The following is a 72,089-nucleotide window of genomic DNA, read 5'->3' on the forward strand; positions in this document are numbered from 1 at the left end:
CATTTCAGAGGCAGGACGCCTTCGGATGGCCGACGGGTGGCATCTGTACAGAGTGAGGGGCACGGGCCATTGCTCCTATAAGTTTGCAATAAAGGTGGTGATAATGCAGCATCCATATTCTTTTAAATGAAAAATGTTTTTAAAAATCATCCATGTGATGATTTAAGGGGTTGCTATCAACATTGACTCAGTGGCTGCGACAATGGACTCAAACATAGCAACGATTGTGAGGGTGGTGCAGGTCCAGGCAGTGTTGTGTTCCATTGTACATAGGGTTGCTGTGAATCAGAAGTGACTCAACGGCACCTAACAGCTACATCGACATTGTATGGAGCCCTGAAGGCACAGTGGTTAAGAGCTTGGTTGTTGATCAGAAGGCTGGCAGTTGGAATCCACCAGCCGCTCCTTGGAAACCCTATGGGGCAGATCTACTCTGTCCTATAGGGTTGCTATGAGTCAGAACGAAGTCGATGGCAACGAGTATGTTATCAACATTGTGAAGTCCCTAGTGGTTCAAACAATTGATGTGCTGGGCTGCTAATCGAAAGGTTGGCAGTTCAGTCCCACCCAAAGCTACCTTGGAAGAAAGGCCTCACAATCCACTCCCCCAAAAATCAACCACTGGAAGCTGTATAGAGCACGGTTCTGCTCCAACACGTGTGGAGCCAACGTGAGTTGCAATCAACTCAGCGTCACCTGGTTTCCTACCAATGTTGCTGTAATCAAATTTCTGATTTCTCAGCCTGCTGCCCTTTTTCTACGGAGGAGGGGGAAGCGCCATGATGTGGAGCACTGGGCTGTGAGTCGGTTAATGTGCCGGGTGCTTAACCTCAGGCAGGTCACTTACCACTTCCCAATCTGTAGAAAGGGTGGTAACACTTGCTCACTATGTAGTGAGAGTCAAGAAAGAAGCCTGTGTGCAAGGACCAGTGGGGTGTAGCTATCCAGGCCAGTGTCGACGTGCCAGCTTCTTGAGAGCGGGGTTCGCCCCTTACACGCCCTTGCACTTAACACAGGGCATGACAATCAGTAAGACCGCAGTAGGCGTTTGTTTAATGAATACAGCGGCGTCACCTTCTTTTCCTTTTCAGAAGAAACTGGCAGAGAGGAGAGCCATTATGGTGGGTGAAGGATTTAAAGGAAGAGGTGGCTGAGTGCCAAATTTCGGTGTGAGGCTCTCTGTAGGTGGCTACAAAGAAAGAATACTGGAAACCTTGGTGGTGTAGTGGTTAAGTGCTTTGGCTGCTAACCAATAGGTCGGCAGTTCGAATCCGCCAGGCGCTCCTTGGAAACTCTATGGGGCAGTTCTACTCTGTCCTATAGGGTCGGTATGAGTCGGAATCGACTCGACGGCAGTGGGTGGGTTTTATGAAGAAAGAATAGGCCTACCCCCTATTCAAGGAGTTTAGGGTTTAGTTGAAAAGATGACATGTCCACAGAATGTGATGAAAGCTAGAGAAACTGTCAAAAGGAAGGGACTACTTTTGTCTGAAAATCTAGAGATGAGGGCAGAAAGAGCATCAACGGGAATAAAGAAGGAAGTGTACATTCTTGCTGGAGTCCTTAGGGAGGAGCTGACTAGCAACTAACTTCTATAGTTACCTTGTTCAGCAGCTCAGACATAGGACACTCAAAGGAGGAGAAAGTAAACCTATGCTAACTCCTGGTATGAGAGACCTTACTCACTGCAGTAGCCCGAGTTTGGGAGGCACTCTTATATCCAAACAGACATCAGACCAGGGGGCTGGTGATCAAAAATGAATGCATAGCTTCCTTTCTGCCTCTCGGGAGCTGGTGCCTGAAACATAGAAACACTCAGTATGTATTTGTTGAATGAATGAACTTTGTATATAACGCCTGCTTTGAGGCAATGGATTCGTAGAGTCCAATACTACAAATGGATTTTTCCATCTCTCCAGCAGCTCAGGTAGTAGGCATCAGTTCTGCTGCCAAGTCAAGGCCAACATTTTCCTGTGAACAGGTCCAAGATTTGCTTAGAAGGGCTTCTGAAGGCTCTGCTTCTCCTATTCTCTTTCTCTTTTCCCCCCAAATGCCAAGAATTTCAGCTCCTTGTGCCCTTCTTCAATCCTTGGACACATCTTTATTATTATTGTTGCCACTGTTATTATCGTTAGTAGTATTTTAAAAATCTGGCCTGCCTAATTACTGGCTCAGTGGTGTTTACTGGCCCGAGCGGTGGCTTTTGTCTCATGGTGCCAGTTTGGCCCCTTCCTTCCGTGACACATGCGGCTGGGTGGGCTGGGTCCTCGCTGTGCTGGAGACCTATTCACAGCCTGCAGAGTGGATGGGGCTGCTTGCCATGAGGAGTCCAGCAGGGCTAATAGGGTATTTTTTCCCTGAGCTATTATCCCATCGGGTTACCACCTGCCTTTTTACCACACTGCAGGCTATTTACGTGGTCAGCTGATAAGTGATAGGTAACCTTATTCATTGAATTCTTGGGAGAAAAAAAAGAAAAAAAACTCCACAACTTTTCAAGAATCTCAATTTGGGAGGCACAGACCACACACGTTGCCTCTAAGCATTTCTGTTCTGCTTTTGAATCAAGTGGGGAAAACAGATGGAGGAGTCCTCACAGGGTTCCAACTTCAGCATACAAATCCAGCCAACAAAAGAGGGGGCAGGAGAGCTACCTCGTGGCGCAGCACGTCTGTGAGTCAGTGTGGTCCTTAAGTGCACAGCAACTACGTCCTGAAATACAGTCGGGCGGCGTTGTCATAGGCAGCAACACAACGAAATGTGCGCAAATGCATCTCCCTATTTCTTAGTGTTTCCAAATTTGATAATTTAATATATTTTCTGAGGACCTACTATGTGCTTGGAAGCCTGGTGGCTGCTAACTGGAAGGTCAGCAGTTTGAATCTATCAGCCGCTTCTTAGAAACCCGATGGGGCAGTTCTACTCTGTCCTATAGGGTTGCTATGATTTGGAATTGACTTGACAGCAATGGGTTTGGTCTTTTTTTTTTTTTTTTTGGTTTACTATGTGCCGACTATACTTCTCTGCAATTTGATCGTGTTTACTTTTTTTGGCAAATCAAATTAAAATTTAAATTAACTGTGGGAATTCATCATTTACAAAAGAAACTAGAAATAATTGTTTTTGTAAAATGAATACTCAACCATTCACCTACTCACCTAAAATCTAAAAGAAGTTTAGATTTTCACCAGTTTGTGTATCCATTTCATTACCAACTCCTATTCCAAACCCACGGACATTCTACCAAAAGATGTTATTTTCAGAATCCAAACAAATACATAATAATGCAGTAAGTTTAAAGATTAGGGAACAACAGAGTTAGGAAATGAAGCAGATTTCATAGAAACATTAACTCATCTGCATTGCTCATGGTATTTCTGATTACAAGTTAAATTGTTTAAAATGATGGCTTAATCTGCACCACCTGAAACGTGGGTGAGATAATGACTGTGAAACGCTTCACTTCGGCATTTCCTGACTTCTTTGTGTTGAAATTAGTAAATGCACTATCATAAGAAAATTGCTTTTTGAATTTAATTTTCATTCTTTCTATGCTCCGTACCCCAAAGGCAAATGGGTAAGAAATACCACTCTTAAGAGTCATGTTTTCAGTAGCCTAGGTGGGCATTCAAATTAAAATTTATTCTCTGTATCAAGCAAGTGGCTAGGGACTGAGGTAAGGAGGCTAAGGACTATGAAGCGGTAAATATAAGCCTCCAAAATAAATACCTTCTGCCTATTATGGAGGGATCAGTTCCTGGAGAAAGACCTCATGCTTGGTAAAGTAGAGGGTTAGTGAAAATGAGGAAGACCCTCCATGAGATGGATTGACACAGTGGCTGAAATGATGGGCTCAAGCAGAGCAACGATTGTGAGGATGGCAAAGGTCGGGGCAGTGTTTTGTTCTGTTGTACATACACGGTTGCTATGAATTGGAACTGACTTGGTGACACCTGACAATAATAACAACATTATGGACTCATCTGTGGGGATTCAGATGAAGCAGGAGATATTTACTCTTTACTCAGGAGCTTATCATCTGTCATCAGAGGGAGACTCAGGGCATCTATGATGATTACAGAGGATGAGGTAATGAGGACCTCAGCACGTGGTACAGGCTGTAAATGCCTGGGGGGTGGCAGAAGGGGAACAGTGAGGTCCTGCTTCTGAGAGACTTTCTCTGAGATGTCCTCTTCAAGGTTAAGTCACTGAGGACACCCCAGGTTTAGGTTAGGGTGGTCTTTTCACAGGGTGACAATCCTTTTAGCAAAGTAGAGTATAGCTGCTGAACTGCAAAGTGGCACTACCTTTATTTGATCTGCCACCAAATTTTCCTGATTTTTTAAAAGCATGTCTTCTGTTTGGCCTGTTTCATCTAAGTTCTTGTTGCCTTTTCTTGGGAATTGCTTAAGGGGCATACTAGGTGGTCTCCTTGCTTCTGTCTGGCCTCTTCTGTATCCAGTCTTTTCTGTGCAGTCAGTCACTGGGAACATTGTCCCCTTTTGTCCCTGCTTGCTCAGGAACCTTCAGTAGTTCTCCATTCCTGTTCAACCAAGCCCAAACTCCTTGGCTCAGTCTCAACTTTCAGATCCTGTCTCTCTAAGCATGGCTGGTCTGGCTTCCTCGTTGCCCTCTGGGTATGCAGTGTCCTTTAGGGGTTTCCTTTCCCCTGCTGGTACGTCTCCTCCACCAGTCTCTCTATCTGTCCTTCTAGTTCCAATTCAAAGACCAGTTTTGCTATGAAATCCTATAGGTTTTTTAATTAACTGTTAAGAATGTGGGGCCTGATAAGCCAGAGACTCCACCAGCCTGAGACCACAAGAACTAGATGGCACCCAGCTATCACCAATGACTGCCCTGACAGGGAACACAACAGAGAGTCCCGGATGGAGTGGGAGAAATGTGGGGTGCAGAACTCAAATCCTAGTAAGAAGACTAGACTTGGTGTTCTGACTGAGACTGGAGGGACCCCAGAAGACATGGTCCCTGGACTCTCTGTTAGCTCAGAACTAAAACCATTCCTGAAGCCAACTTTTCAGACAAAGATTAGACTGGACTATAAGACATACAATGATACTGGTGAAGAGTGTGCTTCTTGGCTGAAGTAGATACAAGATACTAAATGGGCAGCTTCTGTCTGGAGGTGGAATGAGAAGGCAGAGGGGGAACAGGAGCTGGTTGAATGGATACAGAAAATACAGGGTGGAGAGGAGAAGCGTGCTGTCACATTGTAGGGAGAGTAACTAGGGTCACATAACAACATGTGTATAAGTTTTTATATGAGAAACTGACTTGAATTATAAACTTTCACTTAAAGCACAATAAAAATAATAAACATAAATGGGGATAAGAAATTCTTGCAAAAATTAAGTGAAATAACACATTCCGCTGTTAATTTTTTTGAGCATCTGCTATGTGCCAACGTGAGCATTGGTGGGTCAGTGGTAGAATTCTTGCTTTCCATGTGGGAGACCCTGGGTTTGATTCTCCGTCAACGCACCGCATTTGCAGACAGCACTTGTCCATCAGTGGAGGCTTACGTGTCGCTATGGTGCAGAACGGCTTTCTGCGTCCTAGGAAGAAAGGCCTGCTGATCTTCTAAAAATCAGCTAATGAAAAGCCTGCGGATCACAACGACCCTACCCTCCACTGATCAGGGAAGGTGCAGGACCTGGCAGCATTGCGTTCCGTTGTGCATGGGGTCACCGCAAGGCAAAGGCTGACTCCATAGAAGGTAACGACCATAACTCTGTGTGCCTGGCACTGTTCCTGGTGTTGGGGACACAGCAACGAACAAGTAAAATATAATCACAAGAACGTAATGATGCTCTCACACACGACTGACTTGAGGTGATTTTGTTATCTTCGGCGTCCTTTCCCCACACCTCTCCCCTCTGCCCCACTGGGCCTGACCCATGGCAAATATCTCCTGTGTGGTTCAAGGCTGGGCCTGAACTGTCTGGTTAGAATGGTGATTGGACCTGTTGTGAGATACAGGTCGTACCTTGGATTTGTAGAATATAATCTTACTAGTAAAGGCAAGACCTCAAGGAAGTATTCTACGTCATTATTCCTGCTTTTTATAGCACCTATTTTTAATTACAGAAAGCCTGGTTGCTTAGTGGTTAAGTGCTACGGCTTTTAACCAGGAGGTCATCAGTTCGGATCCACCTCGTGCTCCTTGGAAACTCTACGGGTACATTATACAAGAACTGGAGGGCAGTATAGTTGTGCTAGCCTTTATGGGCGTTCTGTGGTTCTGTATGGGGATTTGTTCCATGACAGCAGAACCTGTTATCAGTGGGTCCTTTTTTTTTAAAACATAATATGTTCCCTCACAAAAGGTTTATTACTATTGATTCAGATATTGGGGAAGAGCATGTACTGTGGTGGCAGCTGTAGGACCCTTATAATACAGTATAAAAATTCAATGTTAAATTAGAAAATTAGAACTCATTTTGACTACACACCTGCCTGTTTCAGTTTTATAACACAACTCGTTTTTAAGCTTTTTGTAAAATAAACAATTTAAAAGAATAGACATATAAATGTAATTTTCTTTCTCTTTTGAAACTAGTTCTTGATATAGAAGGAATTTTAACTTTTTTTGAGCCTCTTGGATTCTATGCACCTAACTCTTCAACCTTTGCCTTAATATACATTTTTCTGTATATTTAATTTCTGTGACAGCCAAATTACATGCCCTTAATTGAATTAACACAAATTAGATTTGAAAAGAGTTGAGGAATAAAAATTTGGGATGTTTCTTGAAAGCTTTCTTATTACTGAACCACAGTGAAGAAATCTTTCCTCCTTAGAAACGACATCAATTAAAGACATATTAGAGCTAATACCAGTAATGTCTTCACATAGCGGGGGTGACGCATAACTGCTTCTGATCCTATTATTTAAAACTCAAATGTCAAGCACTTTAAAACCAGGACTGGTTTAAGGGATAAGCATGGGTTTGGAAAGACAGCTGCCTTGGTTTGTCATCATGCTTACCTGACGTCCTCACGGGCGATGAGAGTTGACAGTTTGAGATTTATCAAGGAGCTTTATGTGTCAACATGTTTTGGAAAACGATACAGGAATTAAAGGACTAAGACCCATTTTATAAACTCATGGGATCTCAGAGTTGAAACAGATCTTAAAGGACATCTGATTGACATCTTCCCCTCTTCCTCCCTGGCTCCTTGCTTAAATTCTTCATCATGTTTGCAAAAGGACTGCTTAAACATCTACAGTATCTTCTCTTTACCTCCTGAGAAGGGACTATGCCATCCTTCAACAGCTAAATCTCAAAGTAAAGTGTTTCTTAAATTAAGCAGGATCTATCTTCCTGTGGTCTCCTTCCTTTTGTCCTTGGTCCCGCTCAAAAACGTATGACCCTGTTTTCACTTTTGCCGGTCTACAGTTTCTCTTGTATTAATGGATTTGTGTTTCTTCACCAGCCTACCCCATCGTGTCTCACTTTATAAATGCCAGAGATGTGGACGACTTCTTTAAGGCAGAGATCTCCAACAGCAGCTTTAGCGGTACCTGGGAACTTCTTAGGAACTTAGATTATCTGGTCCCACCCCAGACCCACTGAGTCAGACTAGGGGGTTGGGTGGGCACAGCAATCTGTGTTTTAATGAACTTTCTGGATGATTCTGATGCATTCTGATACCAGTTTGAGAGCCTCTGGTCTAGTCTCCTAACTGGTCTGATGCAAATGATTTATAATTAGTTGGCTGCCGTAGAGTTGACTCCGACTCATGGAGACCTTATGTACAGCGGAATGAAACATTGCCTGGTACTGGACCATCCTCACAACCTCCAGCGTGTTTCAGTCCATCACTGCAGCTATTGTGCCAGTCCAACTCACTGAGGGTCTCTGTCATCCTTGTTGATCCTCTACTTCACCAGACATGACGTCCTCTAGCGATTGATCCCTCCTGATAACATTTCCAATGCAAGTGAGTCAAACGGTGTTCTGTTGCAATCCATAAGGTTTTCATTGGCCAGTTTTTGGAAGTAGATCACCAAGCCTTTCCTTCTAAAATGAGTTGCAAGTATGCCATAGTATTGCTTCCTCTCTGTTCTTTGGATGACAGCCTTGGGGCTCTAGAAGGTCCATGTCTCTGGCCTAAAGCAGCACCTTTCCTTAACCCCACATGCTGAGTAGTTATTCTCTAAGACCTGATGTGAAAATGCGCAGGCATGCTGGGGTCACTTCTAAAGCTCATCGTAAGGTAGATAAGCAGTCCACGCCATCCTATAGCCCATGTTGCTTCTTTTGAATGCGGACTGTTGCCTGGGAGGTTGGGATGGACCGTGGGTTCTGGTTTCTTTCTCCTACTCAACACGTCTCTGTCTCTGTCAGTCCTCATTTGCACCTGGGGATGCCTTGAGGAGCTACCCTGGAAGGAGACTGTGCCATGGGCTGCTCTGTGACATACTTGGTATCAAGAACAAAGGAGGACTAGGTGAATTTTCTTTTGCTGTATAGGCCCTATGGCAAGGGGAAGAGCACCTATGTCTCCATCTCTTCAGTAACTGTCAAGAGAAGGGAAAATATAGCATTCCCCGCTGCTGTAATTGTTCTTTCTGGTACTTCTGTTCTACTGGAGCAGACAAAAAATCGCTCCTGTAGAAATGGTGCTGCCAGCGTCATCTGGCAGCTGGGGACAGCCTTTGTGGGGACACGTGTGGTGGCGTTAGAGGCCTCCCATTTCCTCCTGATCCTCCCCTAAGCCAGCTGTGAAAAGAGCAAGAGGCCTAGTGGCCCCAGAACAAGAGCTGAAACTGCTGCCCAGTGGAGCTACACTGGAGGGACAACAAGAGTCTTGGAAGCAACCTAGTGCCTCCTGGTGAACCTCTGGCCTGGTGCTGGGCTTCCTCTATCCTAAGATAAGGTCCTAGAAAAGGGGCCAAGTGTGGTGATTAGAGATCTGTACACACCAGGGAGTTCTCAATGTATCTATGAAAACGGAAAGAAAATAAAACAGTAGGACATTGGCCCCTGTGGGAAACCTTCCCATCTTCTCTATAGAAGGGCAATTTTTATTTATTAATCCAAGAAATAATGATCCAAGATGCTTGTTTCCCAGCTACCAAGGGCTGCCTGTAGATAGATACTGGTGATGCCTTCTTAAGCTTGGAATTTCTGTTCAGGTGCATCTAAAAAGCTCATTTTTCCTTTTTTAAAGGGTGCAAAGGTTTAACGGAATCAGTGGTAATATGCTCCAAACTAGTGCAAAGATTTAACGGAATCAGTGGTAATATGCTCCAAACTAGTACTGCTGTGTTGTGTGAATTAATAGGGAGAAAGCTTAGGAAAGCTGGGGGGTTGGGAGGGAAAAGGTGGGAAACTCTTTTATTCAAAGAAGACCAAATCCAAACCCATTGCTGTCCAGTCGATTCCAACTCATAGTGACCCAATAGGACAGAGTACAACTGCCTCATATGGTTTCCAAGGAGCAGCTGGTGGATTCAAACTGCTGACCTTTTGGTCAGCAGCCGAGCTCTTAACCACTGCGCCAGGGAAGAGTAGGTTAAAATCTGACAGGCAGCTTTTAGTGATGGAATCAGTGGATGAAGCCTGAGGCAGACCAGAGATTTTGCGATTTTCTCGTAGGTTTGTCAAGTGTGCCCTGAAATTTCCCAAATGGAAGTTTGGCAGATAATTCCTATAAAGCTACATGTAAATAAGGAAATCCAAGTCTATAATAAAGAGAAAATAAAATTTCCCTTTTTTCCTCCTTTACTCAAGAGTATATACTTGGTAAGTAGTATCTTTTTAAGCATCAAGAGAATCCTAAGCAAGCTGATGGATTTTCGGTTCTTATGACTTCTAAGCAGCTATCAGCCTGCTGAGCACTATTATACACAGGTCCAGTAAGAACAAAACTATGACCACTGAACGTCTTGTCTGTCCACGGGGACTCACGAACATAACCGACAGAATATTGTCTTAAAGACATTTGTTGTATTTCTGTCCACAGAAATGCATCGTTAGGCCCATTGACTAAAACGTGAAGACTGCTTAGTTCTGTGGAGCTGGGTTTACAATGGTATTTATTACGAATTGGTTCTACTGTCCAAGAGGCCCTGGGTGGTGCAAATGGTGAACATACTTGGCTGCTAACGGAAAGGTTGGAGGTTCAAATCCACTCAGAGGCACCTCAGAGGAAATTAAAGAATCAGCCTTTGAAAACCCTATAGAGCACAGCTCTACTCTGAGACACATGGGGTCGCCATGAGTTGGAGTTAATGGCAACTGGTTGCCCCCCACCTCCCTGCCCCATTGGCTGATCCTAATCTGACAGCCCTGCCTGGTCAATTGTAAGGTACATGTTCAAAGGCAGAAACTAAGTTTTTTAAGGCCTCTGAGACTTTCTTTCACTTATCTGTCTGGGAAACACCTATCACCTCTTCAAGTGTATCTATGGCTTCTCTGGTGAAGCCTCACTTGCTGTCTTCTCTCCTGCCTCACCATCAGGCTGCATTAATTTCTCCCTCCTCTCTGTCCTTTGGGACTTTGCTAAATTTGGATCACATAGTGCTGTGATATCTGCCTCTATCTCCCACAGGGCTGCGAATGCCTGGTTGGACAGCAGAAGACCTGGGCATAGCACAGAGCATAGCAAACACTCGTGGAAAGACTGAAAAGAAGGAGCAAGCGCTCGTTTTACTTCTGCGTGTCTAATTCTGTGATTGTTCTGCTCCTTTTACAATTTGCAATCGAAGGATGACTTTGCCTAAGTCTTTATGTTATTTAAAATTCCAAGGAAGGGAGTAATAAGTGTTCCCTTCCACAATACTTCGTTCAGCGTACAGCTAGCGAGAATTTTATACAACTCCAGTTTTCCTTAAAGTAAGCTGCTTCCACCTTGCCTGCAAGGGTGTGGCCCCAGTGGCCCCCAGTACTGGAGCAGACACCGAAGAACAGGAGCCAGTCTTCGCAGTGGCAGCTGAACGGGGATGATTTTTCATTCGCTGGAGTGACTGTCAAAACTCACTGTCCTAGGAGAATATCTGTTTCTCCCTGTCACGGGTGAGATAAACTACCCTCAATACTACAGCAGCCGAACTGCCAATTTTACATTTCCATTTAGCAGTTTAGTTACAAATTAAACACATTGCCAGCCTGCTTTTATTTTGGTTTGGGAAGGTAAATTGTAGTAATTACATGGGGACACAGAAATGCATACTTAAATTTGAAGAAAAACACATTTCCAAGGCTAGAATCTGTCATTTAGGGATGATTTTGCATGTATGCTTTGCACAGAAGGAAGTCTACTTGCAAACTGGCAGCATCTTTCTGGAGAGGAACACGCTGAAATTAACCGGCTTATTGTTAATAGGGAGGCTTTCCGGAGCGTCTGCAAGATTGTGAGGAACTTTAAAACCATAATTAAACATTAAAACTCGTAAAGGGTTCTCAGGTCTCACTAGGGATGTTGTTGAATTTGTGGTAGAGGAAAACCCCAGTGAACAGCGGTTCATGGGAAGGCCTCTCATTAACCCCAATGGGCAACACTGAGACAAAGAGGCCACCAGCTTGGCTTTGTCTCTTTAGCGTTCAATAAAAGTCCTTTAATAGAAGAAGAAAGTGCATCTCCCAGTTTTGAGGGGCTTGATATATATAGACATTAAACTCCTAATCAGAACTCAGTACGCACTCCTTCTGTTTTCTTGAAGAAACGGGCTTGGTAATTGGAAAGACTTGGCCGGAGCCTGTTGTACCCTGGTGGCATAAATCTCAAGGGGGGTGACATGCGCACAATGGTTACACTCCTTCGCTATCAGGGTGGCCCGTGTCTGAACTATTTATTAACCAAAATGTGAATGGGCAAATGAAGGGCCAATTTATATGTTACACAGGGAGATGTATTACGACGGCCTGAGACATCGATTTTCTCCCTCTGTTTGTTCTTGGTTGGGATATACACACAGAACTGCAATAATGTGGGGGTGTCTTTATCAGATCTTGGATATTTCCCCAGACTGTCTGCAACCATTAACCTTGCGCATTATCTGACTTTCGTGATTAGTACAAGGCACATAAAACCGTATTGATGGCCAGTCTCGGGTTAGAATGGTGAGCTGAATTACTGGAGGCTGGATTTTGCTGACTTTGTGATACAAATGATAGTATTATGCTGGTGCCGCGAAATTGCTAATTTGTCATTTCTTTCACGGTGTAGCCAGTGATGGGTACTAACGAATGAAGCACCTAATTGTGTGATGCAGCTTCCCTGGGGCTGTATTAAGAGGCAAAGGGTGTCAAGATGCTCTTTGTTCACCAGATCAGTCCCCTTTTCAATGTCATGCTTAGGGTAGTCACAAACACTGCTTTTCATGAATACCCAGGCTATCGCAGTTTTAGTTTTTAGTTTTAACTTTGTTCATCCCGCTTTATTTGCTGTTTCCAATTAGCAAATTAGTGAGGTTACATCTTTTTCATTTGTACTCAGATTCAAAGACCCTTCCTGCCCCCTGGTGATATCTAGTCTGAGATTCAGCTTCGCATATGGTCAATAGCCACCCGCAACTCCAGCTTTACAGCTTTCCTCGAAAATGCACTCCCTAAGCTTGCTTTGAAAAGGGAGCCCAAAATAATGGCGCACCACTTAAAAGGTAAATAAAGCCTGTGTCCCTCCGAGTGGTTGCCAAGAGCACCATATGGGGGAGGACGATGAGGCTACATCAGCAACGGTCGGGGCTGAAATTCCCAGCCTGTAGTCTCCTGAAGTCTGGGGGCAAATTTAGAATTATAGAGCCTAGAGAGCTGGAAAGGGCTTCCATGGTTATCTTCTTCAGCCCTTCCATTTTACTTATGAGCAACTGGTGCCCAGAAAAGTCTGAAGTCAACAGGTGGTAAGTGGTCCATCCAAAAATAGTGTCCAGTCTTAGACTTCTATTCCAGTGCTTTTTCCATACTTACCGTCATCCATTCATGGGAAAGGCAGTGGGTTGACAGCCCAAAGGAGTTATTCAAAGATTGGATTTGCCTAGATATTACTAGAGTTGGGTCAGTTCCTTCCTGGTTATGTGTGATAGGTCCCACCAAGTGAATGGCAACGTGTGGTATTATGGCAAGTGGGATGGTCTCCTCTCCAGTAGAAGGAGAGAAAGCCTCCGTTACGTATTATTTTCTTCTAAGAAAATTTTCAATTAGAGTATGGATTAAAGCAAACCAAACCCTTTGTCATCAAGTTGATTCTGTCTCATAGTGACTCTATATGGATTACTGCTATATATGATTAGTTGTACTTTATAAGGTATTGATAAACTTTGAAGCATAAACTATAGCAATATATAAATTAAATATTATTGCCTAGACACGATGTAATACTTTTGAAGAAATAATCATTACTAATTTTTTTAAATAGTTTATTAATAATTTAGTAATTTATTAATAATTATTTTATTAGTAATTTTGGCTTGGGCACCTACACTGGATTTTTTCTTGAAGCCTGAAGTCTTCAAGGTTGCACATTGCTTTCATCACCTCAATCCTCTTCTGCCCAGAGCTCCTGAGCACAACTGCATTCATTTATTCAGCAATGCTCATTGAGCACCTGCCCTGTGCCAGGCCCTGGGTGAGGCACTGGAGATCAAGTGGTAAACGTGACCAGCACAGTTCAATTCCTGCTTTCATGGAGCTTCACAATCTTGTAGGGAAGAGAGACATTGAACAAGTAACTGTGGCTGCCTTGAAACAGGCCAGAACCGCTGGTATATCACAGGTGCACTCACCTGAAGGATGAGTAGGTGTGGCCTGAGAGAGCGGGAGTAGAAGAACTCCTCGGGGTGTTTTTTTTTTTCTCAGCGTGCCTTGGCTGCTAGTCTTCTGGTTTCCCCTTCAATGTTTTTCTCAGGGCTGTCTCGCAAAGCAGCAAAAGAAGACCCAATTAGTTCCTGATTTGAGGTTTGTTCAATATCCTCCTCGATAGTATATACCCAACCTGATCATGTACATCACTGCTTTCTCTCTCAGGAAGTCTATCATGAAACAGATTATAGAGGTAATTCTACAAGTCTCGCAGAAGTCCGTAAGGTTAATAAACCAAGCCCTAACTATTAAACACCTACTGAGTCGGAACTGACTTTATGGAAAAGGTTTTTTTGTTTGTTTTATCAGCAACTCATAATGCTGGGTACTAGGGACACACTTCAATTCACTGCAGGTTTCTAGGATAGTTCTTATTGTTAAAAGTGCTCATAAATTAAAAAGAAATATTTCTTATAGAAAATTTCAAATACATGAAAAGAAGATGAGAGCATGATGAACCCCCATGCACTCATCACTTAGCTGTGATAATCTTTTATGGTCAGGCTTGTTTTATCCATACCCGGCTCAGTTACCTCATCTCCTATTTTTGAAACAGATCCAAGATGTCACATTATTTCATCTGTAAAGATTTCAGTATGTACCTCTAAAAGACAAGGACAACGTTTAATATAAAAGTAAGGATATTGTAACAACAAAAACAAAACACAACTGCCAGTATCCCCTTAATGTCATCAAATATCCGGTGTTTAAACGACCAGTTAGTTCAAACTGTCATTTTTACCAACTTTTGTTTGAATCAGGATTCAAATAAGACCCATAGATTACAGTTGGTTGATATGTCTAAGTCTCTTTTAATCTATAGATTTCTTCCACCCCCCCGCCCCCATAATTTATTTGTTGAAGAAATCGAGTTGTCTGTTCTATGGAGTTTCCAGCAGTTTAGATATTGATGGTTTCATCTCTATGGTATATTTGTTTTCCTATTCTAGGTATTTTCTCCAAATTAGTAGCTGAATATGGTGGTTTTCAATAGATGAAAAGATGACATTTGAAAACCTCTGGAGACATTTTTGGTTGTCATAACCGGTAGGAGGTGTAACTAGCATCTAGTGGGTAGAGAAGAGGAATGCTTGCTAAACATTAAACCTCCTAGTTGACTCAATGGCAACAGGTTTAAAATGCACAGGGTAGCCCCCACACCCCCACCCCAACAAAGAGTGATTCAGTCTCTAAAATGTCCATAGCGCTGAGGTTGAGAATCCCTGAAACTTGATTAGATTTAGGTTAAAATTATACAGCAAGACTGTTTCGTAGGTGATGTTGTATTTTCCCATCGGCAGGCACATAACTTCTGGTTGTCTCTGCTGTTGTGATGCTATGGTTGCTTCTTAATGCCTGGAAGCCTTAAACCAAAACCAAACCAAACCCATTGCTCTCAACTCATAGTGTCCCTATAGGACAGAGTAGAGCTTACCCATAGGGTTTCCAAGGCTGTACTCTTTACAGAAGCAGACTGGCACATCTTTCTCCCACAGAGTAGCTAGTGGGTTCGAACTGCCGACCTCTTGGTTAGCAGCTGAGCAATTTAACCACTGCACCACCAGGGCTTCTGCTAGATCTATTACGAAACCCATTGCCATTGAGTCTGTTGCGACTCATAGCAACCCTATAGGGCAGAGTAGAACTGCCCCCATTGAATTTCCAAGGAGTAGCTGGTAGATTTGAACTGCTGACCTTTTGGTTAGCATCTGAGCACTTTAACCACTGTGCCACCAGGGCTCTGCTAGATCCGTTAGGAGGCTGCAGGATGGTGATGTTGTGATTCTATCAGTTCTTTTTTGTTTGAAATGTTTCTATAAAGAGAAACCTTCTAAATTTTTGGAATGTTCTCCTAATTCTAAATTTTCTATTCAAACTACATCTCCAAGGCTGGCTTTTCTACCCAGAAGTGGTGTAAAGATACTTTGCTCAATTATCTGTTTCTAATATTGGTATAGAACTGAAGTCACCATAGCTAGGAGAACATAAGGCACTCTCTCTTTCCTTGGCCTCAAGATAATTTATAGTAAAATATAGGGAGATGAGGTTTACATTGCCTTTGTTGTTGTTGTTAATTGTCGTTGAGTTGGCTCCAACTCATGGTGGCCATTTGTGTAACAGAATGAAATGCTGCCTTGTGCTATGCCATCTTCATGACTGTTGTTATGTTTGAGTCCATTGTTGGGGCTGTTGTGTCAATCCATCTTATTGAGTATTTCCTTCATTTTTGCTGACTCTCTACCAATCATGAAATGCTTTTCTAGTGACTGGCCTTTCCAGATGACATGTCCAAAGTAAGGTTTATATAAGCACAGTTATATAGCAATAAAATGTTTATCAAGATAGGGTAATAAAATAGATATCACTGACAGTGAACGGTTAACTGCAAAGTGGCTGTACAATCGTTGAAATAGGAATTTGAGACAGAACCATCATTTTGGGCTGAGGAGACGAAGCCTGGTGTAGTGTGAGACCTGGCCTGGGAGGGGCATGGACTGGTCGTGGCTGGAGTCGTGCATTCTAAAGCCACAGCTTATCTGGTATGGTGACAAGTAATGTGATGGCTCAGCACACAGATTCTGGAATACTCTCTGGGTTAGACTCCTGATACTTCCATGTCCTAGATATGGAGCCTTGGGTAAGTCATCTTATTTAACTTCTCTGGGCCTTAGTTCCTCATCAGTAAAATGGAAATGATAACAATGTCTGTCTCCCAGGGTTCCGTGAGGGTTACATGAGTTATGTCATGTAAATCATTTTGCATGGTTCCTGATTGTCCTTCTAGTTTTAGCATTCCATGATTCAGATGAGAGCAAATTTAATGGAAGATGTGGGATTTGCGTGAGTAGGATTCATAAGGGCAGAGAAGAGTAAGGAAGGCTCGCTAGATGGCAAGAAGGCCAGGAGAGACTGGAGCATTTTTAAGTCTTGCTCAACACGGCTGCCTTTTGAGATGCAGTGTTCTCAGGTGGAGATGGACGAGCACCTCAGAGGCTCTCCCAGCAATTTCTGCAGGGAGTGGAGGCTGGACCAGATGGATTTTAATATCTGGGAAGTTTTGCTTAGGGATTCCAGGGAGTGGCTTTTCTTCATATCCTTTCCTGGTCTCTCTTTCTAGGCCACGCAGCTCTGCCCCAGAAGAAAGCATGGCTTGTGACTTTTGATTATAAACGATGGAGGGAATTTTAATGCTTGCCTGGATCTCTCTAGATGATAGGCTTGTGCCAGCGACGTCCTCAGGAGTACAAAGCTGGCAGGAGCCAGCATAGCATCTGTAGAGGAGAGAACTGTCTTTCACTGCCAGCTGATTTTCAGAAATCAGCATCTCACTTATGGTAGGGCAGAAAGGGTACTGAGATTTTGTTACGTTAGAAAACTTGACTTTGGGGGAACTACATTCTGATTTTCCACATGTTGTGAGCCAACACATTGCACAGGTGAAGAAAGAGAGGTGCGAAGAGGTGTACTGATTTCGGCCTTTGCCGACTGCTAGTTTCAGAGCTTTTTCTTTTGCCTTTAAGATCAGAGATCTATCAAAGTCACTTCCAGAAAACTACTTTTTTTCAACTTGTTTTCTTTTCCACCATTCTCTATTGCCAGCAAACAACCTCTGTGGACCTTTGCTTAAAAAGCTCACATCTTTTACAAGCATTCGGGTTTCCGTGCACCTCTTTCTCTCACTGGCAGGGTGGAGCACTCAGCAGCATGGCGCCTATTTCAGTCAGAGTAGGCACGGATGCAAATTAGTCATTTTGAAGGCTCCTTTCTCTTACCTCCATTAGTCATTTATCTTCCTGCACCCACTCAGCTCCATACTCCCACCTCTCCAAACTCCTTTATAGTAAGATGTACTTTCTTTTATTTCCACATCAATTAATCCCCAAGATTTCAAGATTTTTGAAAGTGCAAGAGGTGTATAGTTGTTTTTTTTTTTTTTTTTTCCGGAAAATGTGAAAATTCAGAAATGATCATCATTCATTAATTTGCTTTTTAATAGTATGTGTACTTGTACAAAAATACTCAACGCAGCAGGCAATACAAGGAGATCACAGCATCAACGCCAGAACACTTGCTCTGTGCTGAACCTCCAGCTGGGGCATCTCTGAACTCCTTAACCAAACTGTAAGCTTGCTGAGGACCAGGTTTACCAAATGAACCTCCACATCAGTAAAAGAAATATGTGAGAACCAAGTGCGGCCGTGCTTCAGTACCTAGCTAAGAGCTGTTCTTCCCTGTCAGGGGATTGTGCGTTGACTCCAGTGATGACGCTATTGCATTTTGGGGGTTCCTCTTCTGGACCTGCCTCCAATTTTTGGCTTAGAAGCTACAGAGAACTTAATTTCCTTATTCTTTAGGGTCCCTGTTGGCAGGGTTTAGTCTCGTCACCTCACTCATCTCCAATCTTGATTCTGAATGAAATGCTGAAAAGCTTTATTTCATGTTAGGGTTTAATAGGATGAAAACGTATTTGACTGGAAGAACTGAATGTGAACTACAGGATTAATTATAAATAATTTACTAAGACATATTACGTACACACATTAGGTTGTGAAATTGCTGATATTTGACAGTCTTAATCTTCAAAAATGATGTCTTCTTCAATTGTTTACATATAAATATATAGTCACTATAGGTTTTTCTCTTAGAATGAAGTTTTCTGTAACACTGTGCTTACCAAGATGCAGTAAAACTCTGAGCCAGGAGTAGTTAGGGCGGTGACTGTCCCAGACAGACGCGCTCCCATCTTTCTTGTTGGTTTTACTGATCTGACTATGTGTCCTTTGCCGGTCCAAGTCTCAGGCTTCCCAAACTCAATCTAGTCACATCCTTGTTTCGGAGCTAATATATTAACCGTGCAGAGCACTCAGCCTCTGTTGTCCTCTTCGTGCCCTCTTGGGCCATCCCAACTGGGGTGCAAAGCCTCTCTCTGCCTCCTACTGCCTAAGGGATGGTGGGTAAGTCCTGTAACTCCTCTAATTCTCCATGTCCTCATCTGTAAAAGAGGGGTTAATAGTGTTACACACCCCAAAGACACGCTGTGAGCAGAATGAGAGGTTGACTTGCAGAAGCATTTCCCACAGTTCCTGACAACTTATTAGCTGCTGTTAATTTTGTTACGTCAGATCAGTAGTTAAAGGTCATAAAATATACTTTTTATTATTTTTTCGAGGCTGTGCATTCTGTGATGGATGTGCTGGCCCCTATATTACCTAGAAAGATTTTACTCAGTAATAAAAAGCAAATTTTATTACCTGCTCAGGAAAAGTGAGCTCCCATAACGACTACTTACTATGTGTATGGCATTGTACCAGGTGCTCATTACTTCATTTGCTCCAACAAGAATGCTGTGCTAAAGAAATCGAGGATCAGAGAGGTTGGTGATAATAATAACTAATAATAAGAGCAGTGTGATGGTTAATTTTATGTGTCTACTTGGCCAGGCTATGACCCCAGTGGTTTGGTCAAACACTAGACTTGTTGCTGTTCCATGATGTAGTCTAATGTAATCACTTTCCATAGTGTAATCTAATGTAACCAGTTAGTCAGTTGAAAGGGGAGTTTTCTTAGAGTGTGTTCTGCTTCCAGAGTGTAAATAGATATTTTGGCTTAACTCGTTCTCTTTCTCTACTCTGCACCTGTGGATTTTGGGATGTGAGCCTACAGAAGTCTCTAGCCTTCTGCCTGGCCTGCAGAATTTGGAATTGGCAGCTCCCACAATCACATAAACTAATCCCTTAAAGTAAATCTCTCTCTCTCTATATGTATGTATACACATGTATTTGTATCTATCTATACACATGGTTTTTTGATACACATGTAATATATATGCATACACATGCATGTATATATAAAATATATCTCACTGGTTCTTTTTCTATAGAGAACCCTAAGGCAAGCAGCTATACATATTTGTTACTTGTCATGGGCCAGGATCCATTCTAAGTACTTTAGATGTATTAAGTCACTTATTTCTCCATGAAATATGGGGTACTCACTACAGTTATCCTTATTTTTCAAATATGGAAACCAAAAGCACAGAGAAATCATAGACCTTGTCCCAGATCCTACAGATAATAAATTATAAATTATACAGCAAGGCTTTGGACCCAGAATAATCTAAATCTAAAGCTAACAACATTATCTTGCTTGTATCCATAACCACCGCATTCTTCTCTTTAGGCTATGTTTGTTCTATTTGCTGGCCTCAAATCGAGAAGATGTCAGATCGGGGCTCTTTTACTCTCTATAGTGGCTCTATTAGTGCCCTACTAGAGAAGGACCTGGTACACAGCGCATGTTGGGGCTTCTGAATGCCTCTGCCTGTGTGGCAGTGGTTGGGTGAGGTTGCCATGTTTTTCCTTTGCTTTTGGTAAGAGAATGATTCGAGGCTAGGTACTCCATGATGGATGTGCTCTCCCTACATCACCTAGAAAGCTTTTATTCAGTGCCCCTTCCCATCTGTGATCCCCTTCCCCATATATCATCAGGATTTAAAAACAAATCATTGCCTCTCATAGGGTATTATTTTTAATGAATGCCAACAAGGACAATTGAAGACCGTGGCTTACTACAGAAGGCATTCCCAGCTATGAGCATTCAAATTCAAATTAAAAAATATCGTAGAGGTCAGTTTAAAAAAAGCACGCTTTTCAGATCTCCAAATTTAGAGCATCGAGTAGTGGAAGAGGAGCTAGAATGCTATTTCCCGCCTGTCTTCGCATCTTGAGTCCTGGAAATCTGCAGAGCATACAATTCCTGGAGGTTTAAATAGCCTCTGGCCCTGCCCCTTAGAGCATATGCAGCTGTTACCTAAATAAGAGTCCTCGCCCTTGTCTCTATGGGGCATGGATGTGTCTCTCCTGCTAACACTGTCTCTTCAGGGTGGGACACAGTCCCTGGCACATCACAAGCCCTTGATATATATTTTATATTTGTTTTTGACCCTCCAATAAGTCCCCCATCCCTTGTGTCAATTTCTTCCTCTTTGCCCTACTGCCAGTGCCCTAGTTCAGAATATCACCATCTACCTGGACTGATATTCATTCATCTGGCCCCTTTCAATCTAGCTCCTGTCAGTAGTCAGGGCTGTTTTTAATATGCAGACTTGACCCTGTCATTCCTGTCTCACCTTTCCCCTGCAAAACAATGTTCAATTATAATAAAAGGAAACAGCTCCTTGCATGACAGGCAAAGATCTTCAAAATCTGGACTTTTCTGACTTTTCCACCTTTGTCTCCTGTTACCCCCACCCCAGATTGCCTACAGGTTGTTGAAGGCACCCTTTTGCCTCACCTCCATGCTTTTGTATATGCTATGCTCTCTATCATGGAGTCCCTGCATGATGCAAATAGTTAACGTGCTCGACTGTTAACCGAAAGCTTGGAGGTTTAAGTCCACCCGGAGGTACCTTGGAAGAGAGGCCTGGTGATCACCTTCTGAAAAATCAGCCATTGAAAACCCTGTGGAGCACAGTTCTACTCTGACACATGGGGTCACCACAAGTCGGAATCCACTTGACTGCAACTGGTACTCCGTCATACTCATGCGTCAACCCCACCCAACTAGCTAACTTCTACTTGGCTTCCAAGACTCAACTCAAATGTCTCCTTCTACAGGAGGCCTCCCCTGACACCCAAAGCTGAGGGAGTGTGTGCCTTTCATCTCAGTTGCCATCTCATCCGATACTTCTATCATAACGCCTTTCAATTTTCACACAATTGTAACTGTCCTTTTACTTTAGCTTTATCGCTCTACTGTGAGTCACTTAGACAGGGATTAGGTGTGAACCTTTTGTGACCCAAACAAATAAATACGTGCTAACTGAATTAACGAAAAGAGGCACAGATACCCTGGGTAACACAGTGATGAACAATCTTCAAACTCATTTTAACCTTTCGATTCAACCATCCCTTCACCCTCAACACTCGTCCCTCCCGAGTCCCAGCATCTGTTAGGCCTTTGTTTGGAACGAATCGTTTGTGTTCCTTGTCTCCCTGACCACAGCTACTTTCTGGAGATGCTAAAAACATCAAAACCAGATGCCAGGCAGTTCGGTGAGTAAGCCATGGTCATGGAAATCTACAGAGTGAATCATTTGCCCTGGAATTATGACAAGCTGCCTTTGTTTGAAGAAATTCCGTGTTTTATTTTTGTACAATAAGATGTGAAACCATTGACGATGGGAGAAAATATGGCAAAATAAATAACGGAAACCACTTTTCATTGACTTCTTAGGCCATTTGACCTGACCTTAAATCTCAGAGGTCAACCCTTTGGTTAACTACTGATTGTATAAAGAGATTAGTTTAGCAGTTACAGGCTGATTTCTTTATTTGTCAATTTCCTTATTTTTATGTCCCTGAGTTTGCCCTGGACTTGAACAAAAGCTTGGTCCATCAGGAGAATAGCACATATTTGTCACGAGCCAAATCAGATCCCCAGGAGAGAAGCAGCTACAGATCAGCATCTTTGGTAACAACAACCTATCAAGCCAGAAATGTTTATTTGACCCACACTCAAATATTTGTTGGTCCCAAACTGCCTGAAAACCCTGCAATCACATGCAAAGACAGGACCTATGGCACCAAAGTTGGAAGGGTATTGCCAAAGGTTGTAAGAGATCACCTTTGATGCTTATGGCTGTTTCTCTGGTTATCACCTCTCACCCTCCGCCCCCACCCCCATCCCTATTTTTAAACCACTGAAAGCAAATGGAGTGAACTCTACTTTCCCTTCAATGTGTCCATCAATGGTAGCTAAGGTTACATATTAAATGACCTTCTTGGGTACCAGTTTTGTAATACACCAGCGACTAGAAAGTCTGTATGTTTGTGCCAAGTAGTTATTCTTCTCGCTGAGATTAAAGAACTCTGAACTTTCAGTGTGTGCTGTTTATTGTATCGAGCTGTGTTTAGAGGAAAGTCTACTGCTTTTTCATTGATGGGAGTTTCTAGCTAACAGCACTTTAAATAAGTGGAAAATGCTCAGTTATCACCCAATGTGAACAGGATCAATAATAGTTTAGTAGTGTCTGATAATTGGAGAAGCTGTTATACACAAGAGCTTGCATCTCCTTGAGTGACTCTTATCAATCTATTGTCCATCATCATCTGATAATCAGACCGAAAATATGGTGGGAGAATTTTCCCTTTTTAAATCAAGCTTGTGAAAAACATTTGAAGTAATGATGGAAAAAAAAAAAAAATCATTGTTCCACTCAGCAGGGAGAAAAAAATCCAGGAGCTGGGTGACTTTCCTGCTAGGAAGATGAAAACCAATAGTTATGTACTGCATTGAGGAAGTTAGAGGAGAAGGATGTCAGAGGAAAATATTTTATAATATTTAGAGTACATTTAAGGAATTGGGTTTTTAGAGAATGAAGGAGTTGTTGGTCTTAGGCTACTGGAAACTGAAAGGGGGCCTTTATACCACTTTCACTCTGCATCATGGCTGTCAGCTTATGGCACACAAAGAAGATCTAGCTCACTGTCTTAGGCTGGGTTCTCTAGAGAAGCAAATGAAGTAAAACATATAAATATATATATAAAACCAAAAACCCAGGACAGAGTAGAACGGCCTCATAGAGTTTCCAAGGAGTGCCTGCTGGATTTGAACTGCCAACCTTCTGGTTAGCAGCCGTAGCACCTAACCACTACATCACCAGGGTTTCATAAACATATACAGAGAGAGATTTATATCAAGGAAATGGCTCATGTGGATTGTAGAGGCTGGAATGTTCCAAGTCCATGGGTCAGAATAGAGGCTTCTTCTGATTCACATAGCTGCAGGGGCTGGAGAACCCAAGATGGGCAGGTCAGAGAACAGGGCTCTTGCTCACAGGGTGTGAAGACCGATGAATCCCAAGATAAGCAGAGAAGACAGCAAGTAAGCTGCTAACTCAAAGCCAAGAGCCAGAGGTCAGATGAACAGGAGCCAGCAGCAGGATTCAGAGTGAGCAAAAGCCTTGCCAGAAAGTCCATCTATATTGGATGCAGGCTACACCCTAAGGAAATGCTCTTTCAACTGATTGACTGCTCATAACAGATCCCAGCATGGAGGTAATCACATTATATCAAACCTCATGGTGGAAGTGATCACATCATCATACGACTGCCAAGCTGCATCATAACTGCCAAACCACTGAGAATCATGGCCCAGCCAAGTTGACACAAAACCTTAATGATCACACCAAACAGTGCCTGGCACATCCAAAAACCAAACCAAACCCATCGCTGCCAAGTTGATTTTGACACATAACAACTCTATGGGACATAGTAGAACTGCCCCATAGGGTTTCCAAGGCTGTGATCTTTATGGAAGCAGACTGCCGTATCTTTATCCTGAGGAGGTCATGAATTCTAACTGCTGGCCTTTCAGTTAGCAGCCAAGGGCTTAACCACTGCACCACCAAAGCTCTTGTGTCTGGTACATAGTAGGGGCTTAGTAATTCCTTGATTGGGTGAATGGATTAACCAAGGAAAGCATACTAAAATTTTCACCACATCGTGTCTTCTTCTAATCATAAACAAGCTGCTGGGGAATCTTTTAAACGGCACTAGAATGCCTGTGGACTCAGTCATAAAGCTCCTGAGTCTCTTCCCAGCACCACAACCGAAGAGTCACTGAAAATCCCATGACCGAGTTTTGAATGTCTGTGTGTCTATTGCTAGGCTTTTGTCATGAATTGAATTGTGTCCCCCAAAAATGTACGTCAACTTGGGTGGTACAAAGGGTGAATGTGCTCGGCTGCTAACTGAAAGGTTAAAGGTTAAAATCCACTCAGAAGCACCGTGGAAGAAAGGTCTGGCAACGGCTCCTGAACGACCAGCCTCTGAAAGCCCTACAGAGGACGGTTCTACTCTGACATGGGGTGGCCATGAGTCAGGGGCAACTTGATGACAACTGGTTTTGGTACCTACAAAAAAATTTTGAGAACTTATAATACATAGCACATTTATCAGAGAATGAAGCTTCTCTTTATTTCCTCATGTCAGAGAACAAAGCTTCTCCCCTAACTTCAGGAAGGGGACTTTTACTTCTCTTCTGAGTTGCTATTTTATGTTTTTGAAGATGGGAAGGCATCCATGCTTTGTTTTTCCCACGTCAATCCATCCGCTGGAATACCCTTTTCCCTGGTTTTAGGCTGTCATTTTGTCTCTGAGCTGAATTAATGGCTGCCTCCTCATGCCCACTTTCGATCACCTGTTTATAATCTCTACACAAAAGGCCTTGCATTTATCATCTGCGTCAGTTTTTGTGTCTCTCATAAGGTTTTTAACTCCAGGAGGAGCTCGTCTGTGTACTTCTTGTAATACTCAGCGTAATGTTTTATAAGGTTCAAAAACCCAAAACCAAACGTGTAGCCTTCAAGTAGATTCCGACTCATCACGACCCTATAGGACAGAGTAGAACTGCCCCCTAGGGTTTCCAAGATGAGCGGCTGGTGGATTTGAACTTAGGACCTTCTGCTTAGCAGCCATAGCTCTTAAGAATGGTACCACCAGGGCTACTTTTTAAGTTAGGTGTTCCATAAATATTGTTGAATCAAAATAAATATTGAAACTTCCACACTTGGTACATTTTAGGTTGAATCCCCCCAACTACTTTGATTTTCATATTGAGAGTTATGCTTTTGACCTCTCTTGGCTTCCTGTCCTCTCTTATGGCTCGAAGGAAAGTGTAAAGGATAATAATTCCCACTTCTGAGGGATTTATGCTTCAAATGAGGGAAACTCTGGCACGAGGAATAAAAACTCAGAGCAACTGGTGAGGACATAATAGTCTTCATTCTATCCACAGGGGCCGCAGGAGACCAGGGATTGTCTCTTCCTCTCTGGGATTGAAAGCCATGGACTCCTCTCATCAGAGGAAATAGATTTGCTCCTTGGAGTTGTCCTTTAAAAGCCTTTTCCAAATGGCCGTTGCCAGGTGTGTGATCGTGAGATGCCCACCAGATTTAGCACTCTAAAGTGGAGTTGTTGTTGTTGTTAGGTGCGGTCAAGTCATTTCCCACTCATAGTGACCCCACGTACAACAGATTGAAACACTGCCTGGTCCTACACCAGCCTCACAGTTGTTGTTATGCTTGAGCCCATTGTTGCAGCCACTGTCAACCCATCTCGTTGAGGGCCTTCCTCTTTTTTGCTGACCCTCAACCTTACCAAGCATGGTGTCTTTCTCCAGGGACTAATCCCTCTTGATTACATGTTCAAAGTATGTGAGACATAGTCTCGCCATCCTCACTTCTAAGGAGCATTCTGGGTGTACTTCTTTCAAGACAGATTTGTTTGTTTTTCTAGCAGCCCATGGTATATTCAATATTCTATGCCAACACCATTATTCAAATGCATCAATTCTTCAGTCTTATTCATTGTCCAGCTTTCACATGCATATAAGACAATTGAAAACACCATGGCTTGGGTCAGGAGCATCTTAGTCCTTAAAGTGACATCTTTGTTTTTAATACTTTAAAGAGGTATTTTGCAGCATATTTGCCCAATGCAATACGTCATTTGATTTCTTGACTACTGGTTTTGCGGGCGTTGATTGTGGATCCAAGTAAAATGAAATCCTTGACAAATTCATTTTTTCCGTTTTTCAAGATGTTGTTTATCGGTCCAGTTGTGAGGATTTTTGTTTATGTTGAGGTGTAATCCATACAAAGGCTGTGGTCTTTGATCTTTGTCCGTAAGTAACCTTCAAGTCCTCTTCACTTTCAGCAAGCAAGGTTGTGTCATCTGCATATTGCAGATTTTTAATGAATCTTCCTCCAATCCTGATGCTACATTCCTCTTCATGTAGTCCAGCTTCTCGGATTATTTGCTCAGTACACAGATTGAATAAGTGTGGTGAAAGGATGCAACCCTGACACACACCTTTCCTGAGTTTAAACCACGCAGTATCTCATTGCTCTGTTTGCACAACTGCCTCTTGGTCTATGTATGGGTTCCTCGTGAGTACAATTAAGTGTTCTGGAATTCTCATTCTTCGAAATGTTATCCATAGTTTGTTACGATCCACAAAGTTGAATGTGTCTGCATAGTCAATAAAACACAGGTAAACATCTTTCTGGTATTCTCTGCTTTCAGCCAAGATCCATCTAACAACAACAACGATATCCCTGAATCTGGCTTAAATTTCTAGCAGTTCTGTCAGTATCCTGCTGCAACCCTTTTTTGAATGATCTTCAGCAAAATTTTACCTGCATGTGATATTAATGATATTTGATAATTTCCATGTTCCATTGGAATTTTATACCCTTACGAAGCTTGTCAGATAAACAGTTCCTTTGATCAACAATTTAGTGATGATGTAGGCCTAAAGCCTGCTGGAGCCTCAGAACCTCTGCTCTTTTCATGTTAATACCCACTTTTAAGTGAATTTTGAGAGGAAGTTGTTCAGAGTGAATGGGGAAGTGTAAAAGTGCCTCCTAAATCTGAGACTAGATAATGGCTTGATTCCACTAAGGGGATGATATGAGAAGTCTAATGGTCTCAAGGATTACAGTTCAATTTCCAGTGTTAACAGCTAAGTTGGAACTCACAAAGGCAGAGAATGGCAGTTTGCAGACATTTATTACTAAAAGAAAGGATATTTTCCAATCTCTGCTGTTGCCTTTTTTTTTTTTTTTCCTCTTAACAAAAAACTTCTGTTTTCTCTCTACTCATATGTACAGGTAACCAGCTATACTCCTTTTTATGGATAATTTTTAATAATAGATCGATTTTGTTTAATTTTTTCTTTTTTTTCTGCTTTTCTTGAAGAAAGTGCATATATATTTTTTAAAACAACGGAATAACGCACCGCCGATGATACTTGTATTCAGTAGCTATTTCTCTTTGGTAGAATCATTCTTTTGTGACACTATTTTAAAACTGTTATTTTGAATTACTTTTACAAGATTTTATGTATTTAATTACCACCTTCAACAATGATCTGTCAAATATGTCCCTTAATAACATTTCAAGAAAATTTCATGGCTTTTAGGTCATTTTCCATCATTGAATGTTCAGTACAGCCTACCAAACTAGACCCGTTGCTGTCAAGTAGATTCCACTAAACCCTACAGGACAGAGTAGAACTACCCCATAGGGTATCCAAGGAGTGGCTGATGGATTCTAACTGCCAACCTTCTAGTTAGTAGTCAAGCTCTTAATTGCTACTCCACCATGGCTGCCAGTTCAGCCTAACACAGTTTAAAACTTTAGTCTTACATCCAACTTATCACTCCTCTTCTCTCATCCAGTGCAGGCCTGAGATAGTATGAATTGGGAGAACTTCCATATTGGAGCAGGGAAGAAGAATTAGGCAAACAAGGCTAAAGACTTTTATTTAACTGGGTGTCTGATTTCAATCTGCTGTTGAGTGTTGGATTTTCCTCGCTGATACTCACTGGCTGCTGTTGACTTTTGAGAAGCAACCATCTAGATGTTTATTCTCTCTTGCTTCAGGAGGTTCCTCTCCCGGTTGACTATCCTTCTGGCTGGGAAACCAGCAAGATCACTTAAGCCAGATTACCTTCATCATTGTTCTCGTGATCTATGGGACACTCATGCCTCCTTACCATGCCAACCAGTAGGGAGAGAGTTTGGCTACTAAAGTGCCCTCTCCTTGTGCCTGCCATTTCTCTCTCTTTCTCTTTGAGTAGGGTCTCTTGGATGTCTCCTCATTTGGTTGCGGTTGATGTGAAGTGGGTGGGGTCGGTCCGGTCGGGAGATAAGCATTTTCCACCCCTCCCTAAGCAGAGAATTGCCTTAGCATTCTTCACTAGCAAACACAATTCTCACAATTCTGGTTCAATAGTCTGTTACAGATACATGAGACCAAATGGCCAGCTCCTGTCCGAAAGCAGGAAGGGAGAGGAACTGGACAAATGGACACAGGGAACAGCGAGGTGGAAAGGGGAAGTGTGTTGTCACATTTTGGGGATTGCAACCAATGTCACAAAACAGTATATGTACATTTTTGAATGAAAAATTAACTTGAGCTGTAAACCTTCACCTAAAGCACAATAAAATAGTCTGTTACACGTATAATAACTTTATTACGTATCTAAGCCCAGTGCTGTTAAGCCAATTCCGACTCAAAGCAACCTTATAGGACAGAGTAGAACTGCCCCATAGAGTTTCCAAGGAGCATCTGGCGGATTCGAATTGCCGGCCCTTTGGTCAGCAGCCATAGCACTTAACCACTACGCCACCAGGGTTTCCTTGTTATGTGTAAAAATGTAGGGAAAATAAATTAGCTAACAGTGAGCGCTCTGATCTCAGTCTAACTGGGTATGAGTCTTAGCTTTTCCTCTTACCTGCTGGGTAATCCCTGGTAGGTTACTTAACCTCTCCAGTCTCAGTTTCCTCGTTTGTAAAATGGAGATTCTAATAATACCAGCACCACAGGATTTTCATGAGAATAAAACGCAGGACCTGGCATGTAGTTATTATTCATAGATATTAACTAACATAAGTCTGTGTATGATTGTATATAAATGATATCACACTCAGTCTGCCATTCTGAGATCAGTTTTCCATTCAATTTAGGAATCATAAATCTTGCATGAGCAGAGCAATAATTTGTTTGGGGAGTGAAAACTCCTCACCAGACCTTCTCACCTGGCCCCGTCTTTTCCTTCTTTCCTGAGGCTCATCCTTCAGCCAAAGATTAGATGGCCCACAAAACAAAGTGAGACTGAAGGGGCATGGCAGCCCAGGGGCGAGGACTAGAAGGCAGGAGGGAACAGGAAAGCTGGTAATGGGGAACCCAAGGTCAAGAAGGGGAGTGTTTTGACATGTTGTGGGGTTGTTGATCAATGTCACAACACAATATGTGCATTATTTAATGAGAAACTTGTTTGCTCTGTAAAACTTCATCTAAAGTACAATTTAAAATATTAAAAAGAAAAAAAATCTGCATTTGAATGGAACTGCGTCCTTAGTATCTAGTGCTATGACTTGCTGATAACAAAACAAAACAAAACAAAACAAAACAAAAAAAACCCATTGCCATCAAGTCAATTTTGATTCGTAGTGACCCTATAGGACAGAGTAGGACTGCCCCATAGGGTTTCTAAGGAGCGGCTGGTGGATTAGAACTGCTGACCTTTTGGTTAGCAGCCAAACTGTTAACCACTGCACCACCCAGGGCCTCTGAAAGACAGTAGAGAGTGCTCTCTCCAAATACAGGGAGATGCTGCGCACTTGTGGCCTGTAGTACTCCCCGACTTGGCTGCCCAGATGTGTTTGATGTGGCCATTTGTAATGCGTAGCCACATTCTTTTACGTGGCACCCCACACAGCTGCAGCCTCTGAGCCTGGCCGATCTCACTTTGAATCACCACCCTCAGCTTTGAAAATCAGGATTTGATGGTTAATGTTGTTTATGGAAGACTGCTTAAGAAAGTTTCTTGTATTTAACTGACTTGGGCTCTTGAAAAAAATAGAGCCAGCTGTAGAGAAAGCAGTCGTTCAGTGCTGCTAATACAATAGAAATGAATGTGTCCCAGTCTGGCCTCTTTGGGAAATACAGTAACGACTGGCAGAGCCCTTTCTTAAAATGCATATCACAAACTGAGAGCTCCCTTCAGAGGCATTTTGGACGAAGAAATAGATATCTACTTGGGCAGGGTAAAGACAGTTGGGTAAAGCTAACTCTAGAAGCCGGCGCCAAGTGCCTGAGTAAATATACTCTATGTAACCGGGAGAACAAAAAAGATATTAAATAATAAATTGGGATTTGGTGAAGTTAGAATAATAACTCTTAAAAGGCAGAATAAGGAAGATTGACTTTTATACTGGCCTCATGTGCAGTGACCCACGTTTTGTCTGCTTGCTGTCCAATATGAATCAGTGGAGAATTAATTGCTCACTGTCACCCACGTGCCCAGTTCTCAGCTGACAGTATTTCAGCCGTGGGCGCAGCACGCGTGATTTCAGGAGTATGTGGACTCTTGCATTATATGTTTGCACTTGAAACTGGCACTGAAGGATGGTTGCAAGAGGTTTAAAAAAATAGGCAAAAAGCCTCCACATGTAGCTCAGTGAAACCTTGTTGTTATGACTACGGTTATCGGTTGCCATCCTGTAAATTCTGACTCATGGTGTCAGAGGTGAACCGTGCTCCTCAGGGTTTTCAGTGGCTGGTTCTTCATAAATGGCTCACCAGGCTTTTCTTCCGAGGTGCTTCTGGGTGGACTCAAACCTCCAACCTTCCGGTTAGCAGCATGTTAATCATTTGCACTCCTAGGGGCTCCCTGTTATAATTACCAAAAATGAACAAACAAACAAACCCATTGCCATGGAGTTGATTCTGATTCATAGCAACTGTATAGGACAGAGTAGAACTGCACCGTACGGCTTCCAATGCTGTAATCTTTATAGAAGCAGACTACCACATCTTTCTCCCACAGAGCAGACGGTGGGTTTGAACCATCGACCTTTCGGTTAGCAGCCAAGCACTGTAACCTCTGTGCCACCAGCGCTCCTTCCAGCTATAATTACGAATGGCTGTTAGCTCGCTTGGCTCTGTGGCTGTGCTTGTCTGCTCTAAAATGGTTCAGAGGAGGCTTCAAACACACTGTGGGACTCTGACCTAACCACCACCCCCAGTGTTCAGCGATAGAAGATTCGGAGTCTTTGGATCAAATCTACATTGTTAGTAGGTTTTCAGTCTAGAAGTTATAGGGTTGTTTGGCTAAGAGCAGAGTCTTTAGCATCATTTAGAAGTAGGATTTGCAAAATGTAGTCTGGAGACCACTGCATTCCAACCACCTGGGCTGTGTATTAAAAAGGTAGATTCCGCAGCCTCCTCCCAGATTTACCCTCTCTGGATCTGCTAGGTTTACAACTTAATTCCATGTCATGAACTGCTGAAACCCTTTGGGAGCAAAAGGAGAGCAAAGGAAACACTCTCACAGAGTATCACTCCCCCTTGGTTAAAACAAAAGTTGGTAGACAAGAGAGGATACGTGCCTCTAGAAGAACTTCCCCTGACTTGAATGTGTTGAGGATGGGTACTCGAATCCTAAATGACAAATGAGGAAATTGAAGGTCAGAGAAAACCCAGAGGTTAATGGTACCTCAGATACCAAAGCAACAGTTTCTGAGACTTCAGTTCCTGCACCATGTGGCCCGTCTGTGTCCTCAGAGCCACCCCAGAGCCTATGAGTCTGGATTTGATGGGCCCAAAGCAGCTTTTACTGCCATTATGCTAAGTGGGGATGACAAAGACCCAGAGCATAGACCTTGGTTCTGAGGGGCTTAAGAACTTACTAGGCAGGGTACATACTAATGAAAAGATAACTTTATACTGCTTTATTTATGGGTCAAATGACTGATTCTGGCAATAGATCTGAGACAAGTCAGAGGAGGGGGAGAGGGCCCTTATAGCCAGATTTGGGTGGCAGTATTGTGTATTAGAAGCCATCTGCTCTATTCTATATGGTCGCTATGAATCAAAATTGACTTGATGGCAACGGGGTAGGTGTAACGGGGCAGAGCATGTGCCTCTCCTAGCTTGGTGAGTGCAGCGAAACTTCCTTTTTCCAACACATATTTGTCGAGGTCCCCAGTGCGTCAGACCCAGCGCTAGGGGGTGCCCACAGTCCAGGAAGGGCCTTTAGGGCAGATGAGAAGTTGCCATTTTCTCTGTATGGACCAAGTCCCATTTTTGCCAGAGCAGGTGACTTGGGAGGCAGAGCGCCAGGTGGATTTCAGACCCCATCACCCCCACTCCCCTTTGGTGGTTCCTTTGCACTGTCAACAACCTGAACAACTGTACCCAGTGGTTCTGAGTGGACAACAGAGTTAAGGAGACATGGTCCTTCTTCTCATATAGCTTTTACCTGGGTTTGTGTGTGTAGGTGGGAGCAGATGCTAAGTAAATACTCAAAACAAAATAGTAATTATGAATTGCGCTAAGGGCTATGACAAACCGGGTGCTGAGAAAAAGTCGCAGAGAGCTTCCTTAGAATTGGGGGTCAAAGAGGTGTCCCTGAGGGGGAGACATTTAAACTGAGACCTGAAGGCAAGAGGAGCCAGGTCAGTGGAGAGCAAGGAACGAGCTTGCCAGGCAGATGGAATCACCTTGTGATGGAGCTCAAAAGGAGAGGACCTCGGTGTGCTTGAGAAACTGAAGGAAGTCTGGTGTGAAAATTGATGGGGCGTTTTCTAATATGGAAAATGCCTTTAGTTCTATCTGATTTGGTAACTGATAGGAAGAATTATTAGAGTTGGAAAAATAAGGTTGCCCTTCTAAAATGTTCAAAAGGCTTAATGTTCTGCCATTGTGAGCCGTAAGGGACAAGTCCTCAGGACTAGCGTGGAAAATCAGGGGGGAGGAAGGAGGAATTAGAGTTATTTACAGAACAGATACTATTAAGTACTTTTTTTCTGTGTTAGATGGAAACCCTGGTGGTGTAGTGGTTAAGTGCTACGGCTGCTTACCAAAGTGTTGGTGGTTCAAATCCACCAGGCGCTCCTTGGAAACTCTATGGGGCAGTTCTACTCTGTCCTATAGGGTTGCTTTGAGTTGGAATTGGCTCGACAGCAGTGGGTTTGGTTTGGTGTATGTGTTAGATGGAAGCCCTGGTGGCACAGTGGTTAAGAGCTATGACTGCTAATCAAAAGGTTTGCAGTTCAGATCTACCAGGCGCTCCTTGGAAACTCTATGGGGCAGTTCTACTCTGTCCTATAGAGTTGCTATGAGTTGAACTCAACTTAATGGCAAAAGGTTTGCTTTTGGTTTTTCAATGTGTTAGATAATGGAACCAGGGAGGGAGAAAACATACTTAAGCTGATTAGGACAATTTTAATTAGAAAGGACTTCTTTACAGTAATATCACCCAGTCATAAGAGGAGTTGTTAGTATGTCAAATAAAAAGTTTTCAGGAAGTAGCATTAACTGTGCCTCAATTGTGGGCGGATGGGAGAGGATAGTAGGTAAAACAGGCCATTGATAGAGGTTCACAAAAACTAATTACCACAATATTGTAGCTGAAAACTTGGGGAGTTTGAGAAAATCAGCAACTATAAAAACACGGGCAGCAACAAAAGCAGCAGCGTGTTTGTAGCACGTACAGACGAAACCACGTGATTTGAAGCGTCATTGTAATTGGTTGATAATGACAGCTCTGACCGGAGTCGTTAGAAGGTTCAGAAAGTAAATTAGTTATTGCCTTCCAGGTATATTGATACTTGTGAGCTGGGCTTATGAAAAATTGTTTGGTTGTTATAACTAACTATAGGGATATTTTTATCAAAAATAATAAATTTCTGCTGAAACACCGCATAAAATCTCATAGACAGTCATTTTGGTGTCACCCCCTCTCACAGTATCACCTGGTAAGCTCTGCACCCCCTCACGTCCCCTCACTGAGGCCACTGAGAGCAGGCACGTTGGCAGCAGCAAGCTAGATCGTTGCTAAATAAACAAATGTTAAATGAGAAAAAAGAAAACCATGAAAATGAATTAAATAAAAGCTATGTATTATCCTGAAAGCATTTTTTTTTTTAATCCTCACAGCAATCTTAGGAGGTAGTGCTGTTATTATCCTATCTTAAAAGGTGAGGAAACTGAAGTTTGGAGATGTTACGTTACTTGTCAAAGGACACACCCAGCCAATAGGCCGCAGAGTTTGAGCTTAAGTTCAGATTTTCTTGTTGGGGAGGGGAACTAAGCCCATTGCCATCGATTCCAACTCCTAGGGAGAACTGCCCCACAGGGCTTCCAAGACTGTAATCCTTAACAGAATCAACTGCCACATCTTTGTCCAACGGAACAGCTGGTGGATTCGAACCACCGACCTTTTGGTTAGCAGCTAAGCACTTAACCACTGAGCCACTAGGCTCCTTTTTCTTGTGAAAAGTGGGTAGTGCAAAGTATTTTAAGAGCATTTAGAGAATTTTGAAACAATTCCAGGAAGTACCCCATTTTTCTGGCATGATCTAGATGTGTCCAGTTGTCCCACCGTGTGGAGATGGTCTCTGAGTATTATTTTCGACTCTCATTCTAAAGAGATTTGGCTAACCGTGAAGTGTAAAAATGTGATCCTCATAAAAACATACAAGGCCCTTTGAAAAATCAACTGCTGGCACATTTATAGCTGAAAGTACAATTTTATGTTATCTAAATAGAGTATTGCCATAACTAATTAAGCCAAGCTACACTTGCTGAAATAAAGTCAGCAATCTTTTCATGTAGTGTCCTTGAATTCTGTGCCAATGGTTCGCCTGCAGTACTTGGTAATTTACAAAATGTTGTAATTCGCAACAGGGCTCCGTGTCATTAGTGCTAATGATCTGGGGTCTAGTGTGCCATACAGAATTCTAGAATATTTCATAGGTGAAATTTAGTAGCCTCAAAATAATACTCTTAAATAAAGGGCAGAGTCTCTTGTGGATGTGGGATGATTTTCCTGTCCGGCGCAGCTGTCTAGTTGTTCATTCATTTACGTGTGTAAAAATATGATGGATATTTAACCACCTTTAGGAGAAAAATACTTGTTGAATGCCGACCACATGCCTGTACTAAGCACAGAAAACTGGAAGGAAAAGGTGCATCAGTGAATGGAAAAAGTGATTGTCTCTAGTTATGGAACGAGGTTGGGGAAACACGTTACACATGAGTAAGAGGAGATATTATTTTATAGGTACCTTGTACAGTGATGTACACTGTACTGGTGGTACAGTGGCTAAGAGCTTCACTGCTAACCAAAAGGTCAGCAGTTTGAATCCACCAGCTGCTCCTTGGAAACCCTATGGGGCACTTCTGCTCTGTTCTATAGGGTCTCTATGAGTCGGAATGGACCCGGTGGCCACTGGTTTGGTTTTGGTAACAGGAAACTGTTAGAAAATTAGCATGTCACAGAGGGTCTTAGGTGGGGTAGATCCAGGAGGACAGCACGTGGAATGGACAGCAGCATAGTTTGTCCGTCTGCACAGGCCAGATCCTCGGAGGCCCTTGTCCTCTGTTCCAACCACGTTTTGTCCTCCTTACCTCCCAAACATGTTCTTTACCTCCTAGTACCACCATCTAGTCCATGCTAGCAGGGTCTCTCACCTGGACCCCTGAGATTACTCTAGGGACTCCTGTCTGTTTTGCTGACCAGTAGTCCTCAGCATCTGGTGCAGTGGTTGCCACAAGAAATACCCAGACCAGCACGTTTGCAGGATCCACTCCCAGCCTGTCGCTCCACTCCCCATTGCCTTACCTGCTCCGCTTCCCAAAACTCCTACCCAAGCCTTCCAGGCCTGGGGGTCTGCATCCTCCCCACCTCTGCAGCTCCATCTACTTATGCTGCCTTCTCTCTCCAGCCCACGCAGGGTCCTTTTCCACTTTTCAGATGCACCCCTTCACCCAGTTAACTCCATTCTTTCATCCACCTCAGCCCAGCCCGCTCCTCTGAGACGCCTTCTCAGACTTCCCCAGACTACTAGTTGCTGTCGAGTTGATCCTGACTTTGTGGTGACTCCACATGTGTCGGAGTAGAACTGTGCACCACAGGGTTTTCAATGGCTGATTTTTCAGAAGTAGGTTGCCAGGCCTTTATTCCAAGGCACCTCTGGGTGGACTTCAAACTTTTGGTTAGCAACTGAGCATGTTAATTATTGGTACCACTCAGGGACTCCCCAGGTTAGGGCCTATCTAACCCTCCACTTTGTGCTTTACCCTATACCTCTCCTTCATAGTCATACCACAGGTGTCATTTTGCATTTATCAATGCAAATTTGACTATTTTCTGTCTCTCCCACTGGATAGTAAACTCCATGAAGACAAGTACCATGTCTGTTTGGTCACTATTATATGCCAGCACCTAGCACAAGGCCTGGAACTTAAGAGCTGCTCAATAAATACTTGTTGGAGGGATGGATGGACAGACGGATGGACGGATGGATGAATGAAAAGGATACAGTATTTCATAGACATTTTCTTCACATCTCACTAAATGTAATTATCTCACCTTTCCTAGTATTCAAGCACAACTGGCTCTCCTGGACTTCCTTTGAGACCCTGAATAAGACTCTACCCAATATTTGCTTTTTTTGCAAGCATCTTCTCATACAGTTCTCACAAAAAATCTGTAAATTTTGTATTCTCTCCATTTTACAGATGAGCAAACCGAGACTGACTATGCCCTTCACACCCACAGCCACATCTGCTCTCAGAGAGCCTGACACAAGCAAAGGTGCTTGTTGCTGAACACCAAACCTAGCTGTAGGATGGGCCGTGCTGGTAGAATGGGCCATGTCGGTAGGATGGGCCGTGCTGGTAGGATGGGCCAGGTTGGTAGGATGGGCCGTGCTGGTAGGATGGGCCATGTCGGTAGGATCGGCCGTGCTGCTAGGATGGACGGTGCCGGTAGGATGGACAGTGCCGGTAGGATCGGCCGTGCTGGTAGGATGGGCCGTGCTGGTAGGATGGGCCGTGCTGGTAGGATGGGCCATGTCGGTAGGATGGACGGTGCCGGTGGGATGGGCTGTGCCGGTTGTGTCAGTGGGATGGGCCGTGTCAGTAGGATGGGCCGTGTTGGCAGGATGGGCCGTGTTGGTAGGATGGGCCCTGTCGGTAGGATGGACGGTGCCGGTAGGATGGGCCGTGTCAGTAGGATGGGCCGTGTCGGCAGGATGGGCCGTGTCGGTAGGATGGGCCGTGTCGGTAGGATGGGCCGTGTCGGTAGGATGGACAGTGCCGGTAGGATCGGCCGTGCTGGTAGGATGGGCCGTGCTGGTAGGATGGGCCATGTTGGTAGGATGGACGGTGCCGGTGGGATGGGCTGTGCCGGTTGTGTCAGTGGGATGGGCCGTGTCAGTAGGATGGCCATGCTGGTAGGATGGGCCATGTCGGTAGGATGGACAGTGCCGGTAGGATGGGCCCAGCGGGTAGAATGGGCGGTGCCGGTAGGATGGACGGTGCCAGCAGGATGGGCCGTGTCGATGGGCTGTGCCCTGTCAGGATGCAGTTGTACCGCCTATCCTCCTCTCGGAAGCAAGAATATAAACATCTGTGTTCCTGTCTGATGCTGATGGCTGGCTGGAGGGTATGAGTGTCTCACTAGATTGCTCTGCTAGAACAATTTGAATTTGTTTACCTTGTTTCCTCTCTGACTTAGATCAGCGCAGAATGGGTTTAGAAAGACGCTTCCCTTCCAGTATTCTAGAATCCTCTGCAGGGATTTAGTGTGTGCTGAGATGTTTTTTGGAGCCCTGGCTGCTAACCAAGAGGTCAGCAATTCGTATCCACCATCCGCTCCTTGGAAAACCCCACTGGGCAGTTCTACTCTGTTCTGCACTGTTGCTATGAGTCGGAATCAACTCGATGGCAGTGGGTTTGTTTTTTTTTTTGTTTTTTTTTTAAATGTTCTGTGGTTGCTTACTCTGTGACTTAATAACGAATAGCAAGTTCATTTCCAGTATCAATAATTACGCATTTCTACCACTCTGAGAACTGAATGCTACACAGATTTCTGGGTGTATTTCTGTACAATTTGGTGGTATTTTTGCAGAAATAAGCAGAAATTTGTGAGCGTGTCTGTATAAAATGTAACTCCTGGATAGTATAAGAGAAATTAAGCCCCTTTAATTTGGCAGTGGGCAATAGGCATAACCCAACCTTTGTTTAACACGTAGCAGACTAAATTGTCTGTTCACGGCCAAGGCCGCCATCTTCCTTCGAAAGACAGTCTGGCAGTATGGCTGTGAGGAAGCCAGGCGTTTCCTGAACCCACAGGATAATCATAGGCCTCAGATTTGTTTGAAATAAACTAGGCACCAGAAGTGAGGTTAACGATATGTCCAGTTCCAGTGTAATCACTAAAATTAGCAGAAGCAAGTTGCATAATGCAAGTGGTAGAAGGCCTTTTTTCCTGGTGCTCCTGAGCTGAACTGAATGGTTGGGGTAATGAATAATGCTAGGCCTGTTAATGAGAACAAGAATGCTTAAATAGGGAGGCCGCTAGGTTCTTCTCGTATTATCGTACACTGCTTACAGATGGATGGTGTTGGGAGTTAAATATAGGAAGCTGTGCTCTCCCCTTCTACCTTTCTTTTCCTCCTCCTCCTCTCTCTGCTTCTTGACTGGCCATTTTATAAACAGTGCTCAGGGTCAGGGGGGAAAAACATGACTGTCAACAGAAAATAGGATAGCAATGCTCCCAAAAAGAACACACGGTAAGCTAAAGGCCACACACTCAAGGGAGGTGTGGCTTTGTCCTTCTGCTCAAGTTATTGCCACAGACACCTGACACAGGGATGGGATCGATCTCCCTACCAGTATGGGAGCTGGCGTTTTGTTCATCTGGTGTTTGTGGTCCCCTTCAGTTGCATGTCAGATCATCAAAATCAATTCCTTTTTGATTTTTTTTGCAACAGCCAAGATGGGCCAGCTAACAAATGACAAAAAGCCTTATTCACAGCAAAGTGATTGTTGCATTACAAGTACAATTTTGCAGGAATTTCACACACACACACACACACACACACACACACACACACACAAAAACCAAACCAAGAACGCAACTTTCCTGCATCATTTTCTCTCGCATGAGTCATCGACCTTCGTGAATGCTCCATGCACGCTCCTGAGCTGTCTCTACAACAGACACTCATCTTCTCAAAGTCATCCACGTGCACACACGTACCAGGAAGCCTTAGATGCATTTTCTCGCTGTGTGTCAAAGAGTAGAGGTTCCACCTTTTTCCTTCCCACAGAGAGCTTGTAAAAGAGTCTTAAATGTGTGAGGTGGCCGTTGCTGCGTGTGTTGCTAGTTAATACTTCCTTCCTTCTTCTACCCCGTTCGTCCCTCCCCCATGTGATGTAGGTGGTGGAGGGTGGCAGCACCAGTGTTGTCAGCCCCCAAACTACCTACTCCTGCTGTCTGCCTTGGTTTCTCTGCAGGGCCAGTGTGGCCACACATGCAAGGCTTGGGAGGAATCTTGAAATCCACTTTATGGAGTGGGAAAGTTTTTTTTTTTTTTTTAATTAAATTCTGTTTTGGGGAATTATCTTTCAGGTCTATAGAAAGTGAATTGGTAGGATATCACAAGGGCTTTTTAATTTTTCTTTGAACTCTCTGGAATCTTAAAACATATGTGATTGGGGCAATGTCATCTGACTTCTATTTGATTTCTGAATATTTTTTAACTACGACTTCATTTATTCTAAGATAAATACTTTTTCACACTTAATGATTCTAAAACCAGACACATCTTAACCACCAAAAAACCAAACCCACTGCCGTTGAGTCGATTCCAACTCATAGCGACCCTAGAGGACAGAGTAGAACTGCCCGATAAATTTTCCAAGGAGCGCCTGGTGGATTCGAACTGCTGACCTCTTGGTTAGCAGCTGTTTAACACTTAACCACTACGCCACCAGGGTTTCCAGACGCATCTTACCATCCATAAAATCAAAACCAAACCCATTGCCATCGAGTCGATTCCAACTAATAGAGACCCTATAGGACAGAGTAGAACTGCCCCATAGGGTTTCCAAGGAGCTGTTGGTGGATTTGAATAGCTGACCTTTTGGTTAGCAGCCTGAGCTCATAACCACTGCGCCACCAGGGCCCCTTACCATCCGTGGCACCTTACAATTACAACTGGCAGCACTTTTATTTTCTTAGTGGAGCATAAAATCATGGTGTGTCTTTTACCCGACGATCTTATAATCATTGTGGGTATGCCATACCCCTATTATTGCAGAAGACGAGGTGGGCTCCTACTGCTGTAATGTACTCCCAGGGAGACATGGGAGTCCCCTGTGAACCCTGGGCACCACCTTCCCTCGGCCACAGCAATAGCACAGAGCACCCACTGACTTGTACATACTCTACTGATGCTAAAAAAAAAAAAAAAAGCTAGTACCAAAAAAAAAACAAACCTGTTGCTTGAGTCGATTCCAATTCATAGCGACCCTATAGAACAGAGTAGAGCTGCCCCATAGGGTTTCTAAGGAGTGGCTGGTGGATTTGAACTGCCAACTTTTTGGTTAGCAGCCATAGCTCTTAACCAGTGAGCCACCAGGCCTCCGTTGATGCTAATAGTCAAGAATAATTTAAAAGCCCTACCGATCAATCCTGATTTACTAGGATTCAGTATTACTGTGCAGTATGTGCATGTTATCCTGGGGTTGGCGTTGCATGGGTAGGGTGTTTTGCAGATTACAGGTCCTTCTTTGGAAGATAAACAAGTTTATCCTTTTGTTTTATTCTCTGGTTGCTACCTTGACTAGACCCTGACAAGTGTGGCTTTCTACATCAGATGCTTTTTGTTAGCTTGTTTGCTTTGAAGCTTAAATTCTGCTGGATTCCAGATTTCATTGCTCTGTGGTGTTTCTGTGCAGGTGTTCCTCCTTACCTGCAAGGGGCCCTGGTGCCTCAATGGTTAAGCGCTTGGTTGCTAACTGAAAGGTTGGCAGTTAGAACACAAGGCTCTGTGGGAGGTGATCTGCTCTCATAAAGATTACAGCCTAGAAAACCCAATTAGGCAGCTCTGCTCTGCGCATGGGGTCACTATGAATCAAAACTGTCTTGGCCGCACCTAACACGCACACATTTTGCCTATGTTAACCACACACTAGTTCTTTAGCTCACTGTCCATTTCAGGTCTTTTTTTCTTGACCCTATTTGGTCAGAATAAAATGTATATGTATGTTGTCATTGTTAGGTGCCATCAAGTCGATTCTGACTCATAGCGACCCTATGTACCACAGAACGAAACACTGCCCAGTTCTGCGCCATCCTCATGTTCTTTGGTATGTTTGAGCCCATTGTTGAAGCCACTGTGTCAATCTATCTTGTTGAGGGTCTTCCTCTTTTTTGCTGACCCTCCACTTTACCAAACATGATGTCCTTCTCCAGGGACTGATCCCTCCTGATAATGTGTCTGAAGTATGTGAAACGAGGTCTCGCCATCCTTGCTTCTAAGGAGCATCCTGGCAGTCCATGGTATGTATATTTGGTATTCTTTGCCAACACTGTAACTAAAAGGCATCAACTCTTCTTTCGTCTTCCTTATTCATTGTCTAGCTTTCACATGCACATGAGGCCATTAAAAAAAAATAATATGTATGTATATTTAATTTGGAAACTAAAACAGCTCAAATTACTTCCACTGGAAATTATGACTGCCTCTAACAGGTTATTTTTTGGGAGGGTCTTGCTATTTAAGACCACCGTCTTAAACCATTGTCCTGACTTCCTGCCTTCTTCCGATTCTTATCATCTGCCACACACGATCCTCTTTGCTTCTTGGGCACCAGGCTCCTACTCACAAAAGGAACTTAATTTACTTTGGAGGATCCCCTGGCAATCATGTTGGGCCAGTGTTTCTCACAGGGGGAAAAAAAGACCATTCCAACCTGCTGGAAGCCATCTCCCCTATCACCTGTGTCTAAAGCCACTTACTCAGTGGGTTGAAAGTGAAGGTAAAACAACTGGGTTCCATTTTGTTAAACAAGCAGCCAGTGGTTTTGCCTTATGGCAGCAAGGGTTAAGGTGGGGCAGTAAAATGGTTTTCTGTAGAATTCTACAGTGCCTTTATTTTGCTTCTTATGTTAGAAGTCTAGATAGCTCTCCCTTGGTTGACTTGGCAGGGGGACCCATTGAAGTCTTGAGAATCCCTCTGGACCTATGGAAATCAGAATTTTAAGCAACATCCCCAATGGCAGCCTGTGTTGAAAAAGCACTTGGCACAGTTGTGTCTTTTTGTCTTTGACTCTGTCTGTCGCCTTCTCTCCCCAACAGAAGAGGATGCAAGGATAGCCCTTCAGGAAGGCACTTCCTTCAAAGGAGAGGGGAAGGAGGAGCCCTGTGAAGGGGAGGGGTGAGGCTTTCTGGTTCCCCACAGTTGGCACACTCTTTCCCCAGCTGGGCACTAGTCCCCTAGTATGTCAATTGTTCTGTGAATTTGTGGATGAATTATCCTGAAGTTAACTTATGACAATTAGCCCATTGGCGTGGTTTCCCTCCACACCCTCTAGTACACATTAACTGGTGTAATCTGTTTATACACAGCTGTGGAGGAAGAAGGGAATCAAAAGAGGTATTACCAGTTTTCCTTTCAGAACCGCTGCCAGCGATCTACAAGATGATGTAGAAGTTAAGCCTATTTTTATACAACTAGATGAATGAAATAAGTTCTGCTTATTTTTTTTTTGGGGGGGAAATTTTCACTGGGCAGCTGCAGTAGAGTATGGGCATCAAGCCATCGCACAGTTAGTAGTTGAACTTGGTGGCCTTGCATCTCAAACCTTGTAAGCACGTGGTCGATTGCTACTGTGCTCGGCCCTACTGACGAGGGAACCACTTTTAGGGGTGTCAGTGGCACCCTGTCACTGCAGCTGTGATGTAAGGGGCCTGAGTTTGGGGTTCATTAGGGGCAATCCTGTATTTTGCAACAGAAGAAAAAAAGGTTACGTTAAATAACAATATGGAGATTTGGAAGAATTTCAGCTTTTCTAAAGGGCCTTGGGCTTTCCATTCCCATGAGAAAAGGGTTTCTTTTCTCTTTAAATCAGAAAACATTAGAGAGTATTCTTATTTTGAATATCAGTTTCCTTATTGACATTTTCCTCCAGAAGTTAGTTTAAGCGTTTCTACTATTATTATTTTCTTGTTTTGTTTTTGGTTTTTACTATTATTATTTTCTTACAGACTTAGTTTCTGTAGTGTCATTTCAGAAAGAAATTATTAGATATACCTTTTTTGTTTTAAAATCTAAAGGCAGAATACCCTTCATTCTCAGGTAATGTTTTACATTATACATTTTATTTGGAAATAAATACTGTCTTTGTTTTTATTGAAAAAATCTATTGAAACAAGTTTTAAGTACCATCTCAGCACTAGCGTTGCAAAATATTTTACAATCAAAATTATTGCAGGAATGTATTTTCATTGTACAAACGTATTTTAGCACAACGCTTTTTCTTGCCCTGCCAAGCCGACCCACGTTCACTGGTCTGTCATTAGCAACTTCGGAGGCTGTGAAAGCGATTTTCCATTCTGGGTTTAGCTGCATTTCTGGCTTTTTGCAAATAGATGGCACTTTTGACTTACCCTAGAGCGGTGCTGATCAGACCGTTGTGCATCACGAGAAACGCAGTGGTCTCTGTATAAGTCAGAAATGCATTTGTTACCACTCATGCAGAGGCAGGAGAAATAAAAATTAAACCTCCGTGAAGACACCAGTATTGCATCTTTCTTAAATGCTAAAAACTTACACATACACCTACCCCAGGTATGAGGATTATTGCTTTTTATTGTGTCATAAACATTTTTATTTTGCGTTGGGGCATGGCGATCTTTGATCTTGAAAAGCAAGAGACAATAGTGTAAAGAAAGTTTTATGTGCAAGCAGGATTGTGGTGGGTCTGTGCATACTTTTTAGTGACTAAAATTGGCTGCAAGAGGCCCTTCTGAATATGTTGGTTTTCTCCCCTTTTCCCTGCAGTCCACAGACACTTGTGTGCAGGCGCGTGCACACACACACATACACAGAGGGGAGGCATATAGACCCTCACGCACACAGAGGGGAAAAAAACCAGTCTGTTGTCTTGCAAGTGTTACTTATCATATTAATTAAAATCTGGTGATATATAACACTAACAGCTGTGTGGGAAAGCGAGGGAAATTAACAAACGTTTGATTTGTTGTGTTGCTAATGTGACACTTATTATACAGGTCAGAGTAAAACAATACCTCAGCCAAAATATGCTAATGTTGGTGAAGAACTGTTGCAGTTGTAAAAACACTGGTGTTTATTAAATGAGGCAAAATGGCTCGTTACCTTTAAGAGGAAGACGTGATCTTTGAATGGAACGATACAGCTAAGTTTTTAAACGTTAGCCCTTAGAAGTGACAAATGCAGAAAAAGTTTTCCCGTGTAATTTTTTGAAAAAGGACATGGGAAAATTTATTTAAGATAACCTGTGTTTAATAAAAATACTTTTGCTGTTTAGTTTTTAAAGTGGTTTTATTGTGGTAAAAAAAAAACGTAGTGAATTCAATAGAACATTAGCACATTGCTAAGGCTGTTTTGTGATTATTAACATTAAGTCAAATTTTTAAAAAAAGGGGGCGTAGTTTAAAATCAGGTTTATGCTTACGTAGAAACGCTAATATTCAGTTATTTCTCCTGAAGGTAATAAATGCTTCTATACTCTGATTAAAAGGCTAAATTTTTAGAAATACAATGTACACAAAAGAGCATAATATTAAAGGGCTTTGTTAGCATCACTTGTCACCTTCCTCTGCCTTGCTCTCTTTAATCTCACAATAAGAACCAATTGCGTGCTTTCCCAAAACACTTAGCAAACTTTTCTCGTGGTACTCTGAATCAACAGTTAGAACAGGTGTTTATGTGACCGTGGCGGAAAAAGAAAAAGCAGGAATGCCTCGATTCAGCATAATTCATACCAAACCTTTCTTGGAGGACACAGTCAGCATTTTGTGTCTAAGTTCTCACGAGTGTATTTGATTTTTTACCTTTCCAAAGGGCCTTTCATTTACAGTGCTTTCTCATGCTAGCTCTATATTTTTTTCCAGCATAGGGAAGACTTCTTTCTTTCTCCCCCTTCTGGTGTTTTGATCGTGTTACTGAAATGGGGTGTATGAAGTCAACCGTTTGTTTGACAGCCTTTGACAGCAGCTTATGTAGATTTTGCCTGAGAGAACACTAGTCATTCGGAACTGAATTTTGAGCGAGCAATCTAGATCAAAGGTCAGATGACTGGGTACAAACGGGGCAGATATTTCAGCTTCCCATGTGGGAGGGCGTAGGAAAAAGAACGCAGGCATCAGATGGTGGCAAGCCCCCAAAGGTTAAAGCGAGGTGATTCAATTCCACAACGTTTACAGCCTCAGATTGTGCCGGGGTCCTTTCAAACCTGCTGCACTTTTTGCTGAAGCGGGCAAACTAGCTTCTCTCTGGGGCTCTGCCCTGTGAAAATGTAGATAAATTCTTGGAGACAGGTCCAAAAGCCATGTGATAACAATGTGCTTTTACCCACGTGACCCTTGAAGGTCCCCTTTGAGCCTCAAATGTGTTTAAATATAATTTTTAACGTGGGTCGCTGTGTGTGCCATTCGTAGAGGAGAAACTGTTTTGTATCTGTTGGCCACAATATCCTCATTCCATTCAGAAAGCAAAGGGTTGATAATCAAGCCAGAATTGCAGTTTCAGAATGAAGAGGACGCTGGTAGAGCCTGGGCTTCTAAGTTCTAACTTTAGAAATGCTGCAGTAACAGTTTGCTGCACTCCATGTATGAGCCATGGAGAGAGCTATCCTTGTCATTGATTAAATCTATATAAATAAACACATCCCCTTCTTGTGTGAGAGCAAAACGCTATCGGGTTCAAAATCTGATGCCGTGCACCCATATTCTCAGTCGTTACGAGGTAATTTTCAACTCTGTTCAAATTGACAGGCCCGTGGAGAGGTTAGCTCGCCAATAAAACTTCCTTTCCTCTAAATCCGGTATCTTTAATTAAGCCCGTGTGACAGAACCGGCATTTGAAAATACAAAGACGTTTAATGCTGATGAAAAAAAGAAGTTTATTTAGCTTCGAATGGCTTTTTTTTTCTCTGCTTTGAATGTGTTGTAGGGAGAGCCTTTTTTTCTAGACATTAAATTATTAATGAAAGAGTAAAAGCAGTAAATGAGGAACAACAATAAAGATTGCAGCCATGACTCTAGATACACGTTCGAAGCTGAAGAAAATCTCCAGCGATTTCTTTAGGTGGCTTTCCTCAGCCCTGAGAGATGTGTATGGATTCCGTGAGCAAGCTTTTGTGTACACTCACTACCTTGCAGTAACCTGGAAGGTACCCATAATATGTTCAGTGACGTTAAGGAGAACCAAATCAATAACAGAGATATCCAGAGTATAATTTGAATCTATTAAATAAATGTCATCCAAATACCATTATATATATTAAAAAACACACTTAACATTGATGGAAAATCAGGGTATACATTATTCTATTAGGGTGAAATGATTGAACTGGAAAATACACCATTCATTCAAGTAGCATCATTAAATAGTTTCGAAGTCTAATCTTCTCACCAACCCCCATCCTACCCCATCGACCAGTGATAAAAACAAAGCCAAGTCTATCTGTAATGGGCATTAGTACAAGTTATCTTCCAGCATCTTAAAATAGTCTGATTTGTCAAGACAAGACCGTGTTATAATTTATTAAGGGATATGAAAGCCAATGGCTAGCTAATATTACCTACTTACAACAATAACTATGTATTACCAAACGAAGGACGTTCAGACACCGTCTACTTGGATATTCCTTGCAGGCCCATCAATTCACCTCATATGTGCACTTTTCTCAGAACACCCAGAGATAAACCACAGGGGATATTCAATAGGAGGAAACAAGCAGAATCATGTGTAGAGAGAAAGAATCCAGGTGCATTTTAACCAAGTCCTTTGGCAAGTGCAAAGCTACCAATAATGAGTTGTAACTAGTACACTTGTTTCATTTGTTTTATGTTTCCCCTTCATCCTAGGAAAAAAAAAGAAAAGTGCCAGGCTGATTTATGCTCTGATCAGAAAGCGTGTTGTAAATTGGAGGAAGTGTTTACTTTTGTTTTTGTGATGATATTTTGAAAAAAAACTTTTTTCCCCCATTTCGTTGTACATCCTGTCCTCTGGCTTTTCAAGCACTCCTTTGACTCAGCTCAGTTCATTGCTGGGAAGCCCACCCAGTCTTTTAAAGACTATTGCTTTACCTGCCACCTTGATTTTTGTGGTGATTCTTAGAATACATCTTGGGTATCTGGCTGCTGTAGCTCCTTCTAATTGTATTAATCTGCGTAATTGTATTCAGATTCATTTTAATTATTCTTTGTGCAAGACCTAAAACAGTTAATTCTCACAGCACAGCGTATTTTGTGGTGGTTTTCAATCTGCTTAAAGGGTTTGAGAGATGATTATGTGAAAATAGACAAGATTCCCAAGCTTGTTTTTTGCCTTTGTCAGGGTATCCCCTCACATACGGCCCTTCTCTCTCTGGAACCACACAGCTTTCGTATGCTGCAGTGCTTTACAGTCATTTAATTACAGTTTACAGTTTTGTTTTGATCTCATTTTAAAAACACACAGAGCATAAGAGCTGAGGTACACAAACTTTTTTTTTCTCTCACATAATATAAATCTTGTATAATTAATGGAGAACAATGCTGTTCAGTTATTCCCTTACCTACAAGTGAGGGAAGAAACATTCTTGACCACCTAGATGTTAGCTTTTGCTGCTTCATCTGCCAGGATGGTTCCCCAGTCTCGAACCAACCACCTTTTATTTAGATGCTTAGTTAAAATAAGCCTCGCCCTGGCCATAGTGCTCTCGTTTCCTGGCAAAATGGCATTGATATATTATTTATTTCCTCCAATTCTCCACAAATACTGGGGAGGGTGTGGAGTAAAGAAATTCAAAACATACCATTTGGATTTTAAGGACAATTTTTGAAAAGGAGCAATTTCCATATATCAACACTTTTTGGTGTGCTCCGTGAAACATTTTGATGTGATTTACCAAAAACAGTTTTTGCATCAAGAGCATTATAACTGCCTCATCTGCATTTGTAAGGCGTGCAAAATGGAATCACATTAGGTATACATTCAATGCAAAAAAAAAGACGCCCTTCGTTAATGCAACATCATGGCAGAAGATTTCAATGCACAGAAGTCATAAAATTCAGTGTTACGGTTCTCACAGTAATTATAGCTTGGTCATATTTGCAAAGCTTGGTATTATATACGCTGTGAAATTTTCTACCTTTAGAGAGAAATGGCATCTATTTTGCTCAGCCCGACAATCAGAAGGAGGAAGGACTGGTGGTGACGAATAAATTGTGAAATGTGGTTTTTCTCAGTTTAATCACAGTTTGTGTTCCCAAACTGAGACTAGGGTTAGGTGGATCTTTTCTTATTAGAAATAATATTAATGGAGACACAGGATGCAATATAAACCGGGGGAAAAAAAATGAATGGACCTCTCTCTTGTCCATCAGCACATACGTGTAAACCTCTGTTTTGGGTGTAAATCTGTGAATATTCTGATTCGATGTTCAGCTCCTTAAGGAAAGCTGTTTCTTCAATAATAAATACTTTGGAAGTAGATTCGTAGGATCCACTGAGGTCACCTGGAATTAGTTCTACAGCACAGCCCATTTCAACGCTGCCCTCAGAATTGAAACTTAAAACATCCTTAAACTGGGTATAACAATAGGCTATTAGAATAATAACACATTTTATCTCAGTTGAGCTTACTCCCACTCCTAGGATTTCTATTTCGAACTCTAGGAAACTGAGACTCGGCAGCTTGAGTGGCTTACCTATCAAATGTTACATGTACATTTGTTACCCAGCAGAGCCAGGACTTGAACTTAAGCTCGTGGAGTCTCAATCTTGTTTGTGCTGCAGGTCTCTCTCTGCCTTCCCTCCTCTTGTTGCTGCTTTTCTACCCTGATCGGTGCTAAAATAATGGCAACACTAAAATAGACCTGGAAGCTGCCTTTTAAAACACCATGAGAGACTCCATCGAACCTCTGCTACAGCTCCATGGTAAATACAAGGTGTTATTATTCTCATTTTTTTTGCACTGAGGCCAAGGGGATGACTTGTCCAAGGTCATGGCTGAACCAGCCTTGAATCTCAGAGTTCTGACTCTAAATTCAGAGCGTGCCGCCTCCCGCTTATAGGCACCCAGGTAGCAAGCAGTAATTCTGTTTTATGTACCATGGCTTTGCAGAGGTACAATCGTGGAAGCTCACAGCAAGATGATGGCAGGGGCACGGGGTAATGGAATTGCAGCATTTCAACACCTGTCCCACAGGAACTTCAGGCCAGACTCCTCAGAAGGGACCATGTTACTGTCCTGGGGAACCTCACCGTCTTTCACAACTCCTACGGTGCTAAGGGAACCAGGCTCTATGTCTTGCTGCCTCTCTCCCCGGTACCAGGGAGACAGGAGAAGCCAGGGGTCAACCCGGGCCATGTGTGCAACTGAAATGCCGTGTCTGAACCTGGCTTCCTCTGGAAGGGTGGGCCAGGGAATTCTTTCACTGGTGAGAGACCAACCTATTAGTGGATTAAGAACAACACACGCACAGGAATCCAGAGGGTGATGCAAAGAGTGTCTTCACTCTTGTTACTGAGTTGCTTTCAGTTCATGCGTCAACCTGGTAATTGCAGAAGTCCCTGCTCCTCTATATCCCATTTTTCCCCGTTGTCCCAGGCCTGTTCTGGCAGGACACCACTGGGCCCTGACATCACGGAGACCTAGCTCCACGCTCAGTTCTGGAAGAGCCACGGGGAATTCCTACTGCCCAGTGTTATTGTTGTTCTGTGCCATTGAGTCGATTCTGACTCATAGCGACCCCACGTGACAGAGTACAACTGCCCCATGGGGTTTTTTAGGTATAGGGTTGCTATGAGTTTGAATCGACTCCACCAGGTTTCGTTTTTTGGTTTGATCTTTAGGGGAGCAGATCTCCTGGTCTTTTCTCCCATGGAGCTACTGGTGGATTCGAACCGCCAACCTTTCCGTTAGCAGCTGAGCACTTAACCATTGCACCACTACAACTCCTACTGTCCAGTGTCAAAAGCGCTGAGGGAGCTTCAATGTTCAACCCAGTGCGGTCCGTTGAAACTCTCTCAATGTTCAAGGTAGATATAATTCTTTTTAAAGTGACAATAGAATGACTTGGAGTTCCTGTTTTACTAATTAAATGTAATTCTTAAAATGAAAAATCTTGAGAAAAATGCAATAGGATAGAACATGTAGCTGAGAATCAAATTGAGGGAATCACACGTGGAAGGGAGCTGCAGTCTGGGCTGGAAAGCGGGTTTCATTGAGGTGGGGAGACTGCCATTGCCAGAGGTAGGGGTTGGTCAGATGGAGACGGGGAGGTGAGGGGGAGACATTCCAGGTGAAGGGGTCAGCAGAATTGAGGGCGTGTGGGAGAAAGGCAAAGACAGCCCTCTCTAGGGAAGGTGCAGGAGATACAAGGTAAAGAAGAACCTCTTGTAGAGTATTAAGAAAGAGTGAAGTATGTAATTTAGAAACAAGAGAGAAAGAAATGTGAGACTGAATAACAAAGTCTAGTGGCATAGAGTAACGTTAAAAACAGAATTTGCCTAGACCCTACAGAGCGTGGAAGAAGCCTACAGTCTCATGTATATAAACAATTTTCATTTCTAAAATGTATGCGATACTGCAAGACAAATGTTTTGAAGGCTCACACAAACTTTGACCCATCAGTCCCTAGCAAAAGCCTGTTATGTGGCACTGTGGGGCATCTGTGTCTTTCACAAAGTGAATTCCAGCCTGCTGCTTTGTAATTTCTCCTTGTGTCTCTACTCACCAGCCACCCAACCCATCAATGGGGAAGATGATGACACGGCTTCTTAATCATTGGGGAAAACTCAGTTATCTCACTAGCTGAGAGATTAACATTAGCAGAGAAAAAAATATTTTGGATGTCTGTGCACTTCACTAAAAATTGGGTTATTTCTCTGAATTTTTAATACATATAATTATATGGGCAGTAGAAGGGGAAAAAAATGTTCATTTATCTTTTAGAGCAAGACCTGAGGTAAAGGAATTCATTGAAAGATTATTAAACCAAAGGAATGCAAAAAAAACTACAGATACTTAATAAACGTGCAGGATAGAGCTGAGTAAACTGGAAACAACAGCAGCAAAAAGATATTTGGAGAAGATAATCATAGGTGAAAAATCTTTTTTAAGCCCCTTTTGGTTAGGCTGAAATATGTTCACATGAATATAATATGGGAGTCGTTCTAGTTTGCCAGTATTGAAAAGCAGCTGGACAACAGCCAGGAGGTAAACACCAACTGGGACTTCACAACTCAGCACTTTGATTTTCACATGTGGATAACAAGAAAAAAACAAGTCACCTTTTGGTACTGAATTCCATTTATTTATTTATTTTTCCTGGAAAAAGTAACTTTTAATTAGCAGCGTATTTATTCATTTGATTCTAATTTCTAATGATAACCAAAGCGATGTCCAATTTAGAAGATCACATCAAAGTGATCCAAATACCTAAGTGCCCTAGTAATTAAATTTTCTTTTATCAAGCACTGCTTAATGGAGCATTGACTTTCTCTCAGCCGCCTTAGGACGTACATACAGCTTCCAGCGGCTGGTGTGTGCGTATGTGCAGTTGCTTAGCAGAGTGTAAGTGGTCCCTGCGTCCTTTATCTCCATCGGCTCTGCACTTCCTTCACTCCTCCAGTGCTTCTCACCCGGGACATTTGGAGATGACAGGGCATATTTATTTACTTGTGACAATGACCGGGGTGGCTGCCGACACTTAGTGAGTGGGAGAGGTCAGGAATACTCAGTGTCCTGCAACGTCCAGGACAGTCCTGCACAAAGAAGAATTAATCCACCCAAATGCCAACAGTATTCCTTCTAAGAAACATGGATTGTGACTGTACAGTATGTGCCAAGCCATGTCCTAAGCTCAGGTGAACAAAATGGACATGGTCTCTATTTTCATTTCTACTGCAACATATGCTACAAGTAAGTGGCTTTAAAGAACAGAAATCTATTTTTATATAAGTTTATTTATTTTGTTGTTGAGAATATACACAGAAAAACATATACCAATTCAGCAGTTTCTACATGTACAATTCAGTGACATCGATTACATTCTTAGAGTTGTGCAACCATTCTCACCCTCCTTTTCTGAGTTGTTCTTCCCGCATTAACACAAACTCACTGCCCCCTAAGGTTCCGGTCTAATCTTTCGAATTGCTGTTACCAATTTGTTCCCATATAGAGAGTTCTTAAAAAAGTGTAATGCTCAAGGCAGACATTCTTTACTAGTCAAGCTAAACTATTGTTTGGTTTTAAGAAGACTTCAGGGGACATTTTTGGTTTAAGGTTTAAAGACTATCTTAGGGCAACAGTTTCAGGGGTTCATCTAACCTTCATGGCTCCAGGAAGTCTAGAGCCCAGGAGAAGGAACAGAAATTTATTTTCTCACAGTTTAGGAGGCTAGAAGTCCAAATTCAGGGCACTGGATACCCTCCCTCTCTGTGTCCCTGTCTCTCTCTCAGCTATGGGGAGAGATCTTTGTCTCAGCTTCTATAGCCCTGGTGTTCCTTGATTGCTTGGCAATCCTTATGTGGTGTCTGGCTTCCCTGTTAGATGCTTGCTTGTCTCGTGATCCATCTGCTCTTCTTATAACTCAGAAATGATTAGATTTAGAAGACACCCTATGCTGGTACAACCTCATTAACATAACAGCATATTTTTAGTGGACACAATTTAACCTGTAACCGTTTCTGTCTTCACAGAATTTACAGTTTAGCAGAGCAGATGGGCAGGAGTGTTTTGGCTAGAGTGAAAATTACTTGTTGAGACTCTGAGGTGTGAAGAGGAGTGTGGTGTGTCTGGGTTCTTACAGGAGGCATGGCGTTAAGATGTTATTTAGGACAGGCATGAGGGTGCATAGAGGGGCCAGGTCAGACAAGCTCTTTAGGTCAGGGTAAGGATTTTGTATTTCATCCTGTGAGTAAACCGTTCACACATTTCAGGAACTGGAGTGACACCGGAGTCCTCCATTTTGTTTTTAAAGAGACCACTTTGGCCGGTTTGTGGAAACTGAGAAGGAGGATGCCCAAAGTGGAGACTTATTTCTGGCTCCTGAGCTTTGAATTTCTTAAGTCAAAAGCTATCCTTACCAACCCTATGGGGCAGTTCTGCTCTGACCTGTGGGGTCTTTGGGAGTTGGAATCCACTTGATGGCAACGGGTTTTGGTTTGTTCTAACAAAAACATTCATTGACATTGTGGTGCTGGTTGGTTAAATAGGTGTGTCGAAACACATACATAAAATCTGTTGCCGTGAGTCAATTCCCACTCCTGGCGATCCTGTGAGTGGAACTGCCCCCTAGGGTTTCCTAGGAGTGGCTGGTGGAGTCAAACTGCAGACATCTTCGTTAGCAGACAAGCTATTAACCACTGCACCACCAGGGCTCCTCGTATACTCATATCTACATTTACATGTAGATATGTGTATACATATATACTATGCTTACAAGTAGTTCATAATTTGCAATGTACTCTAGTTATGACAGACAGCACTGATGACTGTGCTTTTTTTTTTATCTTAGTAATATGTACTACATAGTGTTGCAGTGTGCAATATGCTGTTGTTATCATTCTCATGCCAACCCCCAAAGACAAAGATTGCATTTATGAAGATACTGATCATATGAGGGAATAACAATGAAAACTAAAAAAAAAAAAAAAAAATGAGGTATTTGTCTTACATCAGAACCGAGTTATGATGGAGTCTTCCTTGGAATAGAACCCCATTGGAAGTTGGGGACTACCTGTAATGTCCATATACATGTCATGTATCTATTAACGCACTTGAAAAGCATACATAACTATTAAAAAAAAAAAAAAAGCTGTCTTTGGCTGGTTAAGTACTAATTCTTTATCTGTTCATGATATTTTACTTTTGGCTCAAAGCAAAGACTCTCAAAATGCCTGTATCAGCCAAATGGGTCCCCTAGAGCAACACTCTGCTTCTCGAACTTTATTGCCCATTGGAGTCATCTGAGGTTTGGTGAAAATGCAGATTCTAATCCAGGAGGACTGGGATGGGCCTGGCACCCAGGATTTCTAACAAGCTCCATGGTAAGGCTGAAGCTGCTGGTTGGTGGAGAACACCACTGAGGCCTGGAAGGGGGGATATTTTTCTGGTTCTTGCTAAAGTGCCTCTGTAGCCCCAGATGTTTGATAGCAGGAGTTCTTTATTTTATCTTATTTTTTTTTATTAGGCTTTAGATGAAGGTTTACAGAGCAAATTAGCTTCTCATTAAACAGTACACCTATCGTTTGTGATGTCGGTTGCCAACCCCAAGACATGTCAACACTCTCCCTTTCTCAACCTTGGGTTCCCTATTACCAGCTTTCCTGTCCTCTCCTGCCTTCTAGTCCTTGCCCCTGGACTGGTGTGCCCCTTTAGTCTTGTTTTGCTTTATGGCCGTGTCTAATCTTTGGCTGAATGGTGAACCTCAGGAGTGACTTCAACACTCAGTTAAAAGGGTGTCCAGGGGCCATATTCTTGGGGTTTCTCCAGTCTCTGTCAGACCAGTAAGTCTGGTCTTTTTTTTGTGAGTTAGAATTTTGTTCTACATTTTTCTCCAGCTCTGTCTTGGACCCTCTATTGTGATCCCTGTCAGAGTAGTTGGTGGTGGTAGCCAGGCACCATCTAGTCATGCTGGACTCAAACTGGTGGAGGCCGTGGTAGCTGTGGACCATTAGTCCTTTGGGCTAATCTTTGCCTTGTGTCTTTGGTTTTCTTCATTCTCCCCATAGCAGGAATTCTTGATGGCATGTTAGAATCGCTTGGGGAACTTGGAAACAGACCGACTGTGCTGGAATTGCTGGGAGCCTGGGCATTTGCATTTTTCAGACTCCCAGGTAGTTCTAACGCACAGTGAAGATTGAGAACTTCTGTTAGTATGTAGGTTGTTTTATTCCCCAGTCTGTCAAACCTTTGTCTCAGAATTTTATTACAAAGTTCTGCACAGATGAAGGAGGCCTGGTGGGATGGGGGTCAAGCCCTAGGCTGCTAACTGGAAGGTCAGCGCTTCCAACCCACCAGCCACTTAATGGGAGAAAGATGTGGCAGTCTGCTTCTGTAAAGATTACAGCCTTGAAAACCCTATGGGGCAGTTCTACTCTGTCCTATAGGGTTGCTATGAGTCGGAATGGACTCGACAGCAATGGGTTTGGTTTTTGGTTTGGGCACAAATGAAGTTAATATGAAACCAATTCTTTCCATTGCTTCCTCACTGGCTGTTTCTCCATGTGGCAGAATGTTTGTTTGTAAATATACTTTCTCAGTTTCTTGCCAAGAGCCCTGGCAGATCCTGATGATTCTCTGCCTGGTTGTTGCTCCCTCTTGTCAGTATACCAAATGCAGCCTGCTTGCTTGTGGCATTGGAACCACTCTGTGTCCTCTGCTTTCATAGGAAGGAGAGAGATTACAATCTGCAGGTCACTGTTTTGCATGGATAACACTGTATAATTCTCTTACATTAGAAAGACCCTAAAGTCAACACAGTCTTTCGCCTTTTCTCTGCTACTAGTAAAACATTTAGGGAGGATTAGTTCTCTTTCCTAGTTCTCTGTTGGCTAAGTATTTTTTAAGTAGCAAACTCATATTAATGCTATAAAATGAACAGGATTAAATGAATAGTCTGACATATTTTGGAGTCAGTGTTCAATGTTCAAAACAAATAGGTCATGTTAAAACATTTTAGGGCTGTGTTGAGAAGGTAGATTTGGGTCGTGTACATGTGTATATGGAGGAAAGATAATGAAGAGGGATTCATATTGGGGTTGTGTTGTATTGGTGGGTGCAATAATTACTCAGTTCTCTTTGCAAGAACCTCTAATTTCTTTGATGACCTTATTTCAAAACCCCTTGTCTAATCTCTGAGAGATAGTTGGGTGTCAAGTGTTAGCATCATCGTTTTGACAGGTGGAGAAGTCAGAGCCCTAGCGGGATTAAGTGGTCTGCACAGGATGCAGGCAACAAGGCCAAGTTGACCAATGACAGGCCTGCTTGCTTCTGACTCTTTCTGCAGAGGCCCTTCTTCTGGGCCAGCAACATAAATACTATTCTGTGACATTTGCTTATTTGGAGGGGCACAGTTATATATGTCCCGTCAAAATGTACAGGAACCCATCAGCTGCCTGGATCACCAGTTAGCCACAGATGGGGCTCTTCCTGGGTACTGAACGATCTCAGTTAGTGAGACAGACAAGGAACAAGCTCAGACCAGCAAGATGCAGGGCTTCCAGGCATGACTCGGCCTGAATCAAACCCTTGGGACATTGGGGAAGGCTTCTTAAAATATTAGTCTGGAGAGGAGGGCTTTACTCAAGGGGGTGATCCTAGTTTGTGAAACAAAAAGTGTAGATCATCTGTGACAAATAATTGCTCTTCATTCTCAGAAATGTGAATGAAAATGAAGCCATCTTCTGGTAACTAACACACATAGGATTTGTTTTCGAAATATTTTAAGAGTAATATAAAAACAAAGAGATAATATTACAAATACCCTGGGACCCACCACTGATCTTAAACCCTGACAGATGTAGCTGAAAGCTGCTGTGTCTCTTCATTCTCCTTCCTCAAAGTAACTGCTGTCCTAAACTGGTTGTTTGTAAGGACATATACATAATATTGTTTTGCAGTTTGGAAATTTTATGTAAATGGTTGCCTATTATATAAATCCTTCTTTGTTTCTTGGTGGGAGGGCTCGACATTGTCTTTGTTCGTGATGATACAGGCTTTATTCATTTTTACTGTATATATATATATGTATAACATTCTGTTGGACAACTATGTCACAACTTATTTATCCATATCTTATTGATGAACATATAGATAGTATGATGGTTAAGGTTGTGTGTCAGCTTGGCTGGGCCATGATTCTCATTTGTTTGGCAGTTTTGTAATGATATAGTTTGCAAGTCAAATAAGATGTAGTTTGGCAGTTATGTAATGGTGTCATCCTCCATGATGTGATCTGATGTGATCAGCCAATCATTCCTAAGGGGAGTTTCTCCAGGGGGTGTAGCCTGCATCCAGTATATATATGGACATACTTGCACAGCTCACTTCCTTGCTCTGGATCCTGCATCCAGCTTGTCATCATCTGACCTCTGGTTTTTGGGAGTTGCGCCAGTGGCCTGCCCTACTGCCTGCTGATCTTGGGTTTGTCAGCCCCTGCAGCTATGTGAGTCAGGAGAAGCCTCCAGCCTCACATCTGACTCATGGTTTTGGGGCTTCCCAACCTCCACAACAGTATGAGCCATTTCCTTGAGATAAATCTCACCGTCTCTGTATAAATGTATGTGTGTGTGTATATACGAACATACACACACACGTATATACATATATGTATCTCACAGATTTTGTTTCTCTAGAGAACTCAGCTCAAGGTAGGTAGTTTCCCTACTTCTTCTTGTTATAAATAGTGCTGTAGTGAGTATCTTTGTATATGTGTCCTTGGGCATGTGTACAAGTGAGTTTCTGTGGGGTACATAACTACAAGAAAAATTGCTTTGCCTTAGGGTACTTACCTCTTCAACTTTTCCAAATATTGCCAATTATCCTCTGAATTGTCAAATGAACTTTAAACTTTTACCTTCAGAGTTGTGAGTTGCCCCACATCTTTGCCAAGCTGTATTTACTTCATATCATGTCGAATGAGACAGTTTTAGAGTTACACTGCTGGTGAGCTATACTTTCTCTCACCAATTGCAGATACCAATAATCCTATTCCTAATCGACCCTGATAGATTGATGGTTCATGGGGGAAAAAACAAACAAAAAACAGCTCATTGATAAACAAAATATGATATGTGATTTTCAAAACAATAATAGATCCGTACCACAGCTTTTCTCTCTTCCAAAGTGATTCGCACGGATGGTAAAGAAATTTGTTGCACAATGGAAATTAGGATGCATAATTGTTCAAAATTCATAATCATCTATTAGATATGTCCCAGGAAAAAGTAGCTGTCTTGGTTATCAGTAGCCTGAGATATAGTCACATTTTCTGTAGGGATGTTACCTTTAATCAGTCTAAAAGGGAGTTCCGTGGAGGTATTGTCCCCTGATTGAGAACATTTCCATGATTAAAAAAAAAAATAATGAGTGGTCAGACGCAGTCTGGCAAGATCAGTATCATGGTCACATAAAAGCGCCTCTCCGATAACGCTGCGTCAGTAGATAATCTTGAAAACACAACTTTACAAGCGTCATGGACCAGAAGACTCATAAACAGGGAAGGAGTTTAAAAAGAGCCCATAAAACACATCCTGCTTTGGAAGTCGGATTGTCAGGCTGCTGCTTTCAAAGGCCTGGTCTCCCTCCCACTCTCATTTCCCGTATTCTAAATCAGTGAAAGACTTTGCTATAAAGGCTCCCAATGCACAGAGTGAGTAGGGAGGAATCCAAATATCACCCAATTAGCATTAACTGAGCACTTATTGTATGCCTAGTTTCACTATAAGGAGCCGTTGTGGCACAATCGTTAAGTGCTCACTGCTAACCGAAAGGTTTGCTGTTTGAACCCACCCAGTGGCTCCATGGCATAAAGACCTGGCGATCTGCTCCCATAAAGATTACAGCTTAGAAAACTCTATAGGGCAGTTCTGCTCTGTCACCGGGGCTGCAATGAGTCGAAATCAACTAGACAGCACCTTGCAACAACCACAGCTTCGGTGTGTGTGAAGCTGTATTGAATACAGATAAAAGTGAGCACCAGTCCCCTCCCCTTGGGGAGCAGCAGCTCAAAACTGGGAGATGAACATGACCATCAGAGGATGTTTGCTGATGTAGTTCAAAGTGTGTTCACTCTCCAAGGAACAGAATGAGAGATGACTGGAGGCATCAGAGTTAACCTGCAGAAGGTTGCTGGCTGAGCTGTGTTATGGAGCAGATCTGAAAGGAAGTGACGGAAGCAGACTGGCCAAGAAGAGATACTTTCTAGGGGAAGAGGAGGGTATACGATGACGGGGGTGGGAATGAACAGAGGAAGTTGAGGGACACGGTTGGGGAACTGGTTTGCCTGGAGCAGAGGGCTTATTTTGGAAGTACTAAAAATGAGAGTGAATATGAGAGAAATGGAGGTGATATCTTTGGTTTCCAATCTGATACTTATCTCTTGGTTGAAGCAGTTAATTTTTTTCTTTTATGGAAGGAGGACGATTACATGGAATGCAGGGTGAGGTTCGTGTCAGTTTTATGAGTGGATTGCTGTTTGGTTTCCTATCTTCTCAGACGGAAAGCAGATTGCTGGGTGCTCAGATTTTATGCCACTCTCGTGTTATCCAAGAGGATTCAGATGTCCTCTCCTGAAGCTGGGAGCCTTTCAACCTACTAAAGTAATGCTGCTTACAGAACCACAGAATCACAGGAGTTTAGAGCTGGAAGGCGGTGGTTAGGAGTTCAGCTGCTAACCAAAGGTCAGTAGTTCTAATCCACCAGCTGCTCCTTGGAAACCCTATGGGGGCAGTTCTGCTCTGTCCTATAGGGTCGCTATTAGTTGGAATTGATTCAACGGCAATGGGTTTTGGTTTTAGCAGCCCAACATTGGTATTTTCAAGATGAGGAAACTGATGCCAATAGAAGGTTTGAGACTTGTCCAAGAGAGTTAGATCTAGGACTAGACCGTCGGTTTTCTAGATGCCCACATAGGATCCTTGCATCCTTCTGTATTTAGTTCTTGCTTTATGTTGTAGTGTCACAATTTAAGACAGTTTAACCAAAGCTCAGAGAGCTTAAAGTGTTAGAAGATGCGACTTTGAGAAGTGATAAAAGGACTTGAGATACAACAAGGAGGGGCTGACTTTCAACGCATTAGGAGACCAACAGAAAGTTTATTCTCTGACGCCTTTATTCAACAATTATTTGTGCAGTGTTCACACTGTGTCAGGCACTGGGCGTGGAAAGTGTACAAAACAGATCTAGTCCCTGTTGTCTGGGAGCTTAAGTGAGGGAGACAAAAATGGATATATAACCAAGAATATGACAATGCAATGAAGCAAGCAAGGGGAGGGCTGACACAAAGAACAACGGAAGGGAATTTACTTCAGATGAGCTGTCCAGAAAAGTCCTCTCAGCAGCCAAAGCAGTTGTTGTGGTTCTGACTCATGGGGACCCCACACGTGTCAGAGGGAACTGTGCTCCCTAGGGTTTTCAGTGACTGATTTTTCAGAACAGTGTCGCCAGACCTTTTTTTCTGAGGGACCTCTGGTTGGACTTGTGCCTCCAATCTCTCAATTAGCTGCCTAGCATATTAACTGTTTGTACCACCTGGGGTCTTGTGACCTTTAACCCATGACCTAAAGAATGAGAAGAAGTCAGCCAGGGGAGAAGTAGGTTGAGACAGCAGCAAGAGCAAAGTTGTTCCTAGGGTCACAGAGACCAAGGGAAATGAGGAGATGGAGTTGGAGGGGATAGGAGGTTGTTAGGTTGAGTCTAGGAGGGATTGTCAACATGGGAAGCATTGTTGGGGCAAGTGGGAGGGTCTTAAGAATACAGTGCCCCATGCAGTCCAGTCTCAGTCACTGGCTTATGATGTCAGTAAGGATTCTAATGACTAGTCCTCTCTGCAGGCAATTATAAGTAGGACGGTCCAGCTTGCAGTGAAGTGATACTGTCTGAAGTGGTAAGAGGGGAGCTGACCTGGGCAGGTCCTTCAAGGCTCTGCTATTCTATGCACTTAGACTCTCATGAGTGGTTTCTAGCTCCCCCTCAGACCCCAAGCCTGGGATCGCAGTGAGAGGGGTTTCTAGGAACACCTTGTCTGACTGCCTGTAAATTCCATGGCTGCCATACTGGAGGCAAAGCGTTTCAGGTTCTGGTCACAGGCAGGCTTGGAAGGCTCACAGATAAACTGTTATTTCTGCAACTTGGTCCTCAAGTCCATTGCTCTCCTGCTGTTTATTTCTAATCTAACTTTCTACTTCATTTATCACAGAAACCCTTTTAGAGCCTGCTGCATGGTCTTTTTCAGCACCCATGACAGTGACTGGTCTGTGTGCTATATAGGAAGATTTGATTTTAAAATCACACAAGAGTCAATCAGAGTCCCAGCCAATGGTCAAACAGGGTCATCAAGTTAGGAATACTATTTTAGGGCCCCAACACAGTGTGACTCTATAGTTAGATGTCTGAGTTTCTCAGATGGATCTTAACCGGATCTGTCTGCTTCTGGAACATGACCTCCTAACCACTTAACCACCTCACCTTCCCCAAAGTTTTAACCTGAGGCTGTGCTTGCCTGGCCCTGCTCTTAATCCAGGGTTTAACCCTTCTGGGTACAGGAGCCTAGTGGAGGGACTCAGCCTAGCACCAAGTCCTGAAGACATCCAAGCTGTGAGCTGGGGAGGCCAAGAAGGCGCTAGAACCATGGAGGGACCAGCAGCCATCCCATGGGCTCATCGCTCCTGAGATCCTGATGGCCATGTCAATGATTTATAAGACTGAGATTATCTCCACAAGTTGTCCCTGGATTTATTCAGAGAAGGAGGTGGATGAAAGTATTCGTAAAGGTCAAAATTTAACTCTTACCCACGGTGTGAGTGTGGAAATGTAATTTCACTTCCCATGGGTGATGTTGACCTTTCTCTGAGGCCCCCATTCCTGTTGAAGTCAAGGAGTGAGGTGGTAGGAACAGACTTAACTGCCACTGCATGGTAACTTGGTCTCTTCCGTTTTAAAGTATTCTCTTCCAGGGCAATATTCAGGGAATGTAAAGTTTGAGTCCCTGTCTCCCTCTAAAGGAGTCTCCCCCTGCCCCCTCCCAGGGTGATAGCTAGGTCCGCAGGGAGGTGTACTTTTTCTCATGGCATCAGCTGGCCTGCACACTCCCTCTGGGTTTTTCTTGGCCGCCACTGAGCTGGCTGTTTTCTGGCCACTGAGTACCCTGCACTGATGTTTGTGGAAGTGTAGCTGGGCCCCTGACTGTTTTGTGTTGGCTCCTCTGCTGAAGTCAGGGTTGACTTATCTACTAGGCAAAGTAGATATAATGCCTGAAGCTCAGAATATTCTTAGGGGCCCTTCAAAGTGTTTTAATTGCTTAGAAAATAAGAAGAAAAAGTGAACTTTTAGATCAAAGGAGATATTTTAATATTCAGGATCAATAGATTCACCTTTATATCAACAGTCACAAAATATAGTTTTTAACTAAAGAAGAGACAGACACTGAATGCAAAAGTGCGTGAGATCCATGGACATCATAGTGGCCCTGGCTGAGGTCCATGGTCCCCTTGTTCCTCACCCTCTTTGTGCATCCTTACCTTTTGGTTAACAGCCCAACTCTTACCCACCGTGCTGCCAGGGCTCGGCAGAGAGGCTAGGATGGGCAAAACCTAAATTACCAAGAAGAGAAATTCACTGAGAATTATATTTCAAGCATCAGCCTTATTACATACAATTCTTGAGAACATTCAGTTCTGCTAAGTGACAGCTCACTATTTCAGTAGGGAAATGGCTTGCCTTAGCTGCCCTACGACTCTGATATAATTTATCCTGCAAAAATTGAGGCTTTATGAACGGATATGCATTCTTTCTGCTGTTTTTGCTGGTCTGTCTGTCTGTCTGTTTTAATGCGTTGGGTTCTGTTCTGGTTTTGAGGATAATCACCAGACTTCCCTGAGTCTGTGCTGAATCCTGGCTTGACCATTCACTGTGTGACTGTGAGCAAGTCACTTAATCTTTCTCAGCCTCTGTTTCCTCATCTGTGAAATGGGGCCAGTAATAGCACCTTTCTTGTACATTTTTATAAAGATTAATTGAAATAACCCACCTAAGTACTTAGTGCCACCAAGTAATCCCTCAGTAAATTTCAGCTGTCACTACTATAATTTTCAAATTGGGAAAGCCTTTAGAAACCCCCATATCCCTTTATTTTAGGAAGGAGGGAGATGAGATGATTGAGGGATATGCCATGATTATATAAGCAAGTAGAGACAGAGTCAGGACTAGGCTTTTTAATTAATTAATTATTCAGCATTTATTGAATATCTGTTCGGTGCCAGGAGCCCTGGTGGCGCAGTGGTTAAGAGTTCAGGCTGCTAACCAAAAGGTTGGCAGTTCAAATCCACCAGCCATTCCTTGGAAACCCTGTGGGGCAGTTCTACTCTGTCCTGTAGGGTCGCTATGAGTCAGAATCACCTCAGGTTTGGTTTGGTGATAAGGCCCTAGGCACTGGCTAGTCACCGGTGATTCCTACACGAAAACCTCATGGCTTCTGTGTTCAAGACACTCTTGGCTTAGTGGGGTGGAAGCATCATTGTAATGCCAGCGGGGACTTACAATGACAGAGGTGCACACAGGGTCCCCAGAAAAGAGGGGAGCACTGTCCAGCCTGTGTGGGACTGGGGTGTGTGGAGAAAGCGCTGCCTCTTGAATGGTGAAAGCATGTGACCGTGGACGAGTGCCTTTACCCTCAGCCTTGCAAAAGTGTGGTCCTGGGTCTAGCAGTACCAGCATCCCCTGTCAGAAAGGCAGAATCTCAGGCCCCACGCAGGTCTCCGGCATGGGCGCCTGCATTTTAACAGGATCCCCAGGTGATTTGTGTGTCCATTAAAGTTTAAGAATTTCTGTTTTACATAGTATGATATTGCTCCCCCTTGGTCTCTGCTGTACCTACTAAATACAAGGGCTCTGTAGGATTCTGATACCAAGACCCTGTTTTGTCTCCATAGTTATCGAGGGTGCAAGAACATTCTCAATCCCTCTGTAAGGTCTTGCTTAGAAAAAAAAAAAAATAAAGTGTTGTGTAATTCAAGGGCAGCTAAGGTGCTCCCTCGGTTCGTTTCGTTTAGAGATCTGGATGTACACACAGAGAAAAAAGCAGCAACATTTTATAAGCAGACCAAGAGCTAATTTCTGACGAAAAATGGTATGAATAATATATGAACTAAATGACATCTAATTCCTTAATCTTAACAAGAAAACAATCCATCAGGAAAAAATACGTGATTCTTTGGCAATCACGTCTCTATGCGTATCTCACGGGGTGAAGTCTTTTCAGCTGCCTCTTTGCCTACAGCTTGCTTTGTTCATTGTCCTGAGAATCCCCTGGCTGGATGCTCCCGAGCTGCGCTGGGTCCTTACAAACTGGCCCTTGCTTTAGACTGAAGGGCTCCCAATTACCTCTGCTCAGGCTTCCTCAAGACTTGACGCAGGCGGCCAGTTAATTAGAGGGCAGCCAGGGCTTGGCTTAGCAGTGGTGTGTGATGGTGCAAGTTTCCTGCAACGTGATATTGAAACGTGTCCACTGAATGTTCCCATCTCCTCTGACTCATTTGGCAGCGGTGACAAATGGCCTCAGCGGTATATGGGCTGACCCTCATGACCACCCACCAAAACCCAGAACACATCTTTGCATTGTCGTGAGGATGGGGCGGCTGCTTCGTTCACCCCCTGCCCTGCTCCCCCTTTGATGTGTTGGTCTTCACCTGGTGTTCTGTGAAGCTCTCTCTCACCCATGTTTTCATATAAGAAGGAAGAGGTGCAGAAAGTGGGGAGAGGTGGAAGCTGGAAAATTAATCTTCTGGAGGAGGCAATTTGTAATTTTTGAAGATGTGAATATAGTGATATTTTGTTTTTTACCGAAAAAAATTGAATTAAGTAAAAAACAGCAAGTCAAAGATCGCTAAATCCAACTTCTCTTTTCGCTTAATGTGCTTTACTTCATTCTTCAGTTCAGACTTCATTCTTGAATTCCAGACTTATATTTCTGTTACCCGATATTGGATATTTTGAGTTGGTGACTTGCTGTCACCCCCAAATCAATTCAAAGCACAAACACAAAATTAATTCAATTTAAATGCTTCCTTCCATTCCCAGTTTCACTGGATGTCCTGACTATTCTAACCAGACCCCAGAAGACATTTTATAAGCTATTCCTTATGCTAACACACCAAAATACTTACTGCCAAGTCTTGCCAGTTACACTATCTACGTTGTTACGGTTAGGCACCGTCTAGTTGGTTCTGACTTGTACAGCAGAGTGAAACACTGCCTGGTCCTGTGCCGTCCGCACAATCATTGTTATGCTTGAGTCCGTTGTTGCAGCCACTGTGTCAATCTTGTTGAGGGTCTTCCTCTTTTTCACTGACCCTCTGCTTTACCAAGCATGATGTCCTTCTGCAGGGACTGATCCCTCCAAATAACATGGCTGATCCCTCCTGGTAAAGCATGTGACACAAAGTCTCACCATGTGTGCTTCTAATGAGTATTCCAGTTGTACTTCTTCCAAGACAGATTTGTTCGTTCTTTTGGCAGTCCATGGTATATTCGATATTCTTTGCCAACACCGTAATTCAAAGGTGTCAATTCCTCAGTCTTCCTTACTCATTGTCCAACTTTCACATGCATAGGTGGCAATTGAAAACACCATGGCTTGGGTCAGGTGCACCTTAGTCTTCAAGGTGACATCTTTGCTTTTTAACACTTTAAAGAGCCTTTTGCTGCAGATTTGCCCAGTGCCGTGCGCCATTTGATTTCTTGACTGCTGCTTCCATGGGCATTGATTGTGGGTCCAAGTAAAAAGAATTCCTTGACAATTTCAGTCTTCTGTTTATCATGATGTTCCTTATTGGTCCAGTTGTGGGAATTTTTTCTTTATGTTGAGATGTAATCCATACTGAAGGCTGTGGTCTTTGGTCTTCATCAGTCAGTGCTTCAAGTCTCTTCACTTTCAGCAAGCAAGGTTGTGTCATCTGCGTAATGCAGGTTGTTAATGAGTCTTCCTCCAATCCTGATCCGCCGTTCTTCTTGATATAGTCCAGCTTCTTGGGTTATTTGCTCAGTGTACAGATTGAATAAGTACGGTGAAAGGATATAACCTGATCCACACCTTTTCTGGCTTTAAACCATGTAGTATCCCCTTGTTCTGTTTGAGTGACTGTCTCTTGATCTATGTACAGGGTGCTCATAAGCATAATTAAGTGTTCTTCACAATGTTATCCATAGTTTGTTATGATCTGCACAGTCGAATGCCTTTGCATAGTCAATAAAACACAGGTAAACACCCTTCTGGTATTCTCTGCTTTCAGCCAGGATCCCTCTGACATCAGCAATGATACTTCTGGTTCCACATCCTCTTCTGAAACCAGCCTGAATTTCTGGCAGTTCCCTGTCAATGTATTACTGCAGCCACTTTTGAATGAGCTTCAGCAAAATTTTCCTTCTGTGTGGTATTAATGACATATGTTTTAATTCAAAATATTTATTTTAATTTGTACTGTTTTCTCCTCACTATAAATGTAATACACATTCACTGTAGAACACTTATAAAATATAGCAATTATAATGAAGGAGAATACATCACCCATAGCTAATAGTTTTTTTTTTTTTTGGTGTCTTTCTAGACTTTATGAGAAGTACCACCTGAATGTCTCTGTCTTTCCCCAGTGTCACTGCCTTTTTAAGTTCTTCTTCGTTTCTCAACTGATTTACCGAAATCATCAACCGGCCTCCCTATCTTTAGTATCTCCCCCTTTTCAGGTCCAACCTGTACACTACTGCCAGGGTAGTCAATCCCATGCTTAAAACCAGCAAAAAATTCCCTAGGAAGAAATCTTATCTTTAATCTTACGCAGGAAAATGTCTATATTCCTTATTGTGACATGAAGACATTTTTGAGCTAATCCTTCTCTTTCCAGTCTTACCTTTCAACACTCCCAGATATGTCCCCTATGCTCCAGGTGGTCCGCATTACTGGGAGTTCCCCAGATATGTCAGTGCTTTCTCATACTGCTGAGACATTGCATTTCTTCTACCTGGAACATCATCCTTGTGTGCACCTGAAGTTCATCCCCACCCCCTCTGCACCCCTGTCTGCCAGAATGCCTCCTGGCCCTTCAAAGCTCAGTTATTGGATGGGAACCTTCTTGAGCACTTGCTGTGATACCATGAAGGACACCTCCTCACACCATAAGCATCCTTTTGCATACCAGATTACTTCCCCAACTAGCATATTTGTCTCTATGTCCCCAGCACTTGGCTCGGTGCCTACACATAATGGGAACTCAGTAAATGTTTACCGAGTGAATGAATGGATTCTGAGACCTCATGGTAATAATTCTTTGTATCACCAGATATAAGAACCTTTCTGTTGTTTTAAACTTCATTTACTTCTCACCCTGACTCATATTCTCTCTGTTCTCCGTCTCTTTTTTTCAGAGCAATGCTAATGATTCCTAAGCTGTATCTTAATGAGTCACCTTGGCAAACTGGCTGGGATTCTGACATTCTACCAGAACTCACCAGTGCAGTGATCTTCTATAGGACAGCGAAGGTGCCTATTAGTGATTTGCAGCTGCCTTGAGTAATAAGACAATATTGACTTTTGTTGAGAACACTCATCAGATGTATTGATCTGAAAACTAAGTGTTGACCAAGGTAAAGCTACTGTCAATATTTTACCTTGAAGGACAACATACTTTGATGGTCCACAGAAATGTGTGTTCTTCTCCACCTTTTGAATGTCTTCATTAGCAATTCCTGGGAAGCTTGTGGTGCTTGGGAACCTATGGCTAGGGCTATCCTTTTGTGTTTAAATGCTACAGGAAGGGAAGTCAGAAGACTGTGCCTGCTCAGCTGTTTCTGTACCTCCATGATGCCAACGCCAGCTCAGCTGGAATGGGTGTATATGCTGGATACCTCTGCTGTGCTAATCACCACGGGGAGAAGACTGGAGCTGTTTAAGAAAATTCTGAAGAGAACCAGGACTGAGCCTGGTAATACAGATCATCCAGGGTGGATGTTCAAATTGGTCAGTTCAAATTCAAATGGACGCTGTATCCAAATACTTTATATTTAAATACCATTCAGGTTACGATTTGACAAGGTGTTAATACTACCTGCTTTGGCATGTACACAGTCAGGAGGAACAAGGCTGAATGCCCTGTGAGGACTGGCTTTAGGCCTAAGGAAGACAGTGGACATGATGGGTACTGTGGAGCTTTTCCCTGATGGCTGTACTGTATCTGAGTGGTTTTTCGCTGCCTGGTGTTATGTGGTGTGCTCTGGGTGTATTACAAACTCAGCTGAAATTCTGTGTCTTAGCAGACAGTGTTGAAAGCATTGTGGAGTAGAGTTGGTCTCACTTTTTTCAAGAAAACCCGTTGCCATCGAGTCAATTCCGACTCATAGTGACCTGATAGAACAGAGTAGAACTGCCCCCTAGGGTTTCCAAGGAGCAGCTGGTGGATTTGAACTGCCAGCCTTTTGGTTAGCAGCTGAGCTCTTAACCATTGTGCCACCAGGGCCCTTTTTTTTTTTTTCAGGAGGACACAGTAATTATGGGACATTATAGGTGAGAAGGGAGGGTGTGGTAGCTGCCCTCTTTTCTTCCTTCTCTGATTCTTCTCTTTTACTGCCGCCTGCTGTGTCTCAGCTTACTCTCTCTCCGTTCAAAATTCATTCCTCTGTTTCACCTTTCTCAACTCCAACTTTCCCATTGGTACCAAAGAGTAGTAATCAGTCAAAGTCCTGTTTTCAGTGGAGGGTATGACCCTGGGAGCATTGTAGACGTTAAGGGGCCATTTTTAATTGTTACACTGATTAGGGGAGGCACTGTTGGCAGAGCTGTTGGACATTCTGCAATGTACGGGACAGCCCCATTCAAAAAAACAAAGTCCCCGGTCACACGTAACCTTCATGTTACTTCATGTAGGTAAAAACTACTAGTTCCTTTTACCATTTAGACTCAACTCATTTTTGTGTAGTTTTAATGCATTCTAAATGTTCCAGAAGGATACACATGTTTAAAACGAAGAAAGGTTTTCTTTGTGTTATTTGGAGCTTTACCAAGAGCTGGTCATCATTTCAAAAAGCCACCTCTCTGATGACAAAACCATCCATGGTGTTTGATTCGTCATCCTTGGGGCACCACTGTATTCCTCTCTATTTGTTGCTGCCACATTTACAGCGATTTGAAATATCAGTGCAAACATCTGGTGACTTCGGGTATAGGTATGCCCAGGAACTTACATTATTGAAATGCATTTTTTTTTTTTTTTGTATTATGATTACATTCTTTTTAATTCTGTTAGGGTATTATATTGATTTGTTTTTGAAACTATGTCCATAGGTAGATTCTATTGTTTATTGTTTCAAGACAGTGCAGAAAGTGATCAAACAAATCTGCTATAAAACGGGACATTGAATCTGCTAGGGCTTAGATCTACAGGGCCGAAGTGCCTGCTAGTGCATATGGGACAGTGGTTCACATCCACTACCAGACATCGTTCTCATTGACCACCTCGTCCCAGAACTCAGAATCTGACAAGGGCATGAGATGGGGCAGGACACGGCCTTCTGGGATTCGATTCCTGTTTTAGGTCTTTCTCATAACTCTGTTCAACTCTTTCTTAGCTGCTTTTCCTCTTTTTCAGATTCTTATCTTTACTCTGTCATTGAAATATATGTATGGAACTATATTCGGTATTACGCATCCTACACGTCATATAACGGTTAACTATCCTCTCTTATGGCTAAATGGAAGCACATGTATTATTATGCAGTACGTATGTATATTTTCCCTTTTGTTTTAGTTTCAAGCATTTGTTCTCTGTTCTCATTGGCCCTGTCATTCAAATTACTTTCATCCACTTGGTTGCTAACTGAAGGGTTGGCGGTTTGAACCCACCAGCTGCTCTGCAGCAGAAAGACGTGGCAGTCGGCTTCCGTGAAGATTTACAGCCTTGGGGACCCTGTGGGGCCGTTCTAGCCTGTCATACATGGTTGCTATGAGTTGAATTGACTTGACAGCAACAGATTTTGCTTTTTTAAAGAAATCTATCAGTAAATATTTAATTTATGACCTAAATCACAATTTTAAATAGTGTTTCACCATAAAGGGGCAAAAATGTAAGCTGGCTGACTCATTATAAAATTGCCTTTGATTTCTCTCCTATATGTAGCAGTGGATGTTTTTAACTTAAAAATGCTTCTTTTGATTCATTTTTCTTCTCTCGAAGCACATAAGGTCTTTATGATGTATCTGCTATAATTACCGAGACAGTAGGCTGTTTTGGTTCTGTGAATTCCAGTTGTCAGTAAATAGTGTTCTCTGCAACCTCAAAAGTCTACATTTTCATTTTTGTGTAGTGATGGAGAGAAAATGGCCCTGTAAATAAAGCAGAAAATGGAATAGCGGGTAGCACATAGGAGGCAAGGAAGCCAAGCGCCAGAAGGGAATCGTTAAAACGCTGCTTTGCTTGGGTTGATAATTCAATTCCTCTCTCCTTCTCTATCATCAAAAAAGAGAAGAGAATCCTTGGTCTCATTTCCTTCACTTTTCCCAGGAAGCAGATAATTATACATGAGAATCAGGAATGTTTAAAGATTAAAGGCATGAGCATATGTACTTAGGGATCGTGTCCTTGACTTTCAAAGCCTTCGGTGGTTTGATTTTGGGCCTTATCTTTAGAAAAGGAAATGAATACTCGAAGGCCTTCTATATTCCTGGTAGTGCACGCGGCTCTCGGGATGGAGTAAACCCAGCCGCCGTTGAGTCCTCTCTGACTCGTGATGAGCCCATGTCTCTGTGTAGAACTGTGCTCCGTGTCGCTTTCATGGCTGATTTTCCAGAAGTAGATTACGAGGCCTTTCTTCTGAGGTTGCTCTGGGTGGGTTCGAACCACAACCTTTTGGTTAGCAGCTAATTGTATCCAGTGAACAGTGAGAAGGCTGTATGTAGTGTGTACTACCTGGTAAACAGGGAGAAGGCTGTATGTAGTGTGTACTACCTGGTAAAGAGGGAGAAGGCTGTATGTGGTGTGTACTACCTGGGTTAATAGTGAGAAGGCTGTACGTAGTGTGTACTACCTGGCAAACAGTGAGAAGGCTGTACGTAGTGTGTACTACCTGGCAAACAGTGAGAAGGCTGTGTGTAGTGTATACTACCTGAGTCAACAGTGAGAAGACTGTACGTAGTGTGTACTACTTGGTGAACAGTGAGAAGACTGTACGTAGTGTGTACTACTTGGTGAACAGTGAGAAGGCTGTATATAGTGTGTACTACCTGTTGAACAGGGAGAAGGCTGTATGTAGTGTGTACTACCTGGGTTAATAGTGAGAAGGCTGTATGTAGTGTGTACTACCTGGGTTAATAGTGAGAAGGCTGTATGTAGTGTGTACTACCTGGTAAAGAGGGAGAAGGCTGTATGTGGTGTGTACTACCTGGGTTAATAGTGAGAAGGCTGTATGTAGTGTGCACTACCTGGCGAACAGTGAGAAGGCTGTATGTGTTGTGTACTACGTGGTGAACAGTGAGAAGGCTGTATGTGGTGTGTACTACCTGGTGAACAGTGAGATGGCTGTAGTGTGTACTACCTGGCAAACAGTGAGAAGGCTGTATGTAGTGTGTACTACTTGGTGAACAGTGAGAAGGCTGTATGTAGTGTGTACTACCTGGCTCAACAGTGAGAAGGCTGTATGTAGTATGTACTACCTGCTGAACAGAGAGAAGGTTATATGTAGTGTGTACTACCTGGTGAACAGTGAGAAGGCTGTATGTGGTGTGTACTACCTGGTGAACAGTGAGAAGACTGTAGTATGTACTACCTGGCAAACAGTGAGAAGGCTGTATGTAGTGTGTACTACTTGGTGAGCAGTGAGAAGGCTGTATGTAGTACGTACTACCTGCTGAACAGAAAGAAGGTTATAT

This window comes from Elephas maximus, chromosome 23 (genome assembly GCF_024166365.1).
Source record: "Elephas maximus indicus isolate mEleMax1 chromosome 23, mEleMax1 primary haplotype, whole genome shotgun sequence".
Taxonomy (NCBI): Eukaryota; Metazoa; Chordata; class Mammalia; order Proboscidea; family Elephantidae; genus Elephas; species Elephas maximus.